The sequence below is a fragment of the Macrobrachium rosenbergii genome, chromosome 25, assembly GCF_040412425.1.
Source record: "Macrobrachium rosenbergii isolate ZJJX-2024 chromosome 25, ASM4041242v1, whole genome shotgun sequence".
Classification (NCBI taxonomy): Eukaryota; Metazoa; Arthropoda; class Malacostraca; order Decapoda; family Palaemonidae; genus Macrobrachium; species Macrobrachium rosenbergii.
In genome coordinates, this window is record NC_089765.1 from 24,089,669 (window position 1) to 24,161,757 (window position 72,089).

Sequence of the window (72,089 nt, forward strand, 5' to 3'; positions counted from 1 at the left end):
TTGGCAGTAGTCCTTATAAGTTTTTTTATTTTATTACTACCACATTTTTCGTACATGCAGTTCTGATATTTTCTGGACATGGATATTATTGATTGATTTACTTTGGGTTCCACTGGGAACCGTAATTTTGGATATCTTAACTTTTAGCGATCGTGTCTCATTTTTCTCTCCGGATCCAGGATATCCACAGTTGACTTTATATGATATTTTTGATTTGCTTCAATACAATTTTGGTTCACATGCCTTATTTTCTGTGTGATCTGCTGATATCGTGTGGTACGAATGTGCGCGTAAATTTTGGTTTATGATGTTCCTTTATCGTGATTTTTCTTTGTTTTTAGGTCCCTGGTTATTTACTTTTTGATGCTCTGGACACAATATAGCACCGGCGTGTGAGGACACAATTAAGACCTGGTGGTACCCGAACGAATGTAATAAACAATGTTGGGTATATTCATAATTTTCAGTGGGCATACATACATATATATGCTTTTATATATATATATATATATATATATATATATATATATATATATATATATATATATATAGTATATAATTATACCTAACCGCTTCGCACTTACAATTACAATAACACCGAAAGCTCATCTTCGAAAAAGCCGAGGTCAGTCAAGGTCAGAAAAGGATAATAATAATAATAATAATAATAATAATAATAATAATAATAATAATAATAATAATAATAATAATAATAATAATTATTATTATTATTATTATTATTATTATTATTATTATTATTATTATTATTGATTAAAAAATACTCAGCGCAGCATGAGTCTTGAAATGGAGAAACATTCGTATCTTTGGAGTCTGGAATAGAAGTATTTGTATTTGGAACCAGTACTTGTATTTGTATTTTTAGATTCAGGAATAAAAGCATTTGTATCGGTATTTTTGGAATCCCGAACAAAAACGTTTGTAGTTGACTTATAAAAAAAATCAGTATTTGATCCGGTTTTTATGCATTTGGAATGAAATGTATGTATAGGTACACATATTTAAAGACAGAAAACTTTCGGGTAGCGATGATAATGATAAAAGTAACTGTCAGCAAAAGTTACTGTTAGCGATAATAATGATAAAAGTAACTGTCAGCCAAAGTTACTGTTAACGGTAACAATAATTTTAATTGTCAGCCAAATTTACTTTTAGAGATAATAATCTAATTGTCAAAAATTATTGTAGAGATAATAATACCAAATTCACTGTTAGCCATAATATACTAAAATTAATTGTCAGCCAAATTCACTGTTAGCCATCATAATAAAATTAATTGTCAGCCAAATTTACTGTTAGCGATAATAATACTAAAATTAATTGTCAGCCAAATTCACTGTTAGCCATAAAGCTAAAATTAATTGTCAGCCAAATTCACTGTTAGCCATCATAATAAAATTAATTGTCAGCCAAATTTACTGTTACCGATAACAATAATAAAATTAACTATAAGCCAAGGTTACTGTTAGCGATAATAATAATAATAAAAATAATAAAATTAATTGTCAACCAAATTTACTACTAGCGATAATGATAGAAGTAACTGTCAGCCAAAGTTACCGTTAGGATAATAATGATAAAATTAATTGTCAGCCAAAGTTACTCTTAGCGATAATAACAATAAAATTAATCGTCTGCCAAAGTTACCGTTTGCGAGAATAATAAATTTAATTATCAGCCAAAGTTACTGTTAGCGATATTAATGATAAAATTAACTGTCAGCCAAATTTACCGTTAGCGATAACAATAAAATTAACTGTCAGCCAAATTTACCGTTAGCGATAACAATAAAATTAATTGTCAGCCAAATTTACCGTTAGCGATAACAATAAAAGTAAGTGTCGGCCAAAGTTTCCGTTAGCGATAACAATAAAATTAACTGTCAGCCAAATTTACCGTTAGCGATAACAATAAAATTAATTGTCAGCCAAAGTTTCCGTTAGCGATAATAATGATAAAATTAACTGTCAGCCAAATTTACCGTTAGCGATAACAATAAAATTAATTGTCAGCCAAATTTACCGTTTGCGATAACTATAAAATTAACTGTCAGCCAAATTTACCGTTAGCGATAACAATAAAACTAACTGTCAGCCAAATTTACCGTTAGCGATAACAATAAAATTAACAGTCGGCCAAAGTTTCCGTTAGCGATAATAATGATAAAATTAATTGTCAGCCAAACTTACTGTTAGCGATAATAATAAAAATAATTGTCAGCCAGAGTTACTCTTAGTGATAATAATAAAAATAATTGTCAGCCAAGTTACTCTTAGTGATAATAATAAAAATAATTGTCAGCCAAATTACTCTTAGTGATAATAATAAAAATACTCTTAGTGATAATAATAAAAATACTCTTAGTGATAATAATAATAATAATATTATTGTGAGCCAGCCTTTTCCGGTTGAGTTTTCCTGCTTCCAGACAATAGGAGGAGTTCCATCCCGCCCCCGCCCCCTCCCAACCTTTAACAACCAGTCAATGATCGCCAGAAATTTTCGGTGTGACCGTTCGCGGATATAAATATGGCCCAGACGTACCCTTGGCGTCATTCGCGCTTTGAAAAACGGTAGAAAGGAATAAATGAATTTCGGAGAGCTCCTGTATAATTGACCTGCTGCTGCTACAAAGAAACTCATTCGAGAGGTTGAGAAATTACAGTACAAACTCAATGGCATCCAGACGGCCATTCTGTTCAATAATAATAATAATAATAATAATAATAATAATAATAATAATAATAATAATAATAATAATAACATATAATAATAATAATAATAATCCACAAATATATAGTAAACTATATTACTAAGTAAAATATACAAGCTTGTATGTTTTACATAGCAATACAGTTTATTGTATAGTTGTGGATTTTTATTACACATTGTTTTTCACGAGATTGTGAATTTCTTAGCAATAATAATAATAATAATAATAATAATAATAATAATAATAATAATAATAATGTGTGTGATGTGAACCCAACAGCATGAGTTCTCTGACAAATCCTTCAACCCACTGGAGAGGCATTGAGAGCAAAATCCCTTACCAAATAACAAGCCTCTTTCTAAAAAAAATGGGGATTTACATCATCGTTAGCATGGGGATTCCCCACCGGAACCAGATTTCGCTCTGCTCTCTTAACCGCCTTCGTAATCCTTGCTATTCCAAAAACACGGGGAAGTACCATAGAAACCAGTTTCGGGGGGCGGGGCGGATGACGTCGCTGACCCCTCGATGGAACGCGAGGAATAGCGAGGTCTAATTAAGACTCTTAAGAGCTATAAAGGCCCTATTGACGGATGAAATCGAAGCCTGAGAACAGTGTAAACATTGTTGAACTTTCTCTCTCTCTCTCTCTCTCTCTCTCTCTCTCTCTCGAAATAGTCGGATCCCGAATAATTCAAACTGCAGGGGATTTGCACGTTCCCCGTTCCACCAATTCCGGGGAAGAAGAAGAAGATGTTGGTGACATAAACCATGGCAACAGCGTCTGCTCTCTCGTTCGACCTGACATGAGTCATGGCGGCCAACTGCGTCACTTCTAACGAAGGAGAAAGAAAGACGAAGCGAGAATCAGTGCATTAGAATGAGGAGTATTTGCGGTTGAACAGCCGTTTGCAATGTCGTCAATCAAGGGAGAGAGGGAAGACACTCTCATTTTCCCGAGAGCAACAATCTCCGTTTTCACAACCGTTTACAAACTAGTCATGTAAGAAAGAGGAGAAAAATGACGAGGTATAAATTACGCCAAGAAGAAAACAACGTTTACTTTCGGGTTTCGAATCAGTGTGACTTTCGTTTTTGCGCTGATGGCGGCCTCTTGACGAACGATGGCAACGATAACAGACCTTAATGATTCATTTCTATCCATGTCACTAACCATTTTCCTAATAGTCATTCAATCAAGATAAAAAAAAAAGGGAGAAAAGACCTCCCATACCCCAATCTTAGCCTCCTTCATAAAGGAGGTAAAAAAAAAAAAGAAAATTAAAGGCTAAATCGATAATAAACTAATAAGTCTACTTGAGAATTTCTATCCACGTCACTAACTATTTTCCCAATAGTCATTCAATCAAGTTAACTGACAAGATAAAAAAAAATAAGGAAGGAAAGACCTTCCATACCGCAATCTTAGTCCTCTTCATATGGGCGGTTAAACAAAAGAAAGACCTGAAAAGTAAATCGACAACAAACTAATAAGTTTATTTGGTCAGGCTCTCCGCGCCACAGGTACGCCAAGTGACTCCTCAGTGTCCTTGGCGAGGTGAATACGTAATCAGCGGACTTCCCCACAGACACTTGCGACTGTGTAGATTCAGTGGATTCACCAGTTGTTGTTCATTGCATAATTCCTTCACAGCATCCAGCTGACGTAAGCAATTTCCTGTGTTAACAAACCACGTTCCATATTTTCGTGATTCGGTTATATATAATATATATATATATATATATATATATATATATATATATATATATATATGTATATATGTATATATATGTATATATGTATATATGTATATATATAATATATATATATATATATATATATATATATATATATATATATATATATATATATATATATATATATATATATATATATATATATATAAAATATATATATATTATTTATACCGATATATAAAATTGAATCACACACACACACACACACACACATATATATATATATATATATATATATATATATATATATATATATATATATATATATATATATATATATATATATGCTGCTGCGCGCTTGTGTGTGTGTCTTTATGTATCGATGGATGGGATTGCATTCACAATCACCACAACAAACGCCTTGTAACAACCTCACCCACACCCCTTTTTCTGTCAACTCAGAAAGAATAACTAGACTCCAACCACTCGATAATAACTTTCTGTCGACCTGAGGAAGACGCGAAATGGCAGACGCCTATTTGGCGATGCATTTCACCTGATCTCATTTCTCTGCACGTACGATACTCTCGGAACTTGTAGCTGGATGTCACAACAATTTACTGCTGCTTCTTCTTCTTCTTCTTCTTCTTCTTCTTCTTCTTCTTCTTCCTCCTGGACGGTAGGAAAAATAGGAGCTTGTCAATAGTCATGCTTCAAGAATACTCTCCAACAACAATGCCATTCCATTAACCGTCTGATTCTTCTTCTTGTTTTCTTCTCAGCAGACGTCGAGCTAGCTTGTCGATCGTCATACCCCAGGTGCTCTTTAGAGAAATACTGTGACAACACAACTGACCCAAAAGTTCAGTTAACAAAGATTCTCCTCAATGGCTGGAAACAAACAAACGGGGGCGGAATTCCTTACGCATTTGCACGCTAAGGAAGAAGGAGGTTCCTTGATAATCGCGACCCGTCGCTACAGACGTGTCCGCTGGCAGCATTCCTGACATCCCGGCGAAAACACGGATGAGTTTTGTAGTGTCCTTTGCCATGAATATTCATTGCAGTTCGTTGGATTCGTCTCTAAATGAAAGACGGACATGGTTTTTTCCCCGGAAATGCCAACTTTAAACGTTATACAGTTTCAATAGTGTGCATATAATTTGTATATAGATGAAGTGTTGAAGATATTATGTGAAAAAAGGACTCGACTGCTTGAGCTGCGTTCAAAGAATCCTATTCCCCATACTTAACGGAAACCTCTGTTATGCAACAGACCTCCCCCATGAACTCTCATATGTAGAAATGTAAATGTAAATGAAGCATTTAAACCAAAAAACATTGCTGTTTTTATTTGTGTCTGTGTATATGTGTGTGTTTACTTTGGTCGCTTATTTCATAAGCAAGCGACTAGTCCGACAGAAACTTTAACATTGTTACTTGGTCACCTGTAGATAATCAACTTTTGTTGGCAATCAGCTCAGAGGAAGACGGTTCCCATTGGCCGCGAATACTCAACTCAGACTCGATTCCTACGGGGGATGAATCGTTCCGAGACGGTGACCAAAAGTGTCAGTCTGCCAGGTTTCATCATATTTTGTTTGTCCGTTCTCGGAATATCCCGGTGGCGCTCAGCGGAAACCCACCTCTCCATTTCCTTGACGGACGTCAAAAACGGAAAGGTTTTCGTATATTATCCACGCAAGTATTAGCAGAAGACCTCTGCAGTCTTTAGTCACGGGGCAATTTTTAACCTCAGGAAACGTAGGAAAGGAATATGTTCACAGGATTCTCCTTCCAAGTGTTGACGTCAGACTCTCTGTCATGCATTCCCGAAGAAGACAGGACCTGGGCACTGACCCAATCCTACAGTCATTCGTTCGTTCCTTTCCTTTTCATCAATACATCAGAAATACATCTTTTTTCATCTGATAAGTTAGTACGTTCGTTATTTAATTGTCAACACAAGTTATTGACGTATAAACAGAAATTTGTCACTGAGTAACATTAAGATATTAAATACTGGTCTTTTCTTGAATACAATATAGAATTTAGGCCAAAGGCCAAGCGCTGGGACCTACGAGATTATTCAGCGCTGAAAGGGAAATTGACAGTAAAAAGGTTTGAAAGATGTGACCGGAGGAAACCCTCGCAGATGCACTATTAAAAAATTGTTAAACGGTGGAAAGTAAGATGGAAGAAAGAAAATATGAACGAAGATACAGTAAAAGGAATGAAAGGGGTTGCAGCTAGGGGCCGAAGGGACGCTGCAAGGAACCTAAAGTAATGCCTATACGTGCACCGCGTGGTTTTTTGTTAACTCCCAGCTCTGAGCCGGAATAGGAAAACTTTGACGCTGGAATCTTCCGGCAGGCTGCTCTACGACCCAGAGCCCCTGCCCACTAGTGCCGTCTTGGTTCCACCCAAAGCAACGTCGAGACTCAGGGAGGACCACAGGAGCCTCAAGACTGAAAGACTGACTCTCTGCTTTATCAGGTTACTGGTTCGTACTTCCTTTCATATATTGCTTTGAATCACTGTTATCTATTAATACAAAGTACTGTACATTGCCACTGATCCCAGACACAAACTCTGTGAAGAAAAGCTTATTTGATACAACCATCAGATGTTAGAATCCGGTTCTGCCGGAAGGCTTTTTTTTTTTTTGTTCTAGGCCCAACCCCGCTCTAATCTTGGGCAGTGGTTGTAAGGAGCGAACTTACAGGATTAGCCTATAGACGTCCCATTTTTTTGTCATTACTGTACCAGTTTCTAGTTTGTCACGGATCAAACCACTTTGATAACCCTAGCCAAGAGATGACGACCAGGTGAATGGGGCACTTCCTATTGTTTTGCTCTTTCGTCAGACTGTCGTAACTCTAATGTTTGCCGCTAGTGGCGCTGCTGTCCCGCTGACTTAAATCTCTACCATTGGCCTGGTTGATGTTAGTCCAGTGAAGACGTGTGGGTTCTGTACCTTTGGAAGTGGCGTTACCTGTCAACACTGACTGGCAACCAGGGAGCCCTGAGTTTTTAAAATTATCTTTTACGCGTATTTTTATTTGTGTGTTGGAGAAACTTTCGTGATTGTCATCTTCAAGGAACTGGAAAATGTGCATTGCGTAAACTTCGTACAACTGGTTGGCGAATGTGTGGGGCATAATTGTCCGAATTCTTCACCCTGTTTTATAGATTCATTGACATGCATTTATGTCTCTGCTATTTCATGCTTTCTTCACGGTGACATGACGCGAGGTGATACATCCCCTTCCCTTATGACGTAAGCAGGTGATGTTTTCCAAGCGGAAATCCCCGGAGTTTGTGGGGAAAAAACCGCCTTACTGGCGCCGATCAGACCTCTCCCCTATGAGCTAGATCGAGGCCGCTAGAGCCAGATACTGGAGAGGAGAAATCTGCATACTTTCTACACGTATGAGTTGTTTGCCCTGCTTGATAAATTACAGTAGTTTTTGGTTCGATTATTGAGTGTTCAGAAACGAATGAATCAGCTTTTCCGGTAATTTGTGCGAGGCTGTCAGCTGTGACTTTGTCATCACCATTCATCATAAGGGATTCGCGCCCATCGCAAGTGACTGTGTGATGATGAATATGCTTACTGCCGACAAAAATATACACTGAGGTGAATCATTTCCAGAAGTAAAGACCTGACAGGTGAATATAAAAACAGTTCGAGCGTCACGCCGAGGTCGTGAAAGGCATAGTGAAAAGAAATCATTAACTTCTTAGAAACAAAAATATGGACGAGTAATGATAACTAAGACGTAATTCAGTCAGTTGCTGCTGGTACCCTGTCCTTGTGTGACGGACGTTCCTGCCAGCCTTTTCAGATTCAAGTCGAATAATGACGAGGTAAAAAGAGTTACGGAGAAGCATTGATGAGTTACAATCATCGACATTTTAAAGCATACGTTGCAAAGCAATCACCTCCACTAGATACGTTTTTGCAAGGTAAGTTTTCTATAATATGTTAAACAGGACCGGCAGAAACGCTGGATATGCTTTCATTGTCCGTTATGCTTAATGCAGGGAATACATGACCGGGCCTAAAGAATCAGATAATGAAAGGGAAAGGCTCTAGGCCTGCTATATGAGACATGGATTTTGGTAGCGTTCACTTACCGATTGGGTAACCTTTGGGTCATCTTAATCTGTGACCCGGGTTGCCGAGTAAATTGAATTTGTCAGTGCTAATAAAAAGATTTTTAAGAATCCGTTTACAGACCGCAATTCGTCCTTATTCTATTAACCGACTTCCACTAAATCTCTGTCTTCATACTTTACAGTTATTATGATCTGAAGGCTACATTTCACTGTGCTTTCTCACTTCCTAAAACATTTTTCTACAAAATTACCACCCCTCCCCCCTTCCACCCGCCTATGTTAATGGATTTTTGCTTATATGCGTGAACGATACTTGTCAGTTATTTAATGCAAATATTACCGATAAATATTCGTGATAAACTTCCTCAGCCACATTTATACTGACAGATCTCTTGAATATTTCCACTGGACTTCTGTACTTCACGTTGTATAAAGAACTTGAATTTTTAATACACCTGAAGTATTGTAACAGCGTTTGGTATAAACGAATCCTTACCTTGTCCGGACAAGAGTGCCGCGGGACAAAATTCCTCAGCATTAAACCCCCTGCGACATATAAGGATCATTATTTGTCAGGGACAAAATCCTCCCCACCCCCACCCCGATACCAAACCTCTTCATTCGCCTTTCATCATCTTCCTACTGATTTAATAGCGTTTTTTCTCTTTTTTTTTTTTTAATCATGCAAGCGGTTCCTTTTCCTACCTATTCCAACCCAGCGGCAACCAGGATCTATGTTCCAGGTTCAGCTCGCTAGAGAGCAGGGTTCAATTCACCACGTGCCAAGGTTCAACTCACTTGATAGCAAGGTTCAGCTCACTAGATAGCAGGGTTCAACTCACCAGATAGCAAGGTTCAATTCACTAAAGTGCAAGGTTCAACTCACTAGATAGCAAATATTCACACAAGCCTCTTTCACCCCCAAGTCATTTCGTACCCTTTAATCCTTTTTAGTTTTCTGTAAAAGAAAACTATTGTGACGGCTTTCTCTGTCCGTCCGCACTTTATTCTGTCCGCACTTTCGTCTGTCCGCCCTCAGATCTTAAAAACTACTGATGCTAGAGGGCTGCAAATTGGTATGTTGATCATCCACCCTCCAAACATCAAACATACCAAAATACAGCCCTCTAGCCTCAGAAGTTTTTATTTTATTAAAGCTTAAAGTTAGCTATAATAGTCCTTCTGTCAACGATATAGGGTAGGCCACCACCGGGCCGTGGTTTAAGTTTCTTGGGCCGCGGCTCATACAGCATTCTACCGAGACCACCGATCGATAAATCTATTTTCGGTGCCCTAGATTATATGCTGCAGCGGCTGCACAGGAAACTCGATTGCGCCGAAGAAACTTTTGCGCATTTGTTACTTGTTATCTGTGACGAAGGAGACTTGAGTGAGAGATCTTCCGTTTTCCACTTGAAGGAGAAACCAAGGTCGTGACAAGGAATGGACTCGTTTCTCTGTCGGACAAGACACCTTTGCTTTAGTAAAAAAATTAGAAATTATTCCCCGTTTTCTGTAAGGATTTTCAAAAGGATTTCGGAGGGAACCCGTTCCAAAAATGTTAAGAAATCGAGACGTGAATCCCCATTGGTGGTGTCGTGTTTTTGTGAATAAATCCTCTGTGCTTTGAGATAAGTTTGCGCTTGTGCAGTCAGGGACTGGAAGAATAAGTAACAAATTGGTGGACAAAATAGAAAAAATATATATTTTTGTGAAAGCAGCTTGGAGGAATATACATGACTTAAGAGGACATAGAATGATCTCATTTCATGGAATAGAATATACAATTTAGGCCGAAGGTCAAGCGCTGGGACCTATGAGGTCATTCGGCGATGAAAGGAAAACTGAGAGTGAAAGGGAAAGTTGTGACAGGAGGAAAACTGTTAGAAGAGGGTAGAAAGTAAGATGGAAGGAAGGATTTATTTCATGGGGTAGACAATTCTGTTTTATGATATAGGCCTATGCTAGTAGATGAGTTATGAGATACAGGAGTGATTTACGTAGTTAAGACAGCAATCTAACAAGAGTTAAATATGTAGCAATCATCTTCCTCTATCTCCAGACATTTTTTTTTTCTTTTTTTGCGATGTCTGGGGTGACTTTCAAACTAGTTAATGTTGCAAGTCACAGTTACGAAATGGGAGAACTCGGAAACCGAATATCATAAGAACACTACTGGAAGTAGCCGAAGGGAATGGACATGGAACGTAAAATTTAGGCCAAAGGCCAAGCGCTGGGACCTATGGGGTCATTCACCGATGAAAAGGAAACTGAGAGTAGAAAGGTTTGAAATGTGTAACGGGAGGACAACGTCGCAGTTCCACTATGAAACGATAGTTAGGAGAGGGTTGCGGAAGTCAGATGGAAGAAAGAGAATATGAACGGAGGTTCAGTAAAAGGAATGGAGGGGGTTGCAGCTAGGGGCCGAAGGAACGCTGCAAAGAACCTTCAGCAAGCCCTACAGTGGACCGCACGAGGTGCACTTGACGGCACTGCCTCCCTACGTGAACAACAGACAATAGCGTCCTACCGATGAAACTTCCTATTCATTTGATACTTGTGTGAGTCGGTAATAACAATAACAAGCTCACGCTCAGTCAGCAACAACAATAGCAAACTGACGCGCCTGTGAGCGCGAAAGAGAGAGAGAGAGCGTAGATGCGAACGAGTTTTTTTTTTTTGGGGGGGGGAGCGGCATCCGAACAGTTATCATTTACCAAATGGGTTTCTCAATATTGATGTTTAAGATCACACTTTTACAATGACTTGTGATAATCTTGATAACGGCCCACCGTGTGTATTCACGGAAACTCAGTCAAGCGCTCAGTCTTTTATTACGGGCAGTCAAGCTCCAACTAAAGTGGAATATGATCGTCTTTTTTTTTTTATTATTCATTTTACTTTTGCAACGCTGGAAATCCACCCAACATCCTCTCTCCTGACCTTGAAAGTCACAGGCTGGGAACTCCTCTCCAAGTAGGATAGACTTCTCTCACTCTCTCCCTCCCCCTCCCCCAATCTCCCGTTACTTCCACCCATTATCCCCCAACAACCCTCTGCCCCCTGTCCACGCTGGGAGCTCTACAGTAGGAAGTTGTGGTCCTTATGCTCGGTTGCCAATTACGAATTTTCCTTCAGACTCGCTTCTATTCACAATATCCAAAGAACCTCATGACCTCCTCAGACAAATTCTGCTCAACATTCTGGAGTTGAATTATAGACCATATTACAACAGTGACCTTGAGTTCATGCGTTTATTATAATGAAAAATGTTTCCCGCAATTTCTCACTGTGACTGATTCTGGCCTTTTTTTTTTTTGAAGCTTGTGTTTCGAGTGGTTGCTATTATTGTGATTACGTCTGGTTTACAATCGATTGTATTCCGAAAATTTCACGGTTTAAATCTCCCAGTATTCACATGATACAAAGAGAGAAAATTGCAGAATTGAAACGCACTGAGGAGAGTATATGTATAAAAAAAAAAAAACAAGAGGTGACTTTAGGAAAAGCTCTAGGAAGTCATCATACGGATAAAAATGAAATAAGAAAAGTTATACGGTGGACCAAGGTCTAGGGACGCTTACCATTGCCGTGGAGTGGTCTACAATTTTTTTATAAAGCTCCATCATATGATCGTCCTGGATCACTTTTATCTCCATCTTTGTTTTCAGTAAATATTTACATTTACTATATTTCGGTGCCTGATGAAAATAATGGCCGTTGACGGTAGATTTCACCACGGTCTAGGTATATACCTAGACCGCGGTTTTCACCTTCGTCAAATTCCGAGAATTAGCGAGAGAACTGCATTGCATTTCATCATTCATTATTCTTGTGCATTACTTTCCCTAGGTTAATAATGTTGTCTCTCGTGATCACAATAATTTGTCTCTCCGTTTCCATCCATAAGTTGTACATGTGCCAGAACGCGATCTCTCTCTCTCTCTCTCTCTCTCTCTCTCTCTCTCTCTCAACAATCACTTACTCTCTTATTATGGCTGATATCTATCTCTCTCTCTCTCTCTCTCTCACAACATCAACAATCACTTACTTTGTCTGTCTCAAATAATTTGGCTCTGCTCTCTCTCTCTCTCTCTCTCTCTCTCTCAACATTAATAATCACTTATTTTGTCTCAAATAATGGTTACTCGCCCCCCCTGATTATTCCCCCCCTCTCTCTCTCTCTCTCTCTCTCTCTCTCTCTCTCTCTCTCTCAACATTAATAATAACTTACTTTGTCTCAAATAATGGCTCACTCGGGTGCGAAAATGGTTATTCGTCCCCACCTCTCTCTCTCTCTCTCTCTCTCTCTCTCTCTCTCTCTCTCTCTCTCTCTCTCTCTCAACATTAATAATCACTTACTGTCTGTCTCAAATAATGGCTCGCTCGGGTGCGAGGATGATTATTCGTCCCCCCCCCCCCTCCCTCTCTCTCTCTCTCATTTTGGCTTCAAAATAGGTACTAAATGTTCTGTCTTTGATAAATTTTATGAACCTGATAACCATCAAATCCTTCTTTCTTGAAATTCAAAGAAATAAAAAAAAGTTATTCTTATCATTATCATAATCATCATCGTATTTATTAGTCATGCGTTATTTTCACTGAGCCTTATTCTTGAAGGTTTTTAGTTATCTTGAAAACTACAGAGGCTAGAGGGCTGCAAATTGGTATGTTGATCATTCACCTTCTAATCACCAAACGTACCAAATTGCAGCCCTCTAGCCTCAGTAGTTTTTATCTTATTTAAGGTTAAAGTTAGCCATGATCGTGCGTCTGGCACCACTATAGGTGCCAACTACACAGGCCACCACCGTGCTGTGGCTGAGAGTTTCATACAGCATTAAACGCTGTACAGAAAACTCGATTGTTTTTTACCTGTTTTATTATTAGCACCAACTGAGCCTTTTCCATTAGTTATAAACATAATTGCAAAATTGTTATGAAATTATTAGATTTTATTGAATTATCGGACTTTATTATCAGCACCAAATCTGGAGATTTATCATTCATAATCAATGCATGCGTATATATTGCTTCCAGAATACTTTAACGAGCACTAACCAGCAAATGTAAACTGATGAGATTTACTCTGAGGGAAAAAAACAATGTAATGCATTCAGATTAACTTCTCATTTTCGTATACTACTCCATTTAGAATGAGAACTTGATTCACTTGTGTTTTGTCGCTTTTCCCAACAGGTCTGTTTGCATCGGAGATCAGTCTGCAGGAACCAGCACACGAAAACAATCTCTGCAGCACTGGTTGGGAATGGTTCCGAGAGCCAAAGAATCCCACTGCCGCTGCAAACGACGTTGCACGATTCTGGGTCACAACGAAGAAGGTATGCCTTGTCCTTCGCACGACTGTGATGACCAGTTCCCATCAGACCAGCCAAGCAAACAGTCTCAGCAGCAACAGTTAACCTGCCATGAATATGGATGCATCCAAGTCATGCCATCAGATCAAGAGGGGAAAGACCACAGACCAGAGCAGCGACAAGCACTGTCGCAGCCACGCGAACTGGAAAAACCACTTCGGCATGAATCAGAGAACCCGCAACAGGAGGACGTGGTATCAGAGTCGATGCCTCTGGGGGAGTTAGAAAACGAAGATTCGCAGCGGACGAATCATGATGACAGCGAAAGTGATCCTTTGCAGCCAAATGAAGAAATATCTGACATTCAAGAAACCCATCAAATTCAACCAAGAACTGATGACTCTTCTGGAGAATGTGAGAAGGAGAATGTTACCTCGCAGCAAATATCGCAAGAACAAGAAATGGAAACGCACCAGTCACTCCCCCCACAGAAGATCTATCAGCAAGAGGAAGCGACGGACAGTTCGGAGCAGTCACAATCACCCTCTGTGGACAATGAATGTCAAAACAGTGCCTTACATTCCTCAGACCGTTCCACTGATGAGCAGGCAAGGGTGTCACCGCCACCTGCAGAGTCTCCTCAGCAGGAGGTAAAGGGGGACAACCAGCCACAACTACTGAATGGTGACGCATTACCATACAGCACAGAGGACGACGATCCATCACTATTTAATGAAATCGACCAGCGCACACTTCGCCTTCGTAAAATGAACGACACAGTTTCCTGCAAAATAATGCATAAAATTCTTACCTGGGGAACCAAAGACAAACAGAGCAACGTGGGGTTCTACGAGTATTTACTTCAAGAGAAAAAAATACCAAATAATATCTTGAAGATGAAATTCACCAAAGACCAGAGAGAAAAAATGTATCAGGATCCCTCGGGGTCTATTTTTGACATAACACTTCTCTTTCTATGCCTCAAATACGCGTGCGAAGGTATGGCCCCTCCGAAGTCGGACCTCTGGCACACAACAGGCGATACTCTTGAACAAACGCTGTCCTATTTAAAAACATTCAGGAATAATATTACCCACGATATGACGAGCTTAACCTTACCTGAATTCATGCAAAAAACGGAAAGCCTGAGAGATAACCTGGAAAAGTGTTTGCGTCTCGCGGGTGAGAGATATTCTGTTGACAAATCGGAGATAGAGAGACACGTGGACGATATGAACACAGATATCAGCAGATTTCGAGACAATCCTGTAGTAGTTTTTGATATCAAAAGTTCTGACAATCAGCCACTGTTTAAAGAATGGGTCAACATTTTATCAACCCAGGGAAAGGCTGAGATCGTCGAAGCGTACAAAAAATTCTGTAACTTTAATCCAGTCTCATTTATAACCGGTAAAGAATTCAGTCTCAATATTGGGAACGTTTTTACGCGTATTGAAGTGGTCAGTGATAAGAAAGCTCCCTCTGACGAAAAAGAATGCCACAGCATAGAGTACGAACAGCTGCTCTCCTTTGAGAGCAGATCACAGAGTGGCTCAGATAAGATTAAACTTATTGAAGGCCCCGCGGGCTCTGGGAAATCAACTTTAACCAGGAAGATGATGGGAGACTGGGTCTCTGGTGACGCAAGTATGGAGAACCTTTCATCCTTTGACCTTTTGTTGTACATGGAATGTAGAAACACCACCAATACGTCTTTTCATCAGCTGCTGGTATCACTGATGCCCAAAACCGCGCAGAGGTTCAGAGAGAAGAGTATGGAGACATGTGTTTTGTCGCTGAGGTTGCTCATCATCGTCGATGGTCTCGATGAAATAAACAAATCATCAAGGCAGTTGTTTAAAGAGATTTTAGATTTGAAGGAAAGACATGAAATATGTCTGTTTTGTACCATGAGGCCCGAAAAAATTGAGGACTGCTACAAAATGATAACGAGTGGCGAGGAAACGACCCACTTGAAGATCACGGGTATTCCAGCAGCTCGAAGGGAGGAGTTTGCATCCAAGTATCACGAAGAACTCCGAAAGCTCGGTAAAAGTCAACAAGAAACTAGAGGGCTTCTAACTTACCTGAAAACAAGTCAGAGACATTTACAAGACCACTTACGATTACCTCTCAACCTGGTATTACTTACGATTTTGTGGTCCATTGCGCCAGAAAAGGTAAACTGCGTCACAACAGCGACTGAACTGTACTACGAGATCCACAAGCTCACGGTAGATAAACTTTTACTGAGGCTCAAATCCCGAGAGGAAACGCAACACCTGAGTGTACATGACTTGCAAAGTAAAGTTGAATCTTTTGTAGTGACGCTTTGCAAACAGGCCTTGATTGGGCTTAAGAATGATGAGATTATGTTGTCCGATGACTCAATTTTATTACTCAAAAATGTCTGCACCAGGGTTGGCTTACACGATGAAGAGACACTAGGAGCATTTCTGGTCCACAAAATTATGTGGACATCAACTGGACTGCTCTTCAAGATCAATTATCCTCACAAGGGAATCCAGGAGTTCTTAAGTGCTCTGTTTATATTGCTGAAGCTAAAAGATAAAGGTGTTCCTCTGGACATTAGAACTCTAATTAGGTGTGACTTACAGGACGTATCTTCTGAAATGGGATCTCAGTCATATTCAAAAGATGACGAAACTCTAACTCACTGTGGTTGTATGAACAGATTAAGCAGCGCCTTTTTAAGAACTTGCCACAGAGTTCACAGACGGTTCAGAGATGCATTTTGTGGAGGTAACCGGGAACATGTATTTCACACTGGAAGAACGCCACTGATTCAGAGAATTAGGAGAAGTGTGTCGAAGTCACTTTTAGACCTAGTAAACGGACCAACATCCTCCTCAGTCATAATGGGTATCCTTCAGGAACTGTATCCAAATAACGAGAATGTAGAGTACTACAAATTTAAAGATGTCTTTATCCATCTGACCGGCCTGTTACACATGACGAGTAAGAACAACATCAGCAGGCCTCTCGTTGAAGAATTTATAGGAATTCTTCAAAAGACAGGCATCAAGAAGAGAGAAGAATGGCTGGATCTCATTTCTAATGTTAAATGTTCTGACATTGTAGCCGATGTCATCGCAGAGAAAATTCCCAGCATAACTTCTGAAAACATAACGATAAAGGACTCAAGAGTCTACTCTTACCTAAGCCTTTTCCAGAAAAGATGTCCACAATCTCTGAAGGTGGACATCACCGCCAGACCCGTGGACATTCCACGGCTGGAGGAGCTTCTGTGCCTCCTGAGTGAGCATATGTGTGAGGTGACCAACTTGGAGTTTCACGATGAATTCCAGTATCCTTCACACATGACAAGCTCTTTGGACTGGGCTGTACAACAGATCTTCCAGGAGTAAGTATCACGTGCTCTGTTTTAAGTTCAAGGGTCCAGAAGATGCATGATGTTTGCATTTATTGCATTTAATGTCTTATTAGGGATTCATTTGCATTCTTAGTCTAATATTTTCCGAGGCTCAATATAGTCTTCAACTAAATGGTTTAAGCTGTTTGAAATTGTTTAGCAAAAAAAAAAAAAACTTTGATTTCAACTGTAAATATTTATTACAGTCTAGTCTTCATTAATCTTGTCCCCACAGGTTTCTCTTCAGTTTCCAAGAAGTACTGAACAAGAAACCCAATTTCTGCAAAATTTCAGTTATTTGTGCTGTTGTTGCATATCTTACCACTAATCTTTCACGGTATATTCACCAAACCTAATTATGAATGGCAACAGTATTTTTTCATGACCTCTTAGGAATTTTAGTTGGGGTTTCTAAACAGAGAGACTTAAGCTAGAAAAACTGGAGGATTGTGTTAGATACTTTTTAATTTTAATTTTGAGTTTGCTTTTCCTTAGTATGGCTGACTATTTGGACATGCGTTATTGCTTGCAAAATGCAAAGAACACAAAACTCCATTCTAGGATCAGGATGGTCTTTTTGTAATGATTTCCAAAGATAAGAGGGAACAAAGCTGGTTTTACCTGTGTTATGAGATACCCAAGTCCATTTTTTTGGCTCACAATCTCTGCTCAGAAACTGATCACTCAGAAACGCCTGTGTTCTTTTTCAGACATAATACCAATTTTCTGTAATATTAACCAATGCCTTTCATTTGCCACTGCAGCTGTAATGTTAGGTGTTACAGAGGAGCTATAAGTCAGCGCTTTCCCACCAACATTCCGTCTACAATCCAGAAACTCCGGATAGGCATCGCAAACGCCAAACAGTTTTCTGCCCTCCAGGAGATTCTGAAAGCGAGTTCCTCATCACTGTCTTCTGTGAAGCGTCTAGGTGAGCCCTGGTTTCTCGATAACGCTTGCAAACCTCTGTCTTTTCAGGGGTACTGAAGCCATAACTCACCGTAATCAATATTATCTGAGTTGTTTTTATGATATTTTCTTTGTAAGTTTCTGTATATCCCACAATACCAGCTTTTTCACTTTGTTTCACTTTGGTTTTATGTACAGCCCTCCACAGGGATGATTCCCTCTCTGGTGCTTCTTATATTTTATAATTGTCTTTTAGTTCTTTCTCGTCAGTACCGTGGCTCCTGCAGAACAGGAGAGTCTTTAGTTACTTTTTAAATTTGGTTTCTCCTTGTATGATATTCACTTCAGGCGGTATTTTGTTGTATAGTCTGTTTTTGTGCAGGACACAATCATTCACCCCACTAAAGAGCCACTTCTTATATGATCCTTCCATTCAGTCTGCTCAAGTATTTCTCAGCATCTCTGAATCTTATTTCGTTAAAGCATGACTCGACCTCTGGTCTTATAATCTAGGTAACTTCAGTGTTAGAACGCCAGGCAAGCAGGTGAAGGATGGCTCCTGTAACCATCTGTACAGTCTGGTATATCTGATCGTAGCTGACTAGGCCCCGTACCAGAGCTTGCTTTGTAAATCTTGTTGTAGGAAATTTGGAAAGGGGATGCACAGCAGTGTGAAACTTATGGAGGCATAAGACTGCTTCAGTATACGATCAAAATATTTGAAGATTGATTAACTTTTCTAAAGGGATCCAAATTCCAATGTAAACATGATACTGAAAGACGAACTAACCACAAATCAAAGGTCAAAGGTAAATCAGAAAGCAAACATTAATAAAATGTTGTTAATACTTGTTACTTATTCCAAAGTAAACATTATACCCAAAGACGGAACTGCCCACAAACCAAAGGTCAAAGATAATCAGAAAACAAACATTAATAAAGTGCTCTTAATACTTGTTACTTATGGGGTGAAAATCGTGATCTCTAACCTCTGAATCGGGATACCTAAAATGCCGGGAGCACGTAACATTCCAAGTCTAGAAATATATTCTCTAAAAATACATTTTCACAGCACAACAGTAGCCAGTGACATAGCACACATACATACACATAGACAGGTACCTTCACCATCCGCCCGTTAAGAAAAGATAATATTGCGGGAAATTCTAGGAAATTTCTTGAAATATTATCAAAATAAAGCTCTGTACGGGTGAATGTACTGTATGATAGAAAACTAAGGAAAATTTTTGATGGGCACCATGCTTAGATAATTCATTGTGATATATATATATATATATATATATATATATATATATATATATATATATATATATATATATATATATGTATACGAAATTTCTTGAAATATCAAAATAAAGCTCTGTACGGGAATGTACTGTATGTTAGAACTAACGAAAATTTTTGATGGGCACTATGCTTAGATAATTCACTGTGACATATGTCATATATATATATATATAATATATATATATATATATATATATATATATATATATATATATATATATATACATACATACAGTACATACATACATACATACATATATATATATATATATATATATATATATATATATATATATATATATATATATATATATATATATATAGTAATCATTTCATTTCAACTTATTTTAATTTACAAATATCTAATGAAGGAGATTTATGCAAACACTTCTTTTCCAGGTGAAACGAAAGGCCTGACCATCCCAAATTAAGATGACATGTTTGTTTTACATTTCAGTTATTCACCTGAGTAAGGGCATTGATTACAGTCAACTGACACCTCTACCTCGTGGGCTGAATACCCATCTGTACCTAGGTGACATTGACCACGGCAGTGTGGAATGGGCGTGCAAAGCAGCCCAGGCCATCCAACCCGAGACGAGGTCAGTCATCGTTTCTTGAACACTGTACTTATATATAATGCAATTGTAATTGTCACAATGCCCTCTAAACTCCTTGATTATACGATGTACATTATATGCATGTTTATTTGTTCGTTCATTCGACTTTATGGCTCTGGTGTTTTCTTCTCTCTGCTCCCTCTTCCGTTCGTCTAATCTCGTCGGCTTTATGTTTATTTACTATCCGTTTGAATAATAATAATAATAATAATAATAATAATAATATAATAATAATAATAATATCACCAGCAGGGGCTTCTTAAGCATCATGTTACCACGTTGCACGCTGGACGTCTGCGACTTTGAGGAGCTGGTGAACGGATTGGTCGAGGCAAATATCACAGTCTCGTCAGCCATTTGCACTTCTGCCAACATCCCTTTCACCTCCGTGCAGGGACTCCAGACTCACACGAAAAGTACACTCAAGGCTGACTTCAGACTGTAAGTGATTTCGCGTTCTTTCTCCCAGTCAATAGCCTGCAAATAATTCTAAAAGAGGTTTACCTTCTGTAAAATACCAGTGCTTGATTTAGAATTTCTCTTCAAAGTGGTTGCAGTTTAGTTCAGGCGTTAAAATGTACTTTTAATAACTGGAATAATGTTTTTTTTTTGTTTATTTTTGTTAATTTAAATTTTCTTCTTTAACAGGATATCAGAGCAAGACATATGGACGAAGTGGTAACATTGAAAAGTATCTTGTCTGTGTTCAATGAAGAATCCAGTCCTTGTCATCATCTGCGCTTCTCGTCCATCAAGAATTGTCGGCGCTAAAATCAAGAGGCCTCTGAACTTTGCAAAGGGCCTTCTCGTGGGCGAGTAGGTAACGTGACCTCGTTCTGATACTCAGGATGCGGGTTCGAATCCTCCTACGGACGCCAGAATAGCTTTATATTCTAACAATTGGATCTCAGACTTTTTGTAGTGACAAGCGTATCCAAAAAGTTTGATGACTTGAAGTTAAGACGGTGTTGTGGTTATTTCAAGCAGCAGGAATGTTTGGCACCATAAAACTTTTCTTTACTGAAAATGACGTGAATTCCTTTTCGGGTGAAATTCCAGTTTGCATGACGTGAGAATGCCCATATATATATATATATTTTATACACTTCATAAGTTTTGCATGATCACAATACAGAAATTTTGGAATATGTCTCAGGGACAAGAAGTTGATGACACCATTCTGAAAAAGGTTCCAGAAGCTTTATTGTCAGCCAAACTTTAGTGGAAAGGATCTTGAGAACATTCTTAGTTATCTTTGTGATCCACAACCCACTACCTCAGGGGAATAATATGCTGTAAATACGAAACGCATCTGGAACTGATAATGTGTCACCGACAATGCCCTGGTAAAAGTATGTAAATATTTGTCTGTGATGTAAAAGCATCTTTACATCCCAAGTGGAAATAAAGTAGTGGTGTAAAAGCATCTTTACATCCGAAGTGGAAATAAAGTAGTGGTGTAAAAGCATCTTTACATCTGAAGTGGAAATAAAGTGGTGATGTAAAAGCATCTTTACATCCGAAGTGGAAATAAAGCAGTGGTGTAAAAGCATCTTTACATCCGAAGTGGAAATAAAGCAGTGGTGTAAAAGCATCTTTACATCCGAAGTGGAAATAAAGTAGTGGTGTAAAAGCATCTTTACATCTGAAGTGGAAATAAAGTGGTGATGTAAAAGCATATTTACATCCGAAGTGGAAATAAAGCAGTGGTGTAAAAGCATCTTTACATCCGAAGTGGAAATAAAGTAGTGATGTAAAAGCATCTTTACATCCGAAGTGGAAATAAAGTGGTGGTGTAAAAGCATCTTTACATCCGAAGTGGAAATAAAGCAGTGGTGTAAAAGCATCTTTACATCTGAAGTGGAAATAAAGCAGTGGTGTAAAAGCATCTTTACATCCGAAGTGGAAATAAAGTAGTGGTGTAAAAGCATCTTTACACCCGAAGTGGAAATAAAGTGGTGATGTAAAAGCATCTTTACATCCGAAGTGGAAATAAAGCAGTGGTGTAAAAGCATCTTTACATCCGAAGTGGAAATAAAGTAGTGATGTAAAAGCATCTTTACATCCGAATTGGAAATAAAGTAGTGGTGTAAAAGCATCTTTACATCCGAAGTGGAAATAAAGTGGTGGTGTAAAAGCATCTTTACATCCGAAGTGGAAATAAAGCAGTGGTGTAAAAGCATCTTTTCATCCGAAGTGGAAATAAAGCAGTGATGTAAAAGCATCTTTACATCCGAAGTGGAAATAAAGCAGTGGTGTAAAAGCATATTTACATCCGAAGTGGAAATAAAGTAGTGACGTAAAAGCATATTTACATCCGAAGTGGAAATAAAGTAGTATTGTAAAAGCATCTTTACATCCGAAGTGGAAATAAAGTAGTGATGTAAAAGCATCTTTACATCCGAAGTGGAAATAAAGTGGTGGTGTAAAAGCATCTTTACATCCGAAGTGGAAATAAAGCAGTGGTGTAAAAGCATCTTTACATCCGAAGTGGAAATAAAGTAGTGATGTAAAAGCATATTTACATCCGAAGTGGAAATAAAGCAGTGATGTAAAAGCATATTTACATCTGAAGTGGAAATAAAGTAGTGATGTAAAAGCATATTTACATCCAAAGTGGAAATAAAGTAGTGATGTAAAAGCATATTTACATCCGAAGTGGAAATAAAGTAGTGATGTAAAAGCATATTTACATCCGAAGTGGAAATAAAGTAGTGATGTAAAAGCATATTTACATCCGAAGTGGAAATAAAGTAGTGATGTAAAGCATTTTTACATCCAAAGTGGTAGAAAAGTAGTGATGTAATAGCATATTTACATCCAAAGTGGAAAAAAGTAGTAATGTAAATGCATATTTACATCCAAAGTGGAAAAAAAGCGTGACGTAAAAGCATCTTTACATCCGAAGTGGAAATAAAGTAGTGATGTAAAAGCATATTTACATCCAAAGTGGTAAAAAAGTAGTGATGTTATAGCATGTTACACCCAAAGTGGAAAAAAGTAAGTAATGTAAATGCATATTTACTTCCAAAGTGGAAAAAAAGCGTGATGTAAAAGCATCTTTACATCCGAAGTGGAAATAAAGCAGGAATAAAGTTTTAGAAAGCGGACATCTTACATTTTACTAAATCTAAAATAACTGAGACTGTGTACTGTTTCTGGATAAAAAAGACCTAAGGCGGCATACGGAACAAATCAATCTAAGAAGAATATTTGCTGAGTCACAAGAGAAATGACGTCTCTAAAAGCATGAAACTTGTGTATTCAGCAAAAGGAACATAGTGGTGACGAAATTTGAAGCTCGGTCAAATAAGGCACCATTGTGCATCTGGAATGCAAGCACATCCTCGACTCTCGTGGTTAAACCACAAGGGATTTGGATAGTCAGTAGATATCAACAAATACGTAAGCCCTTGCTTCAATGGAATAGCAAACACTTCCTCCCCACTTCTCAAAACCTTTATCAAGAAGGACTCAATCATGTGATTTTAGGGTTTATCTCGTATGAGCAATAATGTATGTTAGAAAAAAAAGAAACTGTGCTTGTTGATGACAAATATACAACTACATTGGGTGACACTCTAACGGCAGACTGAAAAATAATTTGTCTATTAATGTTCGGACATTCAAGAAACTTTATCGACTGTTGTTTCCGTGACATAGAGACAAAGATAACGCATGAATAGAAGTATTTTATATTTTATTTTATATAAAAGTTTTAGCTGTGATTCAGATGGCGTATAGACATTTACAGTCGACTGGAAATTTTCAGTTACTGTAATACCATTTTTCTTTTTTTTCTTTTTTGTATTTTAATTTTCTTTTTCCCAACCTGCCCATTTCAATTTTGGGTCTTGGAATTTTGTCTTTTTTGTTTTGTAAATTCTTAATCACTTTTTTTTTGGAATTTTTTCCTTTTATTTTGTAAATTCTTAATCACTTTTTTTTTTATCTTTTGAGATTCTGCCGTCACTGCTGAATCACAAAGGGCCCCACCTACAATGTAAACAAGAAATGTAAACATCTGAACACTGTGGATGGTCAGCAGTGTAGAGCCACACCTAAAGTTTTAATTATCGTCCCTTTATGCGGGAAACACCGATAACTTTCAAAATGACACTCGTACCGTGAAAAATAATACATTCCACTGTGACTCAAGAACATAGCGCCATCACAAAGTGTACATAACTCGGAAGGTTGTATATTGCCAACTTAATTTGAATGTGTGCTGAAAGAAGAGTACAAATTGGACATTTTATTTTCTTCCGCGTCGGTGTAATGTAGATAAATTAGAATATTCCTAGTGATTTTGTTCATGGTTTTTGCTTCTGATCACTTTTCCCCAAAGGCCTGTGTGCCTTGGATTGCTCTAGATGTCTTCCACTTTTTATTGTTATAAAATGTGGTGACTTTACTCGTCATATATTTGCATTCCCGTCAATTGTAAATGGCCACTGCTGTTTACCTTAAGGGGCAAAAGTCTCTCTCTCTCTCTCTCTCTCTCTCTCTCTCTCTCTCTCTCTCTCTCTCTCTCCCCCCAGTTCCTCACTGGATGGGTGGGTACCGTTCTCAGCTAGCACTCTGCTGGCCCCGGGTTCGATTCTCCGACCGGCCAATGAAGAATTAGAGGAATTTATTTCTGGTGATAGAAATTCATTTCTCGCTATAATGTGGTTCGGATTCCACAATAAGCTGCAGGTCCCGTTGCTAGGTAACCAACTGGTTCTTAGCCACGTAAAATAAATCTGATCCTTCGGGCCAGCCCTAGGAGAGCTTTCAATCAGCCCAGTGGTCTAGTTAAACTAAAGTATACTAACTTCTCTCTCTCTCTCTCTCTCTCTCTCTCTCTCTCTCTCCAGTGGTCTGGTTAAACTAAGGTATACTAATCTCTCTCTCTCTCTCTCTCTCTCTCTCTCTCTCTCTCTCTCTCTCTCTCTCTCTCTCTCTCTCTCTCTCTCGTTTTGAAATGATGGATATCATTAATACATCATTTCTGGACTGTATTTATTTGAATTATCTCCCATTTGAAATGATGATTATCATGAACACATCATTTCTGGACTGTATATGAATTAACTACCAAGCTATTTTCGTGTAGAAAACCTGAATGGAATCACATTCCTTCATTAAATGTTAAGGTACATTACGCACAATAATTACGGACATTACCCAACCACGGTGCTTATCTTCTTGCCAAGTAATTTTAAGGACACTTGCAAACGCACTCAGCATTCAAACATTTTGAACATTTGCCAAACATCGGAGACGTTCATCTGCCATCAGCTGATTTGATGCTTTCGGCAGAAGCAGACAATGCATGACGTCACACACTGTTTGTCTACCTGTCGACAAGTGAGCGGAAGCTGCAAGGTGCAGTAGATTGTGTAAAGGGGCGCCCATTTTCAGTAATAAGTTGGTTCAGTACTTTTTATCTTATAGGACTCGCCAGTTTATTCATATCATTAAGTACTCTTCAATATTTATACGACTTTTGATAGTTGATTTCACTCATCGTTTGTGGGTGGAAATTAAAAAGGAAATTGTATTCCCAAATTACAGGTGTTTAATTAGATCAGCATCTGCTGAAACCTTACTTAGGTTTTTCTGAGGCTGCTGTTCGCTTTGCTCAATGTTATTAGAAAAAATTATGATAAAAATATCTCCATAAAAATTTTAATATTAGGAAAATTTTTTATAATATCCCTAGAAATGTCTTATTACTGGGAAAAAATTATGATAAAAATATCTCTAAAAACTTTATTTTTAGGAAAAGTTTTGATAAAAATATCTCTAGAAATGTCTTATTATTGGGAAAAAATTCTGACAGAAACATCTCTAGAAATATTTATTAGGAAAAACTGATATAAGTATCTAGAAATATTTCATTACCGGGAAAAAATTATGATAAAAACATCTCTAGAAATATTTATTAGGAAAAACTGATAAAAAATATCTCTAGAAATATTTCATTGCCGGGAAAAATTATGATAATATCTCTAGAAATATTGAAATTTTTCAGATCAAAATAAAAAAAAATCCTTGTGATTACTATGATCTTCAATATTACGAGCATGAAATCAATTTCATTCGTGTAGGTGCTGGGAATTAGTGAAATTACTTTCTTGCAATTATTTTCTCAAATGTCATTTATCATAGGATAACGATAACAGTTGCATTTGCATGATTACCTTATTTGACATTGTGATATTACTCTCTCATTCCTTGCTCAGATACTCATTATTATTATTATTATTATTATTATTATTATTATTATTATTATTATTATTATTATTATTATTTATTATTAGAAGTAGATGAAACCTATTCGTAGGGAACAAGCCCACAGGGGCCACTGACTTGAAATTCAATTAAGCTTCCAAAGAATATGGTGATTAAGAAGAAGTAAAAGGAAGTAAAGTGAAATTTAGAAAGAAGGGATCTCACTTCTTAAAAAATAAAAAAATTAATTGTTAAAAACGTTATGTGGAAAGATTAATAAAATACAAATAAAACGACTGATCCGCTCATACCCTATACATGGACGTCCATAAAAAAAATGCAAAATCATTTACTAAAACAAACTTGCACACACATACACAAGCACGAACAAGCACATATGTTTGGTCGTGTGCGATGGTTGTTATCTGTTTACATACATACATACACAAACATTATATTTATATTATATTATATTACATATATATACTGTGTATATATATAATATATATATATATATATACAATGTATTTTATGCGTTTGTGAGACTTTGTGTCATTATTTTGCATTATTTTGAATTATGTTCTGTTGGTGGAATACAGATTTTTAATATTTATTGTATTCAAGAAGCTTCTTTAGTGAAGACTTCCCAAAGTAATCAAACGATATTGTTAATAAACTTAAGGAAGATGTATATGTGAGGTCACAGACCCTGCCAAATCAAATGGATGTTAACCGGCGATATTTATTTTTGAAATAAAAAAGTCTCTTAAAGTGTTTTGAGTTTTAATAAACCAATATGGAAGCGCTTAATGGTTTCCGTGTTTCTATTTTTCTTTATCTCAAAGCCGACTGATCACTGGCAAGGTACTGCTTCTAAACGGGCAAACGAGCTGCTGGTGAACAAGGCTGGAAGTACGGTACGGTAAGGTACGGTTTCATTGGCACTTCATACTTGTCAGGAATACCGCACCGTAATTTCCAAGGTGTAAAGTATATGAATATTTTTTTAGATATGAATTTTAAAAATATTTTTAAAGAATATTAATTTTTAGAGTTGATTTTTAAAAAATCATATTCTTTAAAACTTCATATAATCTTTGAAAAAAATATCATATTTTAAAGATTATGAAGGTTTAAAGAATACGGATTTTTTCAAGAATGCGAATATTTGAAAGAATGTGAATTTTTTATTTATGAATTCTTAAAATAAACATTTTTAAAGAATATGAACTTCTTAAAGAATTAATTTTTGAAGAGCATGAATTTTTTTAAAGAAAGTTAAATTTTTAAAGGATATGAATTTTTTAAAGAATACAAAATTTTGAAAGAATATGGATTTTTAGAGAATGCAAAATTTTTAAAGAATATGAATTTTTTAAAGAATACATAATTTTTAAAGAATATGAATTTTTTAGGGTGCAAAATTTTTAAAGAATGTGAAATTTTTAAAGAATACAAAATTTGTAAAGAATATGAATTTTTAAAGGATACAAAATTTCGAAAGAATATGAATTTTTTAAAGAATGTGAATCTTCTAAAGAACATTAATTTTTTTAAAGAATACGAATTTTTTTAAAGGATATGAATTTTTTTACCTAGGTCAGCTCATGCCGTACCATCGTTTTTTTTTTGTTTTCTTACCATATAAACCCCGTGCCGTACCGTATTTTCGTAACTTTTCTTACGTTTAAGGAAAATATCCACAATTATCGTGGATAATTTTTATTACTGCTAATAATTACAAACATGGTTCTTCATTATCGATAAGAATTCCTCATAGAGATTACTGTGTTCTGAAGCCATCAATATAAACTCATGCTGTTGACAGAGTTTTCCGTTTAGCCAAACCTCGTAGGGAGGCAGTACCGTCAGTGCACCTCACTTGGCGCACTGTAGGCATTACTGAAGGGTCTTTGCAACCTCTCTCATTTCTTTTACTGTGCCTCCGTTCATATTCTCTTTCTTCCGTGTGACTTTACATCCTCTCTCAAAATTGTTTCATAGTCCAACTGCGAGGTTTTCAAACCTTCCTACTGTCAATTTCCCCTTCAGCGCTGAATGAACTCGTAGGTCCCAGCGCTTGGCCTTTGGCCTAAGGTCGATTTTCTGTCCTATTCTATCCGTTTAGCCCAATAACACGTTTTCCAAAATCTCTGAAAATAAAATCCAAAATTTCCTGAAATCAAGAAACTTTATATATATATATATATATATATATATATATATAATTATATATATATATATATATATATATATATATATATATACATACACATACATATACATACATACACATACATATACATACATACATATATATAAACATATATACATACATATATATATATATATATATATATATATATATATATATATATATATATATATATATATATATATATATATATATATAGATCATGTAATAACTAATTAGCACAAAAATACATTTCTGACTCACATCAGGATCAAACCCCAGTCTCTCAAATGAAAGGCTTTCCTGCCATTTGATAGACTAGGGGTTCGATCCTGAAGTGTGTGAGAAATTTACATATATTGTTTGTATACCTATATACATACATGTGTATACGTATGTATATGTATGTATGTATATATATAATATATACATACACGTATATGCGTGTGCGTAAATTTTTATGTATTGACGTAACCTTAAAGCATTCTTTCAGATTAATACACCAATCCTAATCACTCTGAAATGGTATACGGTACACGTGAATCCTCAACTCAAGACGTGAACAGATATAATTCTACTTAAGAAAAAATTCCCGCATGCTAAAAATTATCGTAGGAACTCATCGAGTCCTGTGCATTAGTTCAATTCCGGGAAACTGGAATACGCAATCGGAAAGAAAATAGAGAAATAAAAGAGTAAATTCCGGAAAGGGTGGCACCATTTTTATCCACATAAAACCAATCTCTTTTATACTACAGCTTTGCAATACTGTTTCATTAAACAGAAAACAAATAATGGCTATCTTCCATTTCTCAATAAATAATTCTTATTTTATGTGTGCAGGTTTTTTATCCTTCTTCTTTTACAAAAACGTCTACACCAATAACTTTCGGGCAGGAACTATGTCATGAAAATAATATAGAATATAGAAGAATCTCATAAGTAATTCACTGGAGCTGAGGGATTTAGGGACATTTCAATCCCTGGCTCCTGTAACTGAACTCCCCATGCTCTCTCTCTCTCTCTCTCTCTCTCTCTCTCTCTCTAACAGGGTGTGGCTCCAGAGAGAATACAACAAAGTGGTAAGTGCCTAACTAATCCTGACCAGCTGATTCGTGGATAAGACCTTTTTTGCAAAAGCTCACACAGAATGTTCATCAAAATCAAGTTGAAACCTTGTGCATACACTGCGCCCCTCACCTCTACCTAGCAAGCACTCTAACCCTCCCTGGACACTAAGACCCGTCCTTTCTAGTACCTTTTTCATAGCATAAATCTAACCCCTCGTTGGTCACCCTCTCCCCCTTCTCCTCCTCCTCATCCTCATCCTCCTCCTCCTCCTCCTCTTCTTCCCTTCTAACACTTCCAATTAGACGCTATTTTCACCAACCTTCCGTCCTCCATTCTTTCCACGCGGCCAAACCATCTCAAAATCATGATCACTCTTTTCATTTAAGCTCAACTTCGTACTAAATTTATCAGCAGGTTTCTCCCCCTTACAATTCTTTTTTTACCCCATATACACCACGCAAAAGGAATCGCACATAATAGATGTGTACACACTGATAAAGATTCGAAGCTCCGCCTTTTTGGCCTTGTGCATAATTGAGATTAGATTTAATGCACTCCGCATTCTCTCTTCAAGGCTGTTGTCAACAATTCACCAACCCAAAACTGCAGAAGTCAGAATCATAGTCAGGACAGGTGCACTTATCATATATTATTCTGAACTATTTACTTCTAGTCTAAGTTACTCTCAAGGTATAGTTAAGTGGTTATTCAGTGTGTTTACATACATTTATATATATATATATATATATATATATATATATATATATATATATATATATATATATATATATTACATATACTTTTTATATTTGTATATATATACATACATATATTTATATAATATATATATATAATATCAATGAATTACGTAAGGGGTTGTCAGTCAACGGCTGTGGGTTGCAGCTTATTCTGAGGGCAAAAACGAAAAGCAGAGAGGAAATTAAACTGAAGCGTGAAGGGCCTCGGGGCACCGTCGAAATATATTAGATCAAATCATTAGAAAAATTGTGTGACTTTATTTCCAAAAATCTCTCTCTCTCTCTCTCTCTCTCTCTCTCTCTCTCTCTCTCTCTCTCTCTCTCTCTCTCTCTCTCTCGTAAGGAGCGTTTTCTTAAACGATCCAAAAAAGTAAGTCAGCCCAGCTTATAGTACTTACAGTCTCCACATAAAATAGAATATAGGATTTAGGCCAAAGGCCACGCACTGGGACCTATGAGGTCATTCAGCGCTGAAACAGATATTGACAATAAAATCGTTTGAAAGGTATAACAGGAGGAAAACCTCACAGTTGCACTGTGAATCTGTTTGTTAGAAGAGTGTGCAAAGTAAGACAGAAGAAAGAGAATACGAACAGAGGTACAGTAAAAGGAATGAAAGAGGCCGCAGCTCGGGGCCGAAGGAACGCTGCAAAGAATCTTAAGTAAATTAAGTATACCTTAGTTTAACCAGACCACTGATGAGCTGATCAACAGCTCTCCTAAGGCTGGCCTGAAGGATTAGATTTATTTTACGTGGCTAAGAACCAACTGGTTACCTAGCAACGAGACCTACAGCTTATTGTGGAATCCGAACCACATTATGACGAGAAATTAATTTCTATCACCAGATATAAATTCCTCTAATTCTTCACTGGCCGGTCGGAGAGTCGAACGCTGGGCCAACAGCATGCTAGCCGAGAGCTCTACCCACCCCTCCAATGAAGAACATAGAACCTTAAGTAATGCCTACGGTGCACCGCGGCACTACGCCCCTACGAGGATATAGTCACCACATAACAATCCTTCAGAAATTATGGAAAGGCCCATAAAGCTAAGATCGTCATGAGGTTTGTGGGTCCCAACAAAGGAAGGACATGAGTCCGGCCTGGTTGCTCATTAGAGGGAATGTTCAGAGCCCTTCAGAGAATGGGTATTCTGATTGTTTATCGGTGGGGTGAAATTCGCAATTGATGAGGTTGTATAATAAATAGCAGGTTGAAATTCACCGGACGTAAGGGAAGGTCACCAAGGGACGAATGCTGTTGTGGTATTAATCTGTTGCAACGGGAGAAGGGTGTGAATTTTGCCACAAGGTTCGATTATAGTGATTTGTCACGGATTCGCTCACCACACAAGTGGTTTTGTATTGGTAAGTTTAAAATCTCGACATTACAGTATGTTAACATTAACGATCACTCGTGTCGTGCAACCACAGTGAATATGTACATACACGTACATACATACAAGCATACATACAGTACATACATATATACAAACACACACACAATATATATATATATATATATATATATATATATATATATATATATTGTATATACAGTACATATATCATTTATATACATGTATGTATGTATATATATAAATATATAGTATATATACATATTTATATATATAAATATATATTATACAGTAAATATATATATAAATATAAATATAAATATATATATACAGTATATGTATATATAATTATATATACATATATAATTATATATATACATATATATATATACTGTATATATGCCGTGAATGAATAATTTCATGATAGCTGGATAACTCGTTAATATTCACTTTTTAATCAACCGTCTTCTTGAAGAGTGAGCACCGGATGAACAAATACATGAATATCATGAAGTGGTAATACATAATGATATTCACAGACATGTTTGTTCGAGCAACTGCGAACGCCCACAGGCCGATTAAATTCGTTGTCTTTTTATCCATGAATATTTAAAGGACTTTTCAGAAAGTTTTCCTCCCCAGAAAATCAAACAAACTCAATATTGAAAGGACTTTTCAGAATGTTTTCCTCCCCGGAAAATCAAACAAACTCAATATTGAAAGGACTTTTCAGAAAGTTTTCCTCCCCGGAAAATCAAACAAACTCAATATTGAAAGGACTTTTCAGAAAGTTTTCCTCCCCGGAAAATCAAACAAACTCAATATTGAAAGGACTTTTCAGAAAGTTTTCCTCCCCGGAAAATCAAACAAACTCAATATTGAAAGGACTTTTCAGAAAGTTTTCCTCCCAAGAAAATCAAACAAACTCAATATTGAAAGGACTTTTCAGAAAGTTTTCCTCCCAAGAAAATCAAACAAACTCAATATTGAAAGGACTTTTCAGAAAGTTTTCCTCCCCGGAAATCAAACAAACTCAATATTGAAAGGACTTTTCAGAAAGTTTTCCTCCCCGGAAAATCAAACAAACTCAATATTGAAAGGACTTTTCAGAAAGTTTTCCTCCCCGGAAAATCAAACTTTTCAGAAAGTTTTCCTCCCCGGAAAATCAAACTTTTCAGAAAGTTTTCCTCCCCGGAAAATCAAACTTTTCAGAAAGTTTTCCTCCCCGGAAAACCAAACATACTCAATATTGAAAGGACTTTTCAGAAAGTTTTCCTCCCAGGAAAATCAAACAAACTCAATATTGAAAGGACTTTTCAGAAAGTTTTCCTCCCCGGAAAACCAAACAAACTCAATATTACACAAAGACAATACGGAAAACTTATCAGAAGCACTTGAACCTTAAACCCGGTATGAAAAATATTTCATTAATAAAACCAATTGCTATAAGAAGGGAGGACATGCCGTATAAGCCGTGCCTTCTAAGAAGGTTTACTTAAAAATAAGTAGAAATGGGCCGAAGTTTCTCCGGCGCAATCGAGTTTTCTGTGCAGCGTATAATGCTGTATGAAATTCTCAGCCGTGACCCATGAAACTTTCAGCCACGGCCCATGAAACTTTCAGCCACAGCCAGGTGGTGGCCTGTGTTGTTGACACCTATAGCGGTGCCAGACGCACGATCATGGCTAGCTTTAACCTTAAATAAAATAGAAACTACTGAGGCTAGAGGGCTGCAATTTGGTATGTTTGATGACTGGAGGATGATGATCAACATACCAATTTGCAGCCCTCTAGCTTTTAAGATCTGAGGGCGGACGGACAGAAAAAAGCCATCTCAATAGTTTTCTTTTACAGAAATCTAAAAAAAAACTGCAAAACAGTCAGTTTTGAGGCTAAGAAGGATCCATGTGCTAGAAATCTTACAAAGCCTCACCAGTAATACGTCGAAGACCTTTCTCAAAACTGCATCATTATCGCCTATCTCTAATGGCCTTGATTTATCGTGTACGTAAAAGGTCAATGAGCAAAGGTCAAGACTCGTCATAAAACAATTAAGAAAATATAAAAGGCGCAACATTACGTCTCATAGTCAATCGATTACTCTTGGAATGGAATGGAGTGGAATAAGAGAGTTTGTACCAAAGGCCAAGCACTGGGAACTATGAGGTCATTCAGCGCTGGAAAGGAAATTGAGAGTACAGGAGGTTTGAAAGGTGCAACAGGAGGAAAACCTCGCAGCTGCACTTCGAGAAAAACGTTAGGAGAGGGTGGATAGCCACATGGAAGAAAGAGAATATGAATGGAGGTATAGTAAAAGGAATAAAAGCGGTTGCAGCTAGTGGCCGAAGGGATCGATTATTCTTTCTCTTGGGAATACGAATGAGACAAAGAAAAGTTAAATAATGAGTTCTGGTAATACTCTAAGGCTTTCAAATACATTCCACTTATGAGAAGAATTCCCTTTCGACGGAAAATCCTTTCCAGGTCCTTGACGTCCTTCTCCTATGAAAAAGGTCATCTTTCATATGCGATGAAGATCCTGAATCTTCATTTTTTGATAGTAAGTGTTTATGAACCGCAATAGACAGAGGCAAGTTTATCGGCAAAATCCGACAGGAATGGCTTCAGTACCGTCAAGACAGTAGAAAAGAGGATCGGGACGGTACGTACCTCGATACCCTCGTCCTGCATTCTTAGACAGGGGCCAGTGGTAAGAGACTGACAAGGGCTGGACGACGGCAAGTTTATGAATACACAAAACATTGTATTACTTGTATTATTTCCATAAATTTTACTCTACGTAAACAAAAATTTCGACAGAACTTTGAAAGAGTAACTGACTAAATCGAGGGGGCGTCAGCAATTTCCAAGGGGGACGCGAGCCCTAGGGAAAAATTAAAAATTCTCTAACTATATTCGTTATTCTCTTAACAACAGCCGCTAAGAAGCGATGTCAAGTATCTCACTAATACATTCCCAAAGAATAAAAACACCCCTTCCCTATCTCTTTTTTTTTCCTTTAAATCTGGGAGGGAATTTTACTCATGGATGCACGGGGTGGGGGAGGGGGGGAAGTTAAGTATACCTTAGTTTTACCAGACCACTGAGCTGATTAACAGCTCTCCTAGGGCTGGCCCGAAGGATTAGACTTATTTTACGTGGCTAAGAACCAATTGGTTACTCAGCAACAGGACCTACAGCTCGGGGAATTGAACTCCAGCCCATCGAGTGACAGTCCGTCAGCTCTACCGACTCACCCAACGAAGAGCTTGGGGGCCGGGGACCAACTCTTACAGAGGGCGTGGTAATAAAATGGTTAAGAACCACTGGTTTAGACATACATATAAATCCAGAAGAGTTATAGCGCACAAAGACAACAGACAAACGCGGAAGTAACAAAAAGTACACGGACTGTTTAAACGAGCTCTTACATGTCATGTTCACCGATCATTTGCTTGACGATAATACTACTGGGGTTGAAATTCCAACAGCAGGTTGCAAAGACCGTAAATCTTGAAGGCAAAAACGCATAACTTATATAAAGGATACTGTTCCGTTGAAATCGTAAAACGTACAAAATTCATGTAAGCAGATTACTGCAACCATTCATTGCAAATGTCCTCTAGACGTTATAACCTAAGAATCGTAGTTCAAGTTGCCAAATTTTAAGTCTCAAAAATATGACAATCCAAATGATAAATTCTCATAACAAATAAGACAGAATGGTTTTGGTGGGGGGGGGTGGGGGAGGTTGTCCTACATAAGGGGAGAGATTGGTTTAGAACATTACACACGCTATTTTCTGCCCATTGTCTCGAACTCATTCAGCGATCAGACCTCCAGTCGTTTGGAGGCGATACTCGGAATCTCCTTCTCCTTTGGAGTCTATGCAAAAACAGGTTAGTTCTTCAGTAACTATATTCGATAAATAGAATTCGTTCTAACTCTCTCTCTCTCTCTCTCTCTCTCTCTCTCTCTCTCTCTCTCTCTCTCAATATATATATATATATATATATATATATATATATATATATATATATATATATATACACATATACATACACACACGTGTATATATATAATATAATATATATATATATATATATATATATATATATATATATATATATATATAGAGAGAGAGAGAGAGAGAGAGAGAGAGAGAGAGAGAGAGAGAGAGAGAGAGAGAGAGAGAGAAACCTCTATTTATTGAACATATCTGTTGAAGAATTATATATATTTAAATGTATATATATATATTATAAATATATATACACTTACATATATAATATATATACATATATATTATATATATAATCATTCAAGTAATTCACCTTTACTCTCTCACCCTGTGCCCGTCCGTCATCATGAGCTGTCATGAAGACTGAATTTGATGATAACAGATCAGCATCGAGCTTTGAAACTTAAAAAAAAACACACACACACAAACTGGAGAACTACAGTAGTTCCTCTTCGGTGAGGAGTCACTAAATACTAAATAAATTCAGTGTACTTCTTCAATTTATGCTATTTTGAAGACTAAATTTATTGATTTCAGGTAAACAGCAATTTTCTTTTCCGATCTGTACTAACATGCTCACCATTATGATGTCCGTGCACTAGATCTGTTTATTATTTTTTTGGTGATTCCGTTTCCTGCTTTTCTTTTCCTAGGCTACTTACATCAGCTTTATTAGGTACCCAGAGAAACGGGTTTCATTTAAGGTACTCAAGTCTGACTACTTTTCAAAATTTAATCGCTCAGGTTTCGCTGCTTCCAGTCCTCAATTATATTAAACAAAAAGTTCTCTTAAATCTCCCGCTTCTAAACGATAAAACGTAAAAAGAGGAAATCAATAACTGTTTTAATTAACTGAATCGGTAACTGTTTTGAATACCTGTCTTTCAAAAGGTAGCGTTGGGAACATGCGGGACACATAGCAAGTTTATGACCTTACCCCAGTGCAACTTAGGTTTGGCGACGATGGAAGATATGTTTACATCGGTGACGGAGACGACAATTTCCATCATGCTAAGCTCCTCTCGAGTCATGTTCGGCATTCTCAGAATGGTAACTATAATCCTTATTATTATTATTATTATTATTATTATTATTATTATTATTATTATTATTATTATTATTATTATTATTATTATTATTAAGAAGATGAACCCCAATCATATGGAACAAGCCCACCACAGGGGCCAGTTCTTCATTGGAGGGGTGGGTAGAGCTCTCGGCTACCACGCTGTTGGAACCCAGCGTTCGACTCTCCGACCGGCCAATGAAGAATTAGAGGAATTTATTTCTGGTGACAGAAATTCATTTCTCGTCATGATGTGGTTCGGATTCCACAATAAGCTGTAGGTCCCGTTGCTAGGTAACCAGTTGGTTCTTAGCCACGTAAAATAAATCTAATCCCATTTACTAAAAAAGAAAAAATCAATTAATAAATATATAAAAATGTATTAAAATGCAAGGAGAACAGTATTAGGGTAGCAACGCATTGCATTTTCGCTTGAGCTTCTGAAGTTCCAATTGTCGACATCCTCTGTGAGGCTATTCCACGGTCCAACGGTGTGGGGAATAAAGGACCTCTGGAACTGAGAAGTTCGACAGCGAGGCTCATTTACTGCCTATCGGTGCTGTGTTCAACGAATCCGGTTTGAAGTTTATGCTAATGCTTCATGACAAAATGCTTTATAAATACCTGCTCCGTCCATGAAAAGCGAGAGAGAGAGAGAGAGAGAGAGAGAGAGAGAGAGAGATAGCTAACTATGCGGTCTTTAATTTCTGCGTATTAACTTCGTTTGACTTTGAGATTAATTTTTTTTGTCAGGAAATTAGTTGACAGAGCGTGAAAAGATAATAATTATAAATATGCAAATGAAGAAAAATTGTTTTATCTTTTCGCGACCTGTCAACCCATTTCCTGACAAAAACACTTTAACAAAACGAAGTTAACGAAGAAGACAGCAAAATTAAATATCCTCTCTCTCTCTCTCTCTCTCTCTCTCTCTCTCTCTCTCTCTCTCTCTCTCTCTCTCCATCCAGGTTGTTCCTCAAAGAGCAAAACTTCCTTTGATGATCTGGCTTCTCGTTTTACAAAAATCCGGGGGGAGTGATGTCATAAGTCAAGGTCTTCACGGATTTTTTCGAGAGGGGTCAGAGGTCGCCTTCAAAACTACACAGCCGTCGAGAATCGCAATGGTCTCCGCCCCTAATACTGACGGGGTCGCTGTTGTCAGGTCAGTAGATTTCAAAGAATCCCTTCCACTGTCAGATTTGCAAACGATTCATAGCAAATTTCACCCTTTCATTCTAGAGATTTTTGTTGACAAGTTATTCTGCCTGAGTTGAGCACTGTGAACTTATTTACAAAGCAAATGGACATTGTCATTTATTTGTTAATTCATTTATCTAATTTTGCAACGTTTTCAGTTAAATCCTGACCATCGTTACTCTTCAGAGCACTATTATATAAAATGGAAATTTTTCATTGCTTGTTTTTACTGTGATTTTAAAGAATATCAGAGAAAATAATAATACAAAATATATGCTAATCGAAGAATTACATTTCAACGTTTTGTAGTTTTACTTCATTATTACATAAAATTACAGTGAATAACATGAGAAATAATCCTCGTAAGTCCTCATTTTGCACAGTGATGACACATCAAATTAAAAGCGATTACAGAATGATTTTCAAAACTTCCTCTTATACGAAGGAAATGAAAAAAAACGGACGAAAGATCAGTTTTACACTTTCCAGGAAAGACTCTGTGAATCTGAGCAAAGATGAAGGTCCAAGGCATCTGGCCTATCTCAATAAGGGCGATAAAAAACAACCGGATTACTCCAACATGAGAGGCCGGAAGCTGATGGTTGCCTACAACGACGCCTGGCCCTACTTCAAAGCCGGACAGGTATCCGAAGATGGGCGGGTCCTGGAACCCTCTTCAGGGATTGAGAACTCCATTTTGAATACCATGAGTGAGGCTCTCAATTTCACGTAAGTGACTAGATGGCTCCTATGCCAAGAAATATGTTATTCAAGGTGTTGATTCCAGCGTGTGGTGGTGAGTTTGCACTCTCGGCGGTTCCAGTAAACAAAAACCCAGGCCACAGTCATTGTCCCCTTCAAGCTGTAAGTGCTGATTCCAGGATGAACACCCTGGACAATAATAAAAGGACATTCACATCATCACATGCTAACTATACTACGCAGGATGCTCATGAGCAGTCCGTCTAACCTCCTACAAACTCAGTTTAACTCACCTCAGTCTGATCTACTGCCTCAGCCACTTCCTGGATAATAGCACTTCTCTGTTCCAGCATCTGGTCCACACTGTCTAAAACTCTCACCGCCTCTCTCTCTCTCTCTCTCTCTCTCTCTCTCTCTCTCTCTCTCAATCCTTCCAAACTGTATGGTAGCTACAATCTCTTCGCTTGACTAGGCCTACTGTTCTCCATTCTCTCACAGCCTTCCAAACCAATAATCATTCTTTCCACTTATAACATACTCCTCTAGCACCGCTCTCTTCACCTGTGCTCTAATTCACCTCGCTAACGGATCCAGGGGGGGCGGGGCACCTGGGCACGTGCCCCCACCCCATGAAAAATAATGACAAAATAATACTGAGGAAGATTTAGATAATAATAATATAAACGAGAAATAAAAAATGGGAAAAAATAAAAAATCTACTATAGAAATAATATATATATAGATATATATATAGATATATATATATAGATATATATACAGATATATATATATATATATATATGTGTGTGTGTGTGTATGTATAATATGACAATTGGTAGGTCGAGAATGGGATATGCTGTATATCAGGTCCACAATAATATTCAGTGGTGAATCATAGTTTTTTTTTTAAATGAACAATAATTCACCAATGAATATTATTGTGGACCTGGTATACACGAAAATTGGTGCCCCATCCCATGAAATTTTTCATGATCGGCTAGTGGAATCCCCCCAGTGCATTGATTCCCAAATAGTTAAAAGACAATTAAGAAAAGTCTTTTCTTAATTATCAACAACTGAACTCCATAGCTCACATCTCCAATGCATAAGAACCTCCACGAATGAAGCTCAACAGCTTTATTAGACACGAAGAATGACAAAGTGTTCAAAGAGAGTAACTTTTTTCCACATATAAAATATATCGCCTGCTGAAATCAAAAGCGAACTTTTACCCTTGACAGCTTGAATTTACTGAGATAATTCGTGATTCATTTGGCAGAAATCATCATTTTTCAAATATAGCAAAAACAAAAATCACTCCAACATTCAGATAATTTGCCGTGATTACTTTCCTTCGTCAGTCTGAAAACAGAAAGCTGAAATGGAGTCAAGTGTGTATGTGTATGTGTATATATGTATATATGTATGTGTATATATATATATATATATATATATATATATATATATATATATATATATTATATAGATATATAATATATACATGTATATAATATATATATATATATATATATATATATATATATATATATATATATGATATATGTGTATATATATACATATATATATATATATATATATATATATATATATATATATATATATATATATATATATATATATATATTATATATATATATATATTATACAGATATATAATATATATATATATGTGTATATATATAATATATATATAATATATATATATATATATATATATATATATATATATTATATAGATATATAATATATATACATGTATATAATATATATATATAATATATGTATATATATAATATATAATATATATATATATATATATATATATATATATATATATATATATATATATATATATATATATGCTAACCACAGCATGAAAATATTCCTCTTGACTGACCAGTGAGACACTGGTATCGAATGTAAAATGACAAAGTAGAATAACAAGTGCTTTCCGGGAGAGCAAACCTCCGTCAAGGCTGGGTGGTCCACAACCCAAGAGCTTCCCTCTCCCCAAAAGAATAGTCGCCAATGGCAAGGCACACCCTTGGTCAAATTTTGGTCAAAATCCACACGTAACTATACATATATATATATATATATATATATATATATATATATATATATATATATATATATATATATATATATACTTGATTCTGCTGACAAACAGATGAGGAGCAAACAAAAATTACCCACAAACGCAGCCTCCTTCACGAGGTAAAAAATTGAGGTTTTTTCTAAAAACTGCATTTAATGTAACCTATTTTTTTATCACTTTCGTTCAACACTAAGTAGCAATAAGTAATGTAACTACACACATACACACATATATACATAGTATTAGCTACCAAAGAATGTTACTCTTTTGTTTAACGGTTTGTTATATAAGCAAATTGATGGTGTAAGCGTGGGGTCCAGTATAGGAACATCTTTGGCAAATGCATTTATGTGTTTTATGGAGAAAAGATGGTTAGACGATTGTCCTTTAGATTTTAAACCCTTACTGTACAGTAGGTATGTTGATGATACCTTCTTAGTTTTCAAGTCGTGACCAGATTCCTCGTTTTTTGGAGTACTTCAATAGTAAACATAATAATATAGAATTTACTTGTGAAATCGAAGATAATCATACGCTTGCTTTTCTGGATATTCAGGTAAAAAATCTTGATAATAACTTTCACACCTCAGTCTTTAGAAAGCGTACTTTCACGGGTCTTATGTCTAAATTTCAATCAGCTACACCTTTGAAATATAAGATGAATTTGATATTGACGCTAGTAACCAGAGCATATAAAATTTGTTCTAGCTTTTTGAATTTGCATGAGGAATTGGAATTTCTAAGGTCACTTTTAAAAAAACAATGGCTATCCGTTGAATTACGTAAACACATATATTGGTAAACAGCTTTCGAAATTTTATGTAAACAAACAACCCGAAACTACCGCTAATGTAAAGAAACCTGTTATTTATTTACCTTTAACTTTTACTGGAACTCATAGTTACGATTTGAAAAAACAATTAATTTCTATTTTGTCCATAGGTTACCCTCAGCTAGATATCAAAATGTATTTCACTTTGCAAAATAAATTAAGTAACTTCTTTAAAATTAAAGACCCTATACCAACAAGCCTTCGGTCCAATCTGATCTATAATTGGCAGTGTGGTGGTTGTGATGCCACTTACGTTGGAAAAACTACCAGATCAGCTTGGATGAGATGGTTTGAACACCTAGGTAAGTCATACCGTACTGGCAATTATCTTTCAAGGCCTAGTTACAGTGCAATTAGAGAACACAGCGAGGATACTGGTCATCCTTTACATGTTGATGATTTTTCTGTTTTAACCACTGCTCAGTTTGCTACAGACCTCGACATTTTAGAAGTTCTATACACCATCAAGATAAAGCCATCTTTGGCTAGAAATGTGGCTGTAACCTCACTTTTGTGTTTTTAGTCTGCGTTTTACTGGTATGGTATATTAATTAGTAGGTTTGTTATGCCTTTGTACCTTCCGTTTTTTTTTACTTACAATTTTTCAAAATTTTTTGTATTTTGCTTTATTTTATTTTATTCTTTTATTTATTTCGATTAGCCATCTTTTAAACGTATTCTTATTTTCATGGTAATTTTACTGTATTATTTTGAATTTTATTAAAAGAAAATTGTAATGTCAGTTTAATTTTGTAGGCTGATAACATGTCCCAATAAAGTTGTGTAAAATGCTGTTCCGGGTTTTGGCCTTGGTGTCCTGACTGATATGCAGATGGCGCTTCCCTGCTGGTGTATCCATTGCTGTATACATATATATACATATATATATAGACAAAATCCAGGAAGGAAAGAGAAACAATGGGGTGCTGTAAGGCCTTTCGACTGCTAAGTAAAGGACGACAGTCGAAAGGCCTCGCAGCACTCCATTGTTTTTCTTTACTTCGTGGATTTTGTCTTTATTCACATATTCATCAGATTCCATATTTTCGTGATTCAGTTATGCATATACATATTCATACATGTACATATATATATATATATATATATATATATATATATATATATATATATATATATATATATATATATTACATATATATATATATATATATATATATATATATATATATATATATATATACTTTACATTTGGATCTCAGGCTTTGTAATGGCATATATATCCAACAAGTGTGAAGAATTTGAGAAGCCAATTGGGCACTGTGGTCATGACAATATCATATGTATCTGGTAAAAAGTGACCAGTAGTGTACATACATATATAGTGTATGTATATGAATTTTTATGACATCACCATGACATTTTATATACAAACATTAAGCTACAAATGGCGTTTAATAACCAAATTGCGCTATTTCGAGAATATCACCTAAGGGGAATTATAAGTGATAGATGGTTTGATACCTAAGTGACTCGAACACTCGACAGTAAGAACCAACGACTTTATATATATATATATATATATATATATATATATATATATATATATATATATATACTGTCGAGTGTTCGAGTCGCTTAGGCATCAAACCATCAATCACTTATAATTCCTCTCAGGTGATATTCTCGAAATAGCGCGAATTGGTTATTAAACGACATTTGTAGCTTAATTTTTGTATATAAAATGTCATTGTGATGTCATAAAAATTCATATATATACTCTATATATGTATGTACACTACTGATCACTTTTTACCAGATGCATATGATATTGTCATGACCACAGTGCCCAATTGGCTTCTCAAATTCTTCACACTTGTTGGATACGCTTGCCATTACAAAGCCTGAGATCCAAATGCAAGTGTATATATATATATATATATATATATATATATATATATATATATATATATATATATATATATATATATATGTATATATATATATATATATATATATATATATATGTATATATATATATATATGCATAACTGAATCACTGAAAAAAATATGGAATGTGATGAATATATAAAAAGATTAAAATCATTTAGGAAAGAGAAACAATGGAGTGCTATGAGGCCTTTCGACTGTCGTCCTTTACTTAGCAGTCGAAAAGCCTTACAGCACCCCATTGTTTCTCTTTCCTTCCTGGATTTTGTCTATATATATGTATATATATGTATACAGCAATGGATACACCAGCAGGAAGCGCCATCCGCATATCAGTCAGACACCAAGGCCAAAACCCGAACAGCATTTTATACAACTTTATATATATATATATATATATATATATATATATATATATATATATATATATGTATATATATATATATATATATATATATATATATATGTATATATATATATATATATATATATATATATATGTATATATATACCAACAGGACCTCATTCAAACTTGATGGTATCTAATGGAGTATTTATTCAGAAAAAGTTACAAGCTTCCTTGGACAAACAGTCCTCATTATCAAGTATCTGTACAATACAGTTTGAATGAGGTCCTGTAGTAATTCTTCTAATGCACAGAACAATTGTGTATGTGATAAAGTTAACATATATATATATATATATATATATATATATATATATATATATATATATATATATATATATATATATATATATATATATATATATATATATATATATATATATACATATACATATAGCATTATATATCAAACAAAAATACACATACTCTTGCATCATACATCTCTGCACTGAAGGTTACTACTTTCTGGCTTCTTCAGAATCATTGGGGATGACATTGTTAAATAAGTGACTCTGTCACTTTTTAATAATGTTACCTCTTTTATTTTTGTCGGCAGGTACCAACTGACGAAGTCCATAGACGGGTCCTGGGGCAACGTCCTAAGCAACGGGTCAGTGACCGGAGTCATCGGGATGGTGGCCAGGGGCCAGGTTGACCTAGCAATCAGCGCTGTCTCTATCACACGTAGGCTATCAGAGAGTATGTTCATATATATAGTATATATATATATATATATATATATATATATATATATATATATATATATATATATATATATATATATATATATATATTACACTGGAACAAAATTGAAAATCATTTATGAAGACCTGCAATCCACTTCAGAAAGTCCTCTCAGTACTAATCGTCTTTACGTTCAAACCAAATATCTCGCCTTTAAAAAATCTGACTTTCTCATGTCACGACTGAAAACAGCATTTTATATAATAATACTTGATAATGAACGGCCTCAGAAGAAAGATTTCGAGTTCTAAGGTGGCTTCCTTCTTCCGCAGATAACAGATTCTACAATGTTTTCTCTTTTCCGCAGATAACAAGATCTAAAATGTTTTCCCTTTTCCGCAGATAACAAGATCTAAAGTGTTTTTTTAATTTTTCCGCAGATAACAGATTCTAAAACCGTTTTCCTTTTTCCGCAGATAACAGATTCTAAAAACGTTTAGCTTTTTCCGTAGATAACAGATTCTAAGATGTTTTCCCTTTTCTGCAGATAACAGATTCTAAAATGTTTTCCCTTTTCCGCAGATAACATATTCTAAAAATGTTTTTTTTCCGCAGGTGCCAAGATCTAAAATGTTTTCCCTTTTCTGCAGATAACAGATTCTAAAATGTTTTCCCTTTTCCGCAGATAACAAGATTCTAAAATGTTTTCCCTTTTCCGCAGATAACAGATTCTAAAATGTTTTACCTTTTCCGCAGATAACAGATTCTAAAATGTTTTCCCTTTTCCGCAGGTGCCAAGATCTAAAATGTTTTCCCTTTTCTGCAGATAACAGATTCTAAAATGTTTTCCCTTTTCCGCAGATAACAGATTCTAAAATGTTTTCCCTTTTCCGCAGGTGCCAAGATCTAAAATGTTTTCCCTTTTCCGCAGATAACAGATTCTAAAATGTTTTCCCTTTTCCGCAGATAACAGATTCTAAAATGTTTTCCCTTTTCCGCAGATAACAGATTCTAAAATGTTTTCCCTTTTCCGCAGATAAAATGTTTTCAGATAACAGATTCTAAAATGTTTTCCCTTTTCCGCAGATAACAGATTCTAAAATGTTTTCCCTTTTCCGCAGGTGCCAAGATCTAAAATGTTTTCCCTTTTCCGCAGATAACAGATTCTAAAATGTTTTCCCTTTTCCGCAGATAACAGATTCTAAAATGTTTTCCCTTTTCCGCAGATAACAGATTCTAAAATGTTTTCCCTTTTCCGCAGATAACAGATTCTAAAATGTTTTCCCTTTTCCGCAGATAACAGATTCTAAAATGTTTTCCCTTTTCCGCAGATAACAGATTCAAAATGATCTAAAAAATGTTTTCCCTTTTCTGCAAGATAAAAATGTTTTCCTTTTCCGCAGATAACAGATTCTAAAATGTTTTCCCTTTTCTGCAGATAACAGATTCTAAAATGTTTTCCCTTTTCGCAGGTGCCAAGATCTAAAATGTTTTCCCTTTTCTGCAGATAACAGATACGCTGTCGTTGACTTCCTGTGGCCTTATCACATGGATGTTCTCACGATCTTGTCGCGAGCACCCGGACCTAAGAGCGAGGAATTAGCTGTCTTCACCCCGTTCACTCCTCTGGTAATCCATGGAGTGTGTATGTGTGTGTGTGTGTATGTATATATATATATATATATATATATATATATATATATATATATATATATATATAGATATTATATATATATATATATATTTTACATATATATATTATATATATAATATACATACATACATATATATAAATATATATATATATATTAATTACGTATATTACATATAGATATGTATACATATATACACATTGTATATATATAATTATATATTATTACGTTAACCTTCAGTTTTGCAGTAATATCTCAAGCGCTTTGTTCACATCATGCACATGGAATTGGAACTGGATCATAAAATTTAGGCCAAAGGCCAAGCTCTGGGACCTACGAGGTCGTTCAGCGCTAAAAAAAGAAATTGAGAGTAAAAAAAAGGTTTTAAAGTTGTAACAGGAAGCCGACCTCGCAATTGCACCATGAAACAGTTGTTAGGAGAGGTTGGAAAGTAAGATGGAACGAAGAGAATGTGAACGGAGGTACAGTAAAAGGAAAGAAAGGGTTTGCAATTAGAGGCCGAAGGGACGCTGCAAAGAACTTTAGGTAATGCCTACAGTGCACCGCGTGAGGTGCACTGAAGGCACTAGCTCCCTACGGGAAGAAAGAGTGTTTTTTAAGTTACCTACATCACTTGGATAAGGTCTGTAAAAGCCGTCAGTGCACCTCATGCGGTGCACTGTAGGCATTACTTAAAGTTCTTTGCAGCGTCCCTTCGGCCTCTAGTTGCAACCCCTTTCATTCCTTTTACTGTACCTCCATTCACATTCTCTTTACTCCATCTTACTTTCCACCTCTCCTAACAACTGTTTCATGGTGCAACTGCGAGGTTGTCTCCCTGTTACAACTTTAAAACTCTTCAACTCTGAATTTCCTTTTCAGCGCTGAATGACCTCATAGGTCCCAGAGCTTGGCCTTTGGCTAAATTTTATCTTGACTCCATGCCACAAATGAAAACAACAAAAGGTATGACAAATGAATCTAAGCTTTCATTATGTAAATGTAACGTGACCACATCACGCAAAATGACGGTAATATACATTCTGCGCTTAGGATGACATGTGTACCAATAAATCTATATATCACAGAAAACGGAATTATCGCCCTCTGGGCAAACATTTTAAATTTTTCGCTTCTTGTTAAGTTGAATTCAGCAATTGGAGTCATTGCTTTTAATATCTTCCTCTTTTGGACGTATTGTGATAAATTACAACTATTCAGCTTTAATATGATAGCCAAATTGGTATTCCGTCATGAAACAGTAACTTCACACCGGCCGATCAAGGTAAATATCGCCAAGAGCTGTTCAAAAGGAAATCTAATATATGGTCATCTTTGTTGAAAAGGAAACCTAATATTCGGTCATCTTTTCTCACATTTTATAGAGCAATAAGAGGTGCGGGTAGCATTGAACTACAAAACGTTGAAAAGAATGTTCATTTTGTAGTTTCGCATTGGTTAAATATGTGTAAAATATATGTATATATATATATATATATATATATATATATATATATATATATATATATATATATATATATATATATATATATATATATATACTAATTCATGGTGTCTTTTCTTCCCTTCCCTTGCATCTTCATCTTCTGTTCCTCCCTTTCCTGCTTCATGCATGTGTGTGTGTGTGTGTGTGTGTGTGTGTGTGTGTGTGTGTGTGTGTGTGTGTGTGTGTGTGTGTGCGCGCGCGTATTTATACGGTATATACACACAAAAATGGATGGATGGATGGATTATGAAATTTCGGGACAAGCCCAAGCACTGCGACCTATTTTGGTCATTCAGCGCCGTAGTGGAATGAAATAAATAACATAACGATTAATGAAATGGAAATGAAGGTGATGATAACCAACAGGAAGTGACAACGTAACACACACACACACACACACAAATGACATATTCAGCGAAGTACTGGAAATTGCGTTTTGGGGTAAATACAACTGGTCATCCTGACCTTTCATTTTCGATCATATTTTTTTCTGGTCTGTAGCAAATAACTTCCACTAATAAGCCTTCAAGTGACTCCAAAATGAGCATCCGGACGTAAAAATTAACTTTACATACACCGATCAAAAAAGAATATTGCTAACACCAAATACTTTCAACGTGAGAGGGGTCATTCATGTGTGTGTGTTTTTTTTTACCCACAAAATGAAATTAAATATGTGGATAAATCTCTGAATTCTCTCGCCAACTCTTGCATATCAATAACAATAAGCGATCGTGTTCATTCAAGGGATCTTATCCATTCAAATGATCGTATTCACTAAAGGGATCGCATTCTTTCAGATGATCTCATTCATTCACGGGATCGTATTCATTCATGGGACCCTACATCCACGGGATCGTATTCATTCATGAATCATTTCATTCAAGGGATCGTATTCACGCAAGGGATCGTATTCATGCAAGGGATCGTATTCATTCAGGAATCGTACTATTCAAGGGATCGTATTCATGCAAGGGATCGTATTCATGCAGGGATCGTATTCATTCAGGAATCGTACTATTCAAGGGATCGTATTCATGCAAGGGATCGTATTCATTCAGGAATCGTATCATTCAAGGGATCGTATTCACGCAAGGGATCGTATTCATTCAGGAATCGTATCATTCAAGGGATCGTATTCACGCAAGGGATCGTATTCATTCAGGAATCGTATCATTCAAGGGATCGTATTCACGCAAGGGATCGTATTCATTCAGGAATCGTATCATTCAAGGGATAGTATTCATGCAAGGGATCGTATTCATTCATGGGACCGTCCATCCACGGGATCTTATTCATTCATGAATCATTTCACTCAAGGGATCGTATTCACGCAAGAGATCGTATTCATGCAAGGGACCGTATTCATTCATGGAACCGTCCATCCAAGGGATCGTATTCATTCATGAATCATTTCATTCAAGGGATCGTATTCACGCAAGGAATCGTATTCATGCAAGGGATCGTATTCATTCAGGAACCGTATCATCGTATTCATGCAGGGATCGTATTCATTCATTCAGGAATCGTATCATTCAAGGGATCGTATTCATTCAAGGGATCGTATTCATTCAGGAATCGTATCATTCACGGAATGGTCACGCAAGGGATCGTATTCATTCAGGAATCGTATCATTCGTATCGTATTCACGCAAGGGATCGTATTCATTCAGGAATCGTATCATTGAAGGATCGTATTCACGCAAGGGATTATTCATTCAGGAATCGTATCATTCAAGGGATCGTATTCACGGAATGGTATTCATTCAGGAATCGTATCATTCAAGGGATCGTATTCACGCAAGGGGATCGTATTCATTCAGGAATCGTATCATTCAAGGATCATTGAAGGGATCGTATTCATTCATGGGACTGTCCATCCACGGGATCTTATTCATTCATGAATCATTTCACTCATCGTATTCAGGAATCGTATTCATTCAAGGGACCGTATTCATTCAGGAACCGTCCATCCAAGGGATCGTATTCATTCATGAATCATTTCATTCAAGGGATCGTATTCACGCAAGGAATCGTATTATCACAAGGGATCGTACTCATTCAGGAACCGTATCATTCAAGGGATCGTATTCATTCAGGAATCGTATCATTCAAGGGATCGTATTCATTCATGGGACTGTGCATTCACGGAATCGTATTCATTCAGGAATCGTACCATTCCAGGGATCGTATTCATTCATGGGACTGTACATTCACGGAATCGTACTCATTCAGGAATCGTATCATTCACGGAATCGTATTCATTCAGGAATCGTACCATTCCAGGGATCGTATTCATTCATGGGACTGTACATTCACGCGTATTCATTCAGGAATCGCATCATTGAAGGGATCGTATTCACGCAAGGGATCGCATTCATCCAAACAATCTCACTCATCCACAGGTGTGGCTGTGTCTCATCGTAACAACCCTGCTCATAGGCCCCATCCTGAAGGTGGTGTCACTCGGGGCAGAGGTCTTCTTGCACAAGCCGACGGGGAGCCTCCAGACGGTTTCACTCAACATGTTCCGCAGCATTGTGAATCAGGGGAACGATCTTCCCAACTATCTCTGGTCCCAGAGGCTGCTTTTAGTCTTCTGGTACGTCTTCTGCTTGATAATCTCAGGTGAATTTCAACGAATTTTTTTTATTTACAATTTTTTCTTTTACATAGGTCACTTGATCCCGATTTTTTTTTTTTTTGTATCTGAACGAAAATTTTGCATTAGTTGACCCCGAAGTGGTATAACAATATATATATATATATACATGCGTTAGTATTTAGGCTATACACATATGTATGTGTATATATATATACATACATACATATATACATATATATATATATATATATATATATATATATATATATATATATATATATATATATATATATATATATATATATATATATATATATATATATATATATATATGTGTGTGTGTGTGTGTGTGTGTGTGTATGCAGTAACAACTCAACTGGACTTCTCCACTTGCCAGTTACCACTTTATAATTATTTTTCCTTATGCTAACACTTTAGGTGAGGTACTATTTTAGACATGCCTCTCGAACTGAATGTTAATTTTAAAGTACAGGTTAGTTTAGTTTAGGAACTCTGTGGAATTGCTGTTAGCTGTACGATATCTAGAAAATAATCAAGTGCAGCTATGATATAATCTTTGTTACTTATCAGGGAGACCAGACCCCCAAAGTGTTAAGTTGAGGTGCTACTGTATAAATATAAATAAATGAATAAATGTATAAATATATATGTGTATATATATATACAATATATATGTGTGTTATATATGTACATACATACATATATATATATATATATAAATATATATATATATATATATATATATATATATATATATATATATATATATAGATAGATATATATATATCCTTACATTTCAGCCCTATACTCGGGGACTCTCACGGCAGTGCTAGCAATTTCATCCTATGAAAAACCCATCGACTCCTTAAGAGATCTGCCGAAAGCTGTCAGTCAAGGATTCACAGTGGGAACTCTCGCAGGATCTATGATGGAAAGCCTCTTCAGGGTAAAAGATCTTCTTTTTTTTTTTTTTGTAAAAGAAGTGTTGAGATGGCTATTTCTCGGTCCGTCCGCACTTTTCCGTGCGCCCTCAGATCTTAAAAACTACTGAGGCTAGAGGGCTGCAAATTGGTATGCTGATCATCCACCCTCCACTCATCAAACAAACCAAATTGCAGCCCTCCAGCCTCAGTAGTTTTTATTTTATTTAAGGTGCCAAAAATACAGGCGACCACCAGGCCGTTCTGAAAGTTTCATAGGCCGCGGCAGAGAGTTTCATGGGCCGAGGCTGAGAGTTTCGTAATGCTGTACAGAAAACGCGTTTCTTCGGCGCATTTTTCACTTTTTTTTTTGTTAAGACATCAAGGTATTTTATAAAAGACACAGTTACTGAAAAAATATACTGGAGATACTTGCTAAAAAAAAAATTAAAAGAAATTGTAAATAAAAATAATGAAACAAAAGATGCAAACGGGCCATATCCAAGAGAATAGTCAAATTTCACTCTTAAAACAGGAAAGTTTGAAGGACTTAGGGAATACGGGAGCAAGTAGAGAATTCCAAGTATGTAGCTACATAAGAATAATCTGATTAGTTCATTTCATCCTTCTAATCTTTTCAATCATCCACTGCAGTGTTATGTATTGTAAAATGTACCATTATAACGCGATTAATATAATTACTATTTCAACCATACAACCATTTTTATTATTATTATTATTATTATTATTATTATTATTATTATTATTATTATTATTTTATTATTATTATTATTATTTTATTATATTTAAAATTATTATTATTTAAATGAAAACTAACAAAGCGTCGGAATTATTATTATTATTATTATTATTATTATTATTATTATTATTATTATTTAACTTATTTAAATGGTTATTAATTAACTATTATTATTAAATATTTAAATGGTGTCGGATTATTATTATTATTATTATTATTATTATTATTATTATTATTATTATTATTATTATTATTATATATTTAAATGGTAGCAAGAACTACCGAAGCGTCGGAATATCACTATTATTATTATTATTATTATTATTATTATTATTATTATTATTATTATTATTATTATTTCCCAGGAGGCGAAAGACGGAATCTACAAAGACACCTGGAACTTATTCAACCTGAAAGACCCATCGAAAAGCCTCATCAAGCAACGTTCCGACGCTTATGCAAAGGTAGATGTCTCGCAACTTCCAATACAAAAATAAGTCAATTGATATTTTATTTGCTCATCTGTATATGCATATACACTGCGCACCAATGAATGCGGGGAGGCAAGTCACGTGACGGACTCCTCGACTTCATGACTAACGCGAGGGGTGAGTCAGTACGTTTCTTTTTGTTTTGTCAGAAAAGCAATTCAGGATGAATAGAACAGATTATAGAACTTAGGCCAAAGGTCAAGCGCTAGGACCTATGAGGTCATTTAGGATGAATGTAATAGAATAAAGAACTTAGGCCCTAAGGCTTAAGCGCTAGAACCTATGAGGTCATTCACAGCTGAAACGGAAACCGACAGTAAAACGGTTTAAAAGGCGTAACAGGAGGAAAACTTTTTGCATGTTGCACCACGGAACAATTGTTAGGAGAGGGTGGACAATAACGTGGAAGGGGAATATGAACGGAGGTACAGTAATAGGAATGAAAGGGGTTGCAGCTATAGGTAGCCGAAGGGACGCTGCAAAGAACCTCAAGTAATGCCTACAGTGCAACGCATGAGGTGCACTGGCGGCACTATACTACCATCCTACGGGAATTTCAGAATGAAAGACACGTTTTAGTAATAAAAGCTTTATTTTTTTTTTTTTTTTTTTTGAAGGTCGCTGCTGAGAAATTCGCTTTCATCTGCCCTCTGCTCTCAGCCGAGACCATATCACGGAAGTTGGGACACACGAAGTTCCACATCGCTCGGGAGACGTTCACCCCCCAGGGACTGGGCTTCGTTTGTCGGAAGGGCGCTCCCCTCCAGAAGGCATTCAACCACGTGTGAGGAATGTGCACGAGTCTGCATGTGTGACAGAAGGAGCGGAGACGGAAGCGATCCTTAGAAATTTATATATACTATATATATATATATATATATATATATATATATATATATATATATATATATATATATATATATATATATATGCATATAGTATATGTATATGTATATGTGTATATATATATATATATATATATATATATATATATATATGTATATATATATATGTAAGATATATATATACTTATATATCTTTACCAGATATGTATGCAAGTTCAAAATACCGGATACGTATGCAAGTTCAATATATACTGTGTATATATATATATATATATATATATATATATATATATATATATATATATACTGTATGTACATATATGGATATATACATATGAACATATGCATATGTATCTGGTAAAGATATATGTGTATATGTATATATATATATATATATATATATATATATATATATATATATATATGTGTATGTATATATATGTCATATGTATATACCCTATATAAAATATACATATATATATATGTATATATAAATATATATATATATATATATATATATATATATATATATATATATATATATATATATATATAATACATAAATTAATTGCATGCGTTATCTAGTAAAGAGTGACCAGTAGATTCTATACATACATACATACACACACACACACAAGCACACGCACATACACAAACGCATCATGGAGCATATTACCAAACAACCACTAACTTCCCTACCACAACGACTCTGCAAAACCACTCGAGGATCTTCACTGAACGCAAAGAAAACTCCCCTAGTGACCATCACTAGAAACAGGCCTAAGAATGTGTCGCCATTTCAGGATACTGAAGATGGCCGACGGGGGCCTCATCATGAAGTGGGAAGGCGACGAGCTGAGAAAAGCAACAAATAGGAATTCAACTGCAGAAGATGGGGATTCCGGGCCTGAGGCAATCACGCTGACTCAATTACAGGTGAGGATTCATCACTTTTCCCATAGAACAGAATAGAGTATAGAATTTTGGCCAAAGGCCCGGAGCTGGGACCTAAGAGGTCATTCAGCGCTGAAAGGGAAATTGACAGCAGAAAGGTCTGAAAGGTGTAACAGGAGGAAAACGTCGAGGTTGCACTTTAAAACAATTGTCAGGAGAGCTTGGAAAGTAAGATGGATGAAAGATAATATGAAAGGAGGTGCAGTAAAAGGAATGAAAGGGGTTACAGCTAGGGACCTGAAGTAATCCCTACAGTAGGTACGCCGCATGAGGTGCACTGACGCCACTATAACCCCCCGTACGGGGCGAACTTTTCCCTAATCGAAAAATAATTGCGGTCATTCTGATTAATGATTGCTAACGTTCATTTCAGGCCGAGGAAAATTATTTGCTGAAATGTTTATATCATATGTCCGAGATTTGCCAATCACGGTTATTTTTTATCAACAATCGCCACGCGGTAGATGGGAAATTTAACCCGGCTTTCTTTTCTCGTTATTTTGCCAAGGTGTCTTTATTAAATAATCTTGCCTTTTACTTCAGAAAACAATATTATTCAGAGAGTTTGAGGCTTCAAAATGACAGTCCAAAGCATCACTGAGATGCACAAAAATCTCACTTCAGTACTTAAACATTTCATCACCTCGACTAAAGAGCTTCAGCTAGATGTCACTGAGAATCACCAAGAAACCAGTCAGATAGATGACGACTTGGAGCTTCAATAAAGTCACAAAAATCTTTGACCAGAAAACCTTTAGATTCCACAAGAGACAGATTCAAAAGAGCTTCATCTAGTTTAAAGAAAAAGCTTTAGTTGAGCGATTATAAAGTACAGCAATATTTCGTTATTGTCTCATGAGATAATTTCGTGTTCCTAAAGTGAAAAGTTGCACTTTGAAAGATCATGTACAATGTTCGGATCAAAACTATTCTTATACACGTTCTTAGTTTATCTATTATTATATATTTATATTTATTAATTAATATATTAAGAACGAGTTGAGTGAAATGACTTCACCAAATATCCGAGCATTAAATGGGACATTACTAAAAAAAAAAAATTATTCGGTAACTTTATACTGAACTCTTATGCCCCATAAACAACACAAACACAAGTTTGTTGTTCAATATGACATTTAAATTTTATTAAATAAAACGTTACTATTGTAAAATCTGATGACTGTATCAATGAGAAGGAATGAGAATCTTGACAAGTTTTCCTTAACTGGTTTGCTTCCAGATCTTGATACAAGTAACTATGGCAATAAAAGATCCCGTTTTTTTAGTTATGAGATTACATACTTCCTATAGCATATCACTTACTCTTCAGAGAATTATTTCCGGTCATTATAATAGCGAAAATCTCATTATGATATCTTTAACTAACCAAGATATATCAATACAACCCTTCACAGTAAAAATAAAGGCTATTTGTAGTAATAATCATTATAGAAAAATCTATCACACTCGCTAACCATAACAGATTCTTAGCCTGGTTTATAACGAGGAAAGAATGAAAAACGTTGCTTTCATTAATGAGAATGGAAGACCGTAACTTGTGATCTTGAAAGTTCGATAACCCGACATTCAATATATTGTGAATATAATCTGGCTTCCTGTAAATGGGGCTGACTGATCCATTTGTTAAGTTTTAAAAAAAAAAGTAAGAATCATTCTACTCTGAAAGCATACTTTTGGACGGAAACCAATTCAACCTTCTTAGCCTCAGTCAATCACATAATGATGCGTCAGCAGCAATTCAACCTTCTTAGCCTCGGTCAATCACGTCACTATGTGTTAGCAGCAATTCAACCTTCTTAGCCTCGGTCAATCACGTCATGATGTGTTAGCAGCAATTCAACCTTCTTAGCCTCGGTCATTCATGACAACACGTCATGATGTGCTAGAACCAGTTCAATCTTCTTAGCCTCAGTCAATCACGTCACGACGTGTTAGAACCGGCTCAACCTTCTGTCATTCATGTCATGATGTGCTAGAACCAATTCAACCGTCTTTGCCTCGGTCAATCACGTCATAATCATAACACGTACCCGAGTTTTGCTTTCATAATCACACATAGGTTTTGCTGTTCTAGCTCTAGTTTACAAATCTTTTATAACTTTCAGTCCAACCAAGCGTACTGACTTCTGAACTTGTCACCACAATATAGCCAAAACACAGTTTTTGTTATACCCTCTCTCTCTCTCTCTCTCTCTCTCTCTCTCTCTCTCTCTGTGTTTGTTTCTTCCAAATCTCTCTCTCCGTCTCTCTCTAACTATCAATATCTAACAATGGAAGGTTTATCTCTCTCCTTCGTTATTTTAATTAACAATTAGAATATTTAGAATTCTTAGTTATCATTATACACGTCATGACGTGTTAGACCCAATTCAACACTCTAAGCTTCCATCATTCACGCCGTGACATGTTCGGACCAATCCAACCCTCTTGGCCTCCGTCATTCACGCTGTGACATGTTCAAACCACTCCAACCCTCTTGTCCTCCGTCATTCACGAAGTGAAGTGTTCGAACCACTCCAACCCTCTTGGCCTCTGTCATTCACGAAGTGACGTGTTCAAACCACTCCAACCCTCTTGTATTCCGCCATTCACGCAGTGACGTGTTCAAACCACTCCAACCCTCTTGTCCTCCGCCATTCACGCAGCGACGTGTTCAAACCACTCCAACCCTCTTAGCCTCCGTCACTCACGCTGTAATGTGTTCGAACCACTCCAACCCTCATAGCATCGGTCATTCACGCCATAAAGTGTTCGAACCACTCTAACCCTCTTAGCATCGGTCATTCATGTCGTGACGTGTTCAAACTACTGCAACATTCTTAGCCTCGGTCATTCACACCGTAACATGTTCGAGCCAGTTCAACCCTCTTAGCCTCGGTCATTCAGGCCGTGACATGTTTGAACCAATTCAACCCTCTTAGCCTCTGTCATTCACGCCATGACGTGTTCAAGCTACTGCAAACCTCTTAGCCTCCTTCATTCACACCGTGACATGTTTGAACCAGTTCAACCCTCTTAGCCTTGGTCATTCACGCTGTGACGTGTTCGAACCAGTTCAACTTCCTTAGCCTCAGTCATTCACACCGTGACATGTTCAAACTACTTCAACCTTCTTAACCTCAGTTCATGCTGCGACATGTTCAAACCAGTTCAACCCTCTTAGCCTTGATCATTCATGCTGTGACATATTCGAACCAGTTCAACCTTCTTAGCCTTGGCCATTCACGTCGTGACGTGTTCGAACAAGTTCAACCTTCTTAGCCTTGGTGATTCACGCCGTGATGTGTTCGAACCAGTTCAACCTTTTTAGCCTTGGTAATTCACGTCGTGACGCATTCGAGCAAGTTCAACCTTTTTAGCCTTGGTTATTCACGCCGTTACATGTTCGAACCAGCTCAACCTTCTTAGCCCCGGTTATTCACGCTGTGACGTGTTCAAACCAGTTCAACCTTCTTAGCCTCAATCAGTCACGTCATGACATGTTTGATGAAGTGTTAGAACCAATTCAACCTTCCAACCCCTGGTCATTCACGTCATGACATGTTTCATGATGTATAAGAACCAGTTCAAACTTCTTAGCCTTGGTCAATCACATCATGACGTGTTAGAACCAGTTCAACCTTCTTAGCCTCGGTCATTCAAGCCATAACGTGTTCGAACTACTTCAACCTTCTTAGCCTCCGTCACTCACGCCATAACGTGTTCGAACTACTTCAACCTTCTTAGCCTCCGTCACTCACGCCATCAAGTGTTAGAACCAGTTCAACCTTCTTAGCCTCAGTCATTCACCTCATGACGTGTTCTCAGCCTCAGTCATTCACCTCATGACGTGTTCTTAGCCTCAGTCATTCACCTCATGACGTCATTCACCTCATGACGTAGTTCTTAGCCTCAGTCATTCACCTCATGACGTGTTCTTAGCCTCAGCCATTCACCTCATGACGTGTTCTTAGCCTCAGTCATTCACCTCATGACGTGTTCTTAGCCTCAGTCATTCACCTCATGACGTGTTCTTAGCCTCTGTCATTCACGCCGTGACGTGTTCGAACCAGTTAAACCTTCTTAGCCATAGTCATTCACGTCATGACGTGTTAGAACCAGTTCAAGATTCTTAGCCTCGGTCATTCACGTCATGACATGTTTCATGATGTGTTAGAACCAATTCAACTTTCTTTGCCTCAGTCAATCGCGTCATGATGTGTCAGAACCAATTCAACCTTCTTAGCATTAGTCATTCATGTCATGATGTGTTATCCTGTGTGATTCCAGGCGGCGTTCTTCCTTCTTGTTCTCGGATATTCTGTAGCAACGTTCGTCTTTGCACTGGAGAAGACCTGCCACTTCTGCTGCTTTAAACAGCCCAGGCAAGAATGAAGATCCAAGGTCCTGGTCGGTATAAGAAATATCCAAGCGCCTGTCATCATGATCGCCATTTCTACTATGGAAGGAAAAGTTGAGAATTGCTACGCTTCTGGGAGTGCAACTGAGGAACTTGAACTCCCTCAGGAGGGAATTCAAGACTGCCTATGCAGGGAACCTGCTACAGAAATTTAGAATACAGTTGGTGCTTGTATGCAATTAATGTCTCTCGATAAAGTTAACCAAAAACAAAATTTGCAATACTTTAAAATATTTGCTAAAACTGAAGTATCAGGTAAATACATAATTTTTTGGCAATTGCGAAGCAACGAATGATAAAATTTCTTTCCAATGTTAATAGTTTAAAGCTATTTGTGTCACTTGTTGCACAATAATTGTAAGGAAAAAAATAAACAAATTTTAAGATTCTGTACTGATAAGGTGTCCTTGCAAAATTACCCTTTACGACGGGATATTAATTTTGTTGTCATTTTAATGATAAATAGTAATTCATTGCATTACGTTCAACAGAGTAAAATAACAAAAGTAATGACTGCAGATGCTGAAATAAACTTAGCAGGAAACAAAAAGAAAAAAAAAAAAATTCCAATGAAATATATTTTATTGCTACGCATGTCATCCACTGTGCAGAATGTATATTACTGTCGTTTTGTGTGACGTGGGTTCATTATATTTACATAAAGAAAGATTAGTCTCATTTGTCGTACATTCAGTTGTTTTCACATCTGGCACGGAACCAAGATAAAGGATCATTTTTATGTTTGGCTAATTTTCACCAACAGTTATTAATTCAGAAAGCATTGATCTTATCCAAGTGGTTTATATAATGTAAACAGCGCACTGCCTATTAAGCTGCAAAGCTAATGGTTAAAATAATAAAATATATTTCACGGATTATGGGAGGTATCTTGAAGCTCCAATAGTTTGCAATGTAGGCATTAATTAAGGTTCTTGGAATGGAATGGAATTATAGAATTTAGGCCAAAGGCCAAGCACTGGGACCTGTGAGGTCATTCAGCGTTGGAAAGGGAATTAAGAATAGTAAGTTTGAAGGGTGCAACAGGAGGAAAACTTGCCAGTTGCACTATGAAATAATTTTTAGGAGAGGGTGGATAGCAAGATGGAAGAAAAGTATGAACGGAGGTACAGTAAAAGGAACGAAAGTTGTTGCAGCTAGGGGCCGAAGAGAATCTGCAAAGAACCTTTAGTAATGCCTACAGTGCACCCCGTGAGATGCACTGACGGCACTAGCCCCCAGCGGAGGCTTAATTTTCTTTTGCAACCTCCCTTTCATTCTTTCATTCCTCTTACTGTACCTCCGTTCATATTCTCTTTCTTCCATCTTACTTTCCACCCTCTCCTGATTGTTGTTTCATGATGCAACTGCGAGGTTTACACCTTTAAAAGCTTGTTACTCACTATTTCCCCTTCACTGCTGAATGACCTCACAGGATCCCAGCGATTGGCCTTTAGCTTAAATTTTATGTCCCATGTTTTTTAAAAATTGAGGAAATCGCAACTAAATTCAACAATTTTCCAATCTCACTAACATTGTTATTTATGACGCTATGACCTTATATGTTTGTTTAAACTGAAGATAATTTTATGTAAATTATGCCAATGTAGTAATTTTTTATTACTTTTGACATATTTGCTAAAATGAGCGAGTATGTCATTTTCATTTCAAATTCCCCATCTATGAACTAAAATGGTGTTTTATCATGTTTTTATGGTAGCAAGTCCCCAAAATACTGTTTTTGTCGTTACATTATTTTAATTTATACAGTGTTGTGTGGTAATAAAGAAAATATATATTTCGCTCCTAAACCCATCCCCAATTTACTTCATTGTGTTTTGCAAAAAAAAATTCTAAAAATTTTCAAACTGTATTGTCACACATAGTTATAAAAATCAATAAATATTAAACACAGAATGGAATATATTAATAATAATCCTAACATACCTGTGAACAACGATTAATGATGATGATAATGAAGATTCATGCAAAAAACAAAAAATTCCAAGTTTCCAAGAAATTAATATTATCACAGTAAATAAACATCAATATAGCCTACGTGGAATATGCTAATAATAATTCCAACAAACTTGTAAATAATGATTAATGATGTAGGTAATGACGGCGAATGCATAAAAAAAACTATGAACGGATGAAAAGGCATGAAAAAATGGATAATGGCAAAAAATAGTTCTACTCACCGAAAGTTGCATTAATTCGCACATAGGCAATAGTCCTCTACAAGGAATGGCAGGAGGTCAGCCATGTTGAAAAGGCTACGCCACAATTTGTGAAACAGACCCCAAGTCGTCGTCACAGAGTCTGTCAATCTTCAGGCCACTGGAACCGACAGACAATTTTTCTCTGTGCCTTTTGTTCATGTTCAAGGTGAGAGACATCTGTTCCAGCCTGCCTTTCAGTAACGAGAGCCTTCTTGAGCCGCTCACAGGTGTTGTGGCATCATTATTCACAAGGGGGAAAGCTCCTCCTGAAGTGAAACTGCAAGTATTGCCGGTTCTGGGGGTGTTTGCAGGTGTAGTGGCTGGAACACAATGGCATTAGTTGCATGTGTTCGTGAACGACCTCTAGAACAGCCGCTGTTACCTTCTGGTGTTGGAGTTCGCGCCCCTCTGGCAACTTTTCCACTGTAACTTAGATCCTCGTAGTGGTTACTGCTTGAAAGGAAGAGAGGGCAGCCTTGCAGATTGTTACTTCCTTGCCCATGAGTGTAACAGAGTAGCTCAATGCCCATTCTTGCTTTTTCGGCCTTATATCACTTCCTTTTCTTGAGTTCCCTACGGAAATTTGTTTTGAGGAATGCCGTCTGCAAGTTGTTGTCCCCCAATTTGGAAAAACATTCTTTCTTGTCCCTCATTAATATTAATGGTAATATCCTCAGGAACCTATGTACTACAAAACGATGCGGTTTTCATGCTATCAAGAGGTGAGGTTAGCCACTCGAAGTTGATGATGTCTATGATTGTGTGTACCTGAGGAGATACATATATGGATATACAGTATATATTAATTAGAAGGTTCTCGGCGCATACGTAGACGAGAGAACGGTTAAGATACTTAGCTCCACTTGTTTTTTGCATTTGTAACGCAATATTTCTCCTTTGTAGAAGGTATGCACCAGTCTTATTGGATACTGTACACGTTGCCGTAACAGTTAAAAGAGTTTTTCATATATCTATCATAATGTATATACCTGCATGGAACCCAGGATTGTTATGACAATGTTGAGATATGTTGCACCACATATGCATGGATGCAGCTGCAATCTTCCCAACATACGTAGGACTGGATGGTAGCAATATCCTTCAGGTAAGTCGTTATTAAAATGTCAAATCTTTTGTTAAATGCCACTCCTGTTAAGAATGTATAACTAGGCTAGCTAAGTGTGCTGTGTAACAGTCGAGTTAGGCCAAAACACAGTATAGCCTATAGGCTAAGGCCTGCATGCCGTTGGGCACAGGAATACCTCCCTAAGTAAACTTTTGCATTACAGGGGACCAGTTCCAGAAGGGAACGATTTACACTTATACAAAGACCTGGTTAGTGGGAGGGTGATATGTACCCTATAGCCTCTGTGTGCTAGTTTGGAAGACCGTTTATGCAAACCCCAAGCTTCACACTAATATTTGTTGGACTATGACAAAACACAACGAAAGATCGACTTACAACCGTTGGCAATATATCAACAACACTTGCAGCCCATGTTTCTGATGTTAATAGGTCTAGGCTAAGCCTTTCTCTTCCTTTTTCCCTTTCTACTGGGGTTCAGCCTCGACAATATAAGGTTCCACAGGTTGGGAACCATTGATGTAGGTGGCACACTTGCCCACACATATGGACTGCTACGTTCGCAAGAGGATGGATCATCACATTCTGTATCGCCTCACTATCATCACTCTTAAGGGGATACACCCACCCATAATCCGAAGTGTCACACTAATAAGACTAGCTTTCCTTATAAATATCACTGCTTTTCTCTTGTCCCTCACACATTATGACGCTGCCTTGCTCAGTAACAATATCGCCAAGATCTAATACAAGCCAGCGGCGCAAAGACATATATTTCTCTTTTTTTCAACAAAATCCCGGGATAGTCTGCCCACATTGCACGCTACCGTAGAATCTACGTTGTCTAAACTCATTATAACGGTAATATTATTACACGATAATTAATAATACTGTAATTAACAGCGATAGAGTTCGTTCGTTGACTAACAGGCGTGTTAATCGGCTCTCACGAGACAATAACAAAAGGGCCGATTGGCATAACCTTGCGTGGAACACTGAATATTCTCTATAACGGCACTCCAGAAACACGGCGCCTTGATTGGCTGGCCTGCCCCATGGCGTCTAAAACATGATTCTCCATGACAGAAATTCTTCAAATTCCTCTCCAGAAACATGTTTCATGTGCGATGGACCCATAATATCTACCGTTATTGAAATTCCCGGGAAGAAAATAGACTAGATTAAGGCAAAAGCAGCAAGAAAAACGTGTTTTATCACCGAGTATAATCTCAGAACTTACGTCATCTTTTATCGTATTAAGCTTTCCAATGAAATAAAGTGTGTTCTTCTAAAATGTTTTTACTCGTCATTTTTGCTTTTATTAACCAGTTCTTCTTTAACTCATCATCCCCACCGTCTCCTACAGTATTTTTTATGCGTTCGGCAATAACGAAATAACGGCTGCATATCATAGTAATGTGGACACAATGTTTTCTCTATATTACCAAAACTTTACGGGGAAAACGCCTGGAAATGCGTTTCTCTAAAAGTAAAAAATAATAGATTTCTAGATGTATCATTCTCCTCTTGTCTTATAACAGTCCAAGGAAGTCGACCGGAGGAATTGTTAAATAAAGATGAAAAAATATAAGCAGAAACAAACTGAGAAACTTTTTTTTTTGAGGGGAAAACTTTATGAGATAGAAATGACGTGTGGTCTGAGAAGACTAATGCTCAATAAAAACATGGCATCTGAAATTACCATCTCGAGTCATTTCCCTCTCTCTCTCTCTCTCTCTCTCTCTCTCTCTCTCTCTCTCTCTCTCTCTCTCTCTCTCTCTCTCTCTCTCATACAGCAAGAGGAACTAGGAGGGCTTTGTCCTAAAATGGACCGAATAAATAACGAGAAAAGCAAATCTCATTTTTCTATTAATTTTATAATGCCTTTTAGTAACGGTTGATATAAATTAATCCGTAAATATTTCCCCTCCTCATTCGGTACTGAAAACAGTCCCCTGGCTAAATTAATCCTGTAGGATTAACTCCAGAAGTTACCTTGGGACACTCAGGAGTCAGGACACATTTTCCTTCAGAGACTTAGACATCTTGAGCAGCGCCATCATGGCGTTATGCATGACGTTAAAAGTACAGCGTAATTAATGGTGTGTGAAAGTGAACTTTAGCAAAGCTTCGGGCTTTCATAATTATGTAATTACCTGGCATTCTTCCAATCCATGGTTCACTGTTTCGGTAACAGTGAGACTAATGGTCTGAAATGATTGACAAGACTTTATTGTGACACTCCAGATCAGATGCTTGATCGAAGGTGGTAATTATGACAGAAACTGTCACTGAAAGATTTCCTGTTTTGACTGTCTTCCATACGGTTCATCTCTGTAATAAACAAGTAAAAAATGCGCCCAAGTTTCTTCGGCGCAATCGAGTTTTCTGTTCAGTGTATAATGCTGTATGAGCCGCTGCCCATGAAACTTTCAGCCAAGGCCCGGTGGTGGCCTGTACTGTAGCGTTGACAGACGCGCAATCATGCTAACTTTAACCTTAAATAAATTAAAGCTACTGAGGCCAGAGGGCTACAATTTGGTGTGCTTGATGACTGGAGGGTGGATGATCAACATACCAATTTGCAGCCCTCTAGCCTCAGTAGTTTTTGGGATCTGAGGGCGGACAGGAAAAGTGCGGACGGACAGACAAAGCCATCTCAACAGTTTTCTTTCACAGAAAACTAAAAGTCTTCTCTCACCTTTAACGTCTTTCCCTCTGGGTTTAGTGCGTGCTACTCGTTTTCCACAGTCACCCTCTATAAATCGTCGAAAGGTGTCTTTGGGGGTCTTTCATTCCCTTCCCTGTGGAAAAGTCTTAACTCTTGGAGATATTTTCCCTTCCTATCTAATTCTCACAGACTGGATAATAACCTTCTTCGGGTCTTTCATTTTAATATTGTGGTGTTTTCCGGACACCAGATTCCTGTATAAGAATTTGTAGTGAAATGTCAAGAGCAGTATAACTTATGGCTATAACATATATGTATTTATATAGCTTACAAACACACACACATATATATATGTGTGTATGTATATATATGTTATATATATATACATATGTATATATATATATATATATATATATATATATATATATATATATATATTATATTTGTGTGTGTAAGAAACCCTTCAACTATTTTTTACTTTTAACGTTGAAGTAAGCACACAAAAGAAGAGCTCATCACACAGAGAGAGAGAGAGAGAGAGAGAGAGAGAGAGAGAGAGAGAGAGAGAGAGAGAGAGAGAGAGAGTTGATCTTGAAGATTCCTGGAAACCTACAACTCACCCGTTTGCCTCAGCGTCTGTGACGTCAGTGGAAGCTCTTCACCGAGAGTCTCCCAGCCGTTGGTCTCCACAGCGAATGGCCGTCGGCCTGCTTACAGGCTGCCTTTTGTCCCTCTGCTCATTAGTATTTCATTAGCCTCTCTCTCTCTCTCTCTCTCTCTCTCTCTCTCTCTCTCTCTCTCTCTCTCTCTCTCATTAGTTTACGTACATGTGTATAAGCGAATCTACGTAAATGTTAAAATGGAAAAAATGTTTTTATGCAATCAGACTTACCTCGCTAAGCTAAAGAAAACACATACGCACACACACAAATATATATGTAGAGAGAGAGAAATGACAATCCTGGACATAGTCGAACTTATTTAAGATCAAATCCTGGAAAGGAAATCAAAATTGCCTTGCAATAATTAGTTTTGGAAATTTAAGATTCTTCTGACCTGAGTACACTAGAATTTTTCTCAAGTTATATTCGATAAAAGTCTAAGACAATCCTTTCTATTATTTTTTTTCATACGACTATCAGGATGTTTTTGAGGAGAGGGACGCGCCATAACGTCCCCAAGACTCTGAGCAAGGTACTTAGACTGGTCGTTTTTTTTTTTTTTTATTGCAAATTGTCTGGCGGCACAACTAAGGGGGTTCACTAGCGCCGTTGGACCAAGGCCCCACCGTTCTGCACATATATGGTGGCATAAAGCCGTGAGTTAAAAGAGCCTCATAATTCATGTCACATTGGTCATCAATGTCGTGCATTAGAGGCGAAATGATTTTCAAGTATATCCTCAGCCAATTAAAAACAAACTTTTACAAAACTCGTTTCCGAAAGTAAACTAGAATCTTCAAATAAGTGGCTTCAGTAGAGTGCTTTCCGTCTATAGGTCTATAGCTCACTGGCGATTTAAATAACGAAATTGAAAGGCCTATCAGAGCTTCTAGAGGAACTTTTTAACCAGCTTCAACGCCTCGTGAAAAATCAGTCTGAGAGAGAGAGAGAGAGAGAGAGAGAGAGAGAGAGAGAGAGAGAGAGAGAGAGAGAGAGAGAGAGGCGATTAGTCCTATAATAATACACACAAAACAAATGTAGAACAGAGAGTCAAGGCTCCTGCTTTCGAAAAAGAGACCAAATATCTTAGAATAACTCTGGAGAAGAAAGGTCCCTAAATATATTAAGGAGAGCCTTGCAAGAAGAAGCATTCTTTAAACATCTCCAGTCAGCAGATGACTGACACCGTTGAGAGATGACGCCAGTCCTGACTGACAGATGGCGAAGGGGTGAGTTCAGGCATGAGGGGATTGGTGGAATACTTTCGTTAACTTTTGAATTTCTTAGAAAAAATGGCCTCTCGTGATGGATGGCTGAGGGGCTGGGCCGTGAAATGATCATCGGGAGAATATCTGAGGGAATAATGATGATGATGTTTGCTTAAATAGTCAAAGAAAGAAAAAACTTTTAGACCAAATCTTAAAAATATTTTAACTGGAGACTATATTGGAAAACTAGTAGGACTCATTATAGAAAATGTAAACAAATGAAAACCTGAAAAATGTAAAAGATAAAAAAAAAGCACTCGCACATTACAAGCAAAAATTTACAAGGTAAAACACACACACACACACACACACACACACACACACACTCTATATATATATATATATATATATATATATATATATATATATATATATATATATATATATATATATATATATATATATATATATATATATATATATATATATATATATAAGCTCAGGACCATTTGCAGAGATCAAAAAAGTTAGATAAGATACAATACAGTACACAAAATTAAGGTACACGAGATGAAATATCATACTAATGAATGGTACACCCAAATGTTGCTAATAATAATAATAATAATAATAATAATAATAATAATAATAATAATAATAATAACAACAACATATAACTATTTTTCAGATAACACCAGATGCAGATACAGTATTCAGGAACAGTTTGCTAATAAGAAAGGGTGAACATCAAGTCTCAGTAATAGTAATAATTAATAATAATAATAATTTCTAAAGTGTACGTAGGGATTTCAGTGAAGGGACATTAAAATCCTGTAGTGCTGTTTAATATTTTTTTAATTATAATAACGAAGATGACAACATTATCGACGGTAATATGCAACCCAAAGAGGAACACTACGTACAACAGGACAGTACGTGAATAAACACCGCCTTGCAAACAACATAATATAAAAATACAGGAGAGTATTATTACCTTTGTACATGTAAAAAAATTATAGTGACGATAGAGCGCGCGCGTGTGTGTTTGCGTTTACAATTCTTGACTTTAGGCCACAGGGAAAGTTACTGGTTTTCCGTAGACATGGCAAGAGAACGGTAATCTAGGCCTAGCGGACTTCACAAACTGTCATTTAAAGAATATACATTTCTTCGAGTCTACTACGTAAATCTATGTTATGTAATGCTAATCATATCATCTTTTAATTAATTTGTATTTCTGTCCATCAGGAGAAGGTATCAGAAAGCCTTTATTGCCCAGTCTTTCCAAGTAATTGTGGGAAATTGCTCTCACAATATTTTTATTTAATTGTGTTTTTGTATGTAACTGGTTTTATATATAACAGAACCACGTCTATTCGAGAATGACACTCTTACGTTATTTTACAGTATTTATCTTATTAATTTTATTGATTTTATCATATTTTTGACGTCAGCATCATATATCGAAAGTGATAACGATTGAACGAGGTTGTTAAACAAGGTTGTGTTTACTCCTCCCAATGTGCTGTATGAGCGTGGCATCACCCACATTCGCTTTGCCACACACCACCAATTCATTAAATACGTTTAACATTCATGTTGAAATTCGTAAGAGTTTTGTTTGGAATTTATCTTTTTTCATTGTAACGAACTTGATTCTTCTCTGTTGAAGATTTTGTGTTAACATGAATCTTGTGAGGCAGTTATATATTCACTCTAATTACACAACTGGCATCTTCGGCTTTGTAAAGTTCAAGTGCACTGTGCAGGACAGAAATAGCCGGCGATATTAGTTCATCTTTTGTCCTGAAGTGATAACTATATCCTTGTGGAGTAGCTCGATCTTTGCTACAATTTTGATTGATTTGAGTGCCATTTTACAATTTTGGATCATTTGAGTACCATTTTACGATTTTGATTAATTTGAGTGCCACTGAAGTGTGAATTCCTTTTGAGTATGCTTAGGCCTAATCCATTTTCGTGTAATTTGAATTCACTTCCCACTCTGATATGTTACTCTTTGTTATTAAATTCGTCTGGAATTTAAATTCTTTAAATTTCACAAGAGCGTTTCATTCATCCCCCCTCGTGTTATTACAAGTGACAATGTAAATCCATCGAATTGTGAATACGACGTGATTAATATTAGGCCTATAGGCTTGTGTGTTCCTTCCTGGTGTTTAAGCCAGAACTCATCATATCGTGTGATGTGTTATGTTGAGGTTAGTAGCCTCCCCGTAATTAGAAACCGTCATACAATGGTTTTTCATTACAGTATTGGTTGTATAAGGTTGATTAAAACTGAAGACTACTACTGCTCATCACTGGTTCGTTAACATCTTATGCGCTAAATGGTCGTCGTGTTTAGCATCAGCCCTTTGGGGACGAACGTTAAAACAAAATGACATAAAAATAAACAGAAACATAAGCAAAAGGCGGTAAATATTACGGTCGCCGACTGGCGAGAACCAGGCCGCAGTGGTGGTCTATATGTGGTTGTGTCTTATACCAAAGAAGTTTACTTTAAACCATTTTTGCAATTTGGATATGGAAATACATTTTTTTCATATGTTTTAATGTGTGCTTTGAAGGTTTGTGAAGTTCGTTTCGTTTACAAATAACCCAACTAACCACACCCAACCAGGTTCTCTACCTAGTGCATGATAATAGTCCGAAAACGTTCATAAACGTACTTTAATCTAGATGAGAACTATCAGTGGGATTAATGCGCTTTCCCACTGTAGTCCCCTAAATTGTAGGATAGAAGAGTGGAGTCCATTATCTCTTTAAAAGTATTCATTTGTTAACGAAACGAAAGTATAGAAAAATATGTTCAAATCCAGAATGCAGTAATGGTTTAAAAGTCAAAAATACTCCTTAATTAAAGATAGGCTTATCCACATACGTGTCAGTCATTATAAGTGTTGTTTTTCTCACGCCGATAGACAATGGCGTCTGTTAGTTTAACCTTTCGTAAATTTTTAGTAAATTTGAATTAGTCATTTAAATTAACTCCAAGTGTTAATTATTTAGATAATTTTGATAATTACTTAATCCTTATAATGTTTAGTGTGATTCGTTCTCATTTGCGATAAATTACATCGAAAATATTGAAAAGCTTTCGGCATGAAATAAGTCTTCATCCGAAACCCAGTTCAAGTCGTTGGCTGCGGCTTCCCGTTTTAACCAGGTTGCCTACATGTACAATTCAAGCGGGGCTGCCAACATGTACAATTTAATTAGAGGTACCAACATTTCCAATTCTGTCAGGGATACCAACATTTCCGAATCAATCAGGGCTACCAACATTTCCAAGTTAATCAGGGCCACTAACATATCCAATTTTATCAGGGATACCAACATTTTCAATTTAATTAGGGCTACCAACAATTCACATTAGTAAGGGCTACCAATGTATCTAATTTAATCGGGACTATCAACATACTGAATTCAATTTAAATGAATCAGGGTTGCCACCTTATGCAGAACATGAAAAATTTAGTCAGGGCTGCCAATTTTCACTCTTCATGCATTGTTGATCAGTGTTGCCAGCATTAGTAAGATAATTTTGGCTGACTTTGAGTATGACTTCAAATTGCAGTGACTGGTTTTTGGACAATGATTGTGATCTCAATATGGGGTGACTGGTGCTTGAGCCTAGCTTAAACTTTCAGTGTGACTCAAGCTTAAACATATAATTATGACATTTGTGACATAAGTGTGAATACAATTTATGGTCTTGAAATTAGTGTGATCTGATCCTCTAGCATGAATTGGACTTTGAGTATGACTTGGCCTAAATGTAGCGTTTTAGAGTGATTTGAATGTTTATAACCTGAGCTTTTGAGTAAATGATATTGACTGTTAGTCCATCTTTGATTTGGGGTGACTTGACCCTCCAGTATGACTTCTTTGTTGTTTGTGACTTGAGCTGTGAATATGACTTAGACCTAGTGCTTTTCATCAGTCTAGACCATGACCTGGTTTTCAAGTATGACTTGATGTTCAAGTACAATGTGGGTATTGAATAGTCTTTATCCGAAACCCAGTTCAAATCTTTGGCTACAGCTTCCCGTTTTAATCAGGGTTACCATGTACACTTCAATCAGGGCTGCCAACATGTCAAATTTAATCAGGGGTACCAACATTTCCAATTCTCAGGGCTACCAACATTCACAATTCAATATCACATCAAACTAGGGTGACTTAAGCGTCCAGTATGACTTGAGCCTTAAAAACTGAATTTAGCTCTCTTAAGTGTTACTTAATTACAGCTTTGAACCTTTATGACGTCACCCTATGGTTTAATCTACACTTGTGTGAATGAACGTTTGTGAGAGGCTAGGCCCGAGTGGTGATGACGTCACATACAGAGTTGAGTGCTTTGGGAACACTGGAACTAGCCTCTCACAGACACTGAATTCATAAGCAGCAGGTACATACATGCCTAGCCTCACTCATGCACTCGGATAGACAGCCATTGGGTGGCTATCCTCAAACCTTCCCTTCCTTTGGAGGCATTTATTTACAAATACATTGAGTTTGTAAACAATTGTGTCTGAGTGAGTGTGAATATTACTATATTTAATCTCTCTCTCTCTCTCTCTCTCTCTCTCTCTCTCTCTCTCTCTCTCTCTCTCTCAGTTACGTAGACCTATCCACTCTCGATGACATTATCTAGAGAGCTTTTGCAGTTCCAAAATTTTTAAAAAGCATCAATCACGAGAGAGAGAGAGAAAGAGAGAGTAATGACTGTAAGCCACGGCTACTTAAGAAAAATAAGTTTTTCAAACCACCGTTGTAGTGATTATTAAATCCCAATGGTTTTCCGTCTGGTTTTCATGACCATGACTGAATGCGCTTCCAAGTTTCGTTTGTTCTCAGTGTTGTGTGAAGCCAATAATTAACACTCAACCATCAACCAATACTTTGCCTGTCATGTTAATAACGCTACTTTTACCCTTGCAAACAGAGAGAGAGAGAGATAATGCGTGTGTGTGTGTGTATGTGTATGTGTGATGAATTAATGATTGTGCATGTTGGTTTGAGTGGGAATGCGCGGATATTTTTTGTGGGTATGTCTGTCTGAGGTGTAGGCTACGTGTGGCAGTGAGTATATTGCACAGGACTGTTGTGGAGTAAAACTTTGTGACGATTCCGGGAGTAGGTCTAGAAATCGCCGCCTCCCTCCACCAGCTGTCTGTGCATGTCATAGTCTCAAAAGGAAATTAATAAATGTAGTTGTAGATATTTTACGAAATTCTCTGGTGATTTGGAATTTGTTCTTGAACATTTGCAATGATATTATTCTGATAGGCCTAGGGTTCGCCATTAAAACTCATTCAGTATAACCTGAGGCAGTAATTAGATAGGCCTATCAAAATATCCCGTGCATTCACCATTTAATTTTTACTCTATAAGATCGTGAAATATT

At 36.6% G+C, this 72,089-nt stretch overlaps 2 protein-coding genes across 4 annotated transcripts in view; both read left to right on the forward strand.

Moving 5' to 3' along the window:
• The first annotated feature begins 6,685 nt into the window (after positions 1-6,685).
• LOC136852462 (uncharacterized) lies at positions 6,686-27,093 on the forward strand. Of its 3 annotated transcripts, none has more exons than XM_067127100.1 (6): positions 6,686-6,932; positions 13,751-17,254; positions 18,028-18,194; positions 19,938-20,082; positions 20,350-20,541; positions 20,749-27,093. In XM_067127100.1, exons 2-6 carry the CDS (start codon positions 13,821-13,823, stop codon positions 20,780-20,782), a joined length of 3,972 nt encoding a protein of 1,323 aa, XP_066983201.1. In that variant the 5' UTR covers positions 6,686-6,932; positions 13,751-13,820; the 3' UTR covers positions 20,783-27,093. The 3 variants fall into 3 exon arrangements, with proteins under 3 accessions (XP_066983201.1, XP_066983200.1, XP_066983202.1); XM_067127099.1 differs by lacking the exon at positions 6,686-6,932 and adding an exon at positions 7,344-8,398; XM_067127101.1 differs by lacking the exon at positions 6,686-6,932 and adding an exon at positions 7,345-8,398 and having other exon boundaries at positions 20,353-20,541.
• Positions 27,094-68,458: 41,365 nt separating this feature from the next.
• Positions 68,459-72,089, forward strand: part of Reps (RALBP1 associated Eps domain containing) — a 44,363-nt gene continuing 40,732 nt past the window's right edge. Inside the window, exon 1 of the mRNA XM_067127110.1 lies at positions 68,459-68,877. Coding sequence (XP_066983211.1) covers positions 68,863-68,877 — 15 coding nt within the window. The 5' untranslated portion in view covers positions 68,459-68,862. The remainder of the gene's footprint in view (positions 68,878-72,089) is intronic.

Bases quoted from the DNA above. Each gene is read 5' to 3' on its own strand.
- LOC136852462 (XM_067127100.1), top strand. From the start codon at position 13,821: ATGGTTCCGAGAGCCAAAGAATCCCACTGCCGCTGCAAACGACGTTGC. The intron at 17,255-18,027 runs GTAAGTATCACG...TTGCCACTGCAG, and splicing joins GTACAACAGATCTTCCAGGA to CTGTAATGTTAGGTGTTACA. The intron at 20,542-20,748 runs GTAAGTGATTTC...CTTCTTTAACAG, and splicing joins CTCAAGGCTGACTTCAGACT to GATATCAGAGCAAGACATAT.